Source organism: Arachis stenosperma, chromosome 3 (assembly GCF_014773155.1).
Source record: "Arachis stenosperma cultivar V10309 chromosome 3, arast.V10309.gnm1.PFL2, whole genome shotgun sequence".
In the NCBI taxonomy this organism is placed as follows: Eukaryota; Viridiplantae; Streptophyta; class Magnoliopsida; order Fabales; family Fabaceae; genus Arachis; species Arachis stenosperma.
In genome coordinates this window covers 88,349,334-88,421,422 of record NC_080379.1, presented here as the reverse complement: position 1 = coordinate 88,421,422, position 72,089 = coordinate 88,349,334, and the positions used below count along the sequence as shown (strand labels likewise).

At 39.7% G+C, this 72,089-nt stretch overlaps 1 protein-coding gene, 1 long non-coding RNA gene and 1 other non-coding gene across 3 annotated transcripts; all 3 read left to right on the top strand.

Annotated features, from left to right (window-relative positions):
- Positions 1-31,779: 31,779 nt before the first annotated feature.
- LOC130965267 (uncharacterized) lies at positions 31,780-34,208 on the top strand. The gene is made up of 3 exons (XR_009081200.1): positions 31,780-31,796; positions 31,943-31,998; positions 34,118-34,208. It is a non-coding gene; the product is annotated as an uncharacterized LOC130965267 (long non-coding RNA).
- Positions 34,209-34,782: 574 nt separating this feature from the next.
- Positions 34,783-36,537, top strand: LOC130966364 (zinc finger BED domain-containing protein RICESLEEPER 2-like). The gene is made up of 2 exons (XM_057891155.1): positions 34,783-36,079; positions 36,404-36,537. Exons 1-2 carry the CDS (start codon positions 34,783-34,785, stop codon positions 36,535-36,537), a joined length of 1,431 nt encoding a protein of 476 aa, XP_057747138.1.
- Positions 36,538-67,807: 31,270 nt separating this feature from the next.
- Positions 67,808-67,911, top strand: LOC130971709 (small nucleolar RNA R71). Its single transcript, XR_009082922.1, has one exon. It is a non-coding gene; the product is annotated as a small nucleolar RNA R71 (small nucleolar RNA).
- Positions 67,912-72,089: the final 4,178 nt, after the last annotated feature.

The following is a 72,089-nucleotide window of genomic DNA, read 5'->3' as shown; positions in this document are numbered from 1 at the left end:
AAGGCATGCAATAAGGCCTGAGAAGGATAACTCAAGCATCAACAATAACCAATAAGCAGGTCATGGGAAATGAGCATAAGATTGGTAAACAAAAAGCAAATTTGGTTCAACACTCTTAAAGGAAGACAAGTGCATGAAGAAGAGGCACCTAGTTGAGAGCACAAAGTCAAATTGAACTAAAATGGTATAGGTGCCTTTCAACAAACACTTGGTGTGCAACATTCAACATATATGAGCAAGTAAGAAGAGAAATGCAAATAAGAAGAGAAGAGAAGAGAAACTAAATGCAACTAGTAAAAGAAAAGAAAATTTAAAATAAGAGACAAGAGGAAGGAGTAGGAGTGAACCTTGACAAGAAGAAGAAATCAAGGTGCAGTGTAGGTGAGAAATATGAGATGATATAGAAGGGAAGGAGAGGAGAGAGGAAGAGGTAATGGAAGAAGGAAGTGGGAGAGAAAAATTTGAAAGAGATGGCAAAGTGGAACAGGGCGCGCGTTGTGTATTATCTGCGTTGGTGATGTGCCGCTATTTGATGGTACATTTTGTGCTCAAATTGGGTAGATTTTACCAACTTTTTCCACATTTATTCTATGAAATAGCATGGTTTCATGATTATCTCCTAAATTGTGCTTGAGTGTAAAAACATGCTTTTTAGGCCCTTAATTGGTTGATTTTAATTCACCTTTGATTCCACTAGATGCCTTGATGTGTGTGTTAGTGATCTAAGGTTGAAAAGGTTAGGAATGGATCAAAGGGATGAAGAGGAAAATCATGCAAGTGGATAAATCATGGAAAATCAAGGATTTGGGATGCTGGGATCGACGCACAAGCACAGAAGACGTGCACGCAAGGAAAAGTGAAGTCGCATGGCGACGCGTACGCGTACATGACGCGTACACGTGGATAGCAAATTGCCAAGCGACGCGTACACATGACCCACGCGTACGCGTCGATGCTCGCACGTGACACACTTAAAGTGAATCCGTTTGGGGCGATTTCTGGGCTTCCCAGGCCCAAATCCAACTCACTTCTGATGCTATTAAATCCAAGGATTAAAGAGGAAGTTACCAACTAGTGAGACACAAGTCATGATTAGGATTAGTTACAAATTAGTTTAGTTTTAGAGTTAGTTTCTAGAGAGAGAAGCTCTCTCTTCTCTCTAGAATTAGGATTTGGATTACGTTTAATCTCTTCTTGGATCTAGGTTTAATTCTTCTTCTCAAATACTTCTCTTTCTCAATTTCTATTTCTTACATCTTGTTCTTTCATTCGTTTATTGTAATTTCCCTTACTTTGTATACTTTGTTGTTGATACATTCTTGTTCCTTTTATTTTTTTTAATGCAATTTGAGGTAACTCTTGTTAATTGTGCTTTCTTTAATTGTTGTTGTTAAACTCTCTTACAATTAGTAGTTGTTAGATTTTACTCTTGTCATCAATCTACTATTATGAACTTTATGATTTTGAGACTTTGATGGCATGTTTGATTGATGACAGGTGAAAAGATGAAAAAAGAAAAACAAAGGAGTGCAAGGTGCAGATAAATGCTGTGTTCATTTGATGAACGCTACGTTCACAAGTGACGCGCACGCGTACAAGACGCTTATGCGTGAGGAAGCTTTTTTGGATATCCACGTGTATGCATGCATGGTGCGCACGCGTGGGTGAGGGATCAGCGTTCTGATAAGTAGATTTTTGCCGGTATAGAAATTATCAAGTAACCAATCGTAGTATAGTCTAAACCGACACAAAATCCATCATCAAACAATTCTACAATCTGTGATTGAGAGTATTAATCTCGAGTCGTTCTTCCCTAGGAATGCTACAAGGTTGCATGTTATTGGTTAAGTGGTCTTTTGTGGTTTAAAGAGTGTGGCTTAAAAATTCCTAATAAAGGAGAACAACAATCAATCAATATTAAAAGCCTTGGCCAAGGTTAAACATTGGAAGTTCCATCACTATAGCTCCCTTCAATTGTGATAACAATGGAGTGTTGCTTCACTTAGTTAACCCCTAATCATAGAGGAAAGTCAAGTAAAAGTAACTAACTTGAGTCACAAGTCCTAGTCTTACCCTAGGAAAGTCTAGCTTTAGTGCACTCCAAGTCAATTAGCAATCCTCAATCCTCAATCAACAATTGACATCCATTATTCAAGTATCTCCAATGACTCAACCACTAGGCCAAGTGAGGGAATGCTACTCCATATCTAAAGTTGGCATTTTCTCAAACACTTGGAGAGCAAGAATAAAAGACATAGTAGAATTGATAAGAAACTTAGAATCAAAGTAATTCAATACAAGAGATTAACAACAATTAACAATGAACAACAATGAAAATGAGATTTCCAATGCATTAATAGAATCCAAAACAACAAAGTTAAATCTAAGATCTATGAGAATCGAACAATTACAAGCACTAATTGAGATTAGAGAAGAAGATCTACAACATGAACAAAGTAAATTGAGAGTTGCAATGGATCTCACCAAGGAATGGTTGAGAGTTGAGAAAATGAAGATGAACTCTAGAGAGAGGTTGGAGTCTCTCTCCCTACAAATGTAACTAACTAAAAATATATAAGAAAACTTGTGGAATGAGTGTGTGGTTGTGAATGTGTGTCAATCCCCTTCAATCCTTGGTTCTTATATGCAGTTTGGCGCCAAAGTTTGTTGCTGAAACCCTCCAAAATCGCCAGGCACGTATTGCAATAACAGAATCACGTGCGGACTACAACGCGTGCACGCACGGTACGTGTGCGCGTCCCTGGCTGATTCCGCAATGTGCGCGCAAGCGCCTTGTGCGCGTGCGCGTGCTTGGCCGAGATCAATTCTTTGGCTTTTTATGCTTCTCTCCACTTGCATGCTTCCTTCCTTGCTCCTTTGATCCATGCCTAGCCTATTTCAACCTGAGATTACTAGGATGAATTAGAATTATCGAATTAAAGGTTTAAAAAGCATGTTTTTACACTTAAGCACAAATACCGGAGAGATAACAAAACCATGCTAATTCCTAGGCTAAGTGCGAGAAAAGGTCATCAAAATACTCTAAATTCAATACAAGATAAACCCTAAAAATGGGGTTTATCACGTTCACAAGCCAAGAACGCAACATTCACTCTGAATGAACGCCTACGATACTTTCAGAAATGGAATTTGAATTTGGTCACCGATGCACACGCGTGCAAGACACGCACGCGTCGATGTGACAAAAGTGGTGATTGGCGCAGACGGGTACATGATGCTGAAGCGTAGAAGTAGTGATTTCCCATCCACGTGCACGCGCAAGGGACGCATACGCGTAAGGAGCATTCATAGCACAAACATAGCGTTTAGTTAATGAACGCTGCCAAGGGACGCGCACGCATGCATGGTACGCGCATGCATGGTTGAGGCAGAAGACAGTATTTATGCGCACGCATGTGGTACGCGCACACGTCGATGGGGCAAAATGCAAGGGACGCGCACGCGCATAGGACGCGCACGCGTCGGTGAAAAAACGCTACGTTCACCTGATGCTGCATGGAAGTACCATTTCTGACCCACTTCATTAGAAAGCCAAAAAGCCCACTCCAAGCATTGAATGACTGAATTAGAAAGTGTATAAATAGAAGAGATTTTGATTTCATAAGGATTGCTTCTCTTTCCTTTGGATATTTTCTTTTAGTTCTTTCTTTTAGAGTTTTAGATCTGAGTTTATTTTTCCTTTATGTTCTTCATCTTCTTCTGCAATTTCATTTGTTTTGGTACTAGAGCAATGATGAACTAAACCCCAATTTCATTAGGGGGAGGAGCTCTATTGTAATTCCAATGAATTAATAAAATTCTTCTTCTTCTCAATTCAATTATATAGCTATTGGGTACCTTCCACTGTGATTGTGAATTATTCACTCCGAAAAGGGGTTTAATTCAATTGAATGTGGGTGTAAGCCTTAGAAGGAGAATCACCTTCATTAGAATTAAAACTCTATCCTTCACTACTCTCTTGATCAACACTATTCAGGAGGAATTGAGATCTTGAGAGTTAGTGTGGCTTATAGATAAGAGAAATATGCTCTAACTCTTCTCATGACAATTAGATCAAAGAATTGGCGAGATTGATTGTGATTAGAGAGATTAGATTGCCAAGGAATTGGGATCCAATCAATTTCAATCCGCTATAGATCTATACATATGTTTAAGAAAGGAGTTGAGACTCAATTGACTCATATTATGGTATCTCCAATCCCTGATGAATTACTTTCTTTGAATTTCTTTCACTGTGATTTTTTTACACTTGCAGCAATTTATATTGTTTAGTGTTGTTTTGATTCCCAACACCCAAATCCCTTTATTATTCATGCAATATAAGTTTTCTTGCTATTTAATATGTCTGCTCTTTTAATTCCTGCACTTTAAGATTCAGTTATTTACTTTTCTTACACTTAAGATTCAGTTCCTTTTAATTTCATGCACTTTAAGTTTCAGTAAATTTAGCTCTCTGCCATTTCCTTTCCTGTCAATTTACATTCTGCACTTTAGAATTATTGCAATTTACTTTCTGTCAATCACAAATCACTCAAATCATTACTTGTTAGCTTAACTAAATTCATCACCTAACTAAAGTTGCTCAATCCTTCAATCCCTGTGGGATTGACCTCACTCTTGTGAGTTATTATTACTTGATGCGACCCGGTACACTTGCCGATTAGTTTGTGTGGAATTGTTTTTTCCCCATCAAGTTTTTGTCGCCATTGCCAAGGATTGATTTAGATTAACAATGATTAAGTAAGGTGATAATTTAGATTAAGCATTTTTTTGTTTTTACTAAGCAAACTAACTGTTTGTGATTTTGTTTCTACTAACCATAACCTTACCCAAGCGACAGAGTTCCCTGCTTTTATGTTTTTGGTTTGTTTGTGTTGTATGCTAGGAGAGAGAAGATGTAAGTCCACCTCCTTTAATTATGAACTAGAGAGAACATTCTTGAGATTAAGAAGAGAAGCAAGAGGGAAGGGAGTAATTGGAGAAGAATCAGAAGAAGAAGATCACGAGATGGAGTGTAACCTTCCTAATCCACCTAAGGATATGGCTAACAACAATGGCCAACGTCAAAGAAGAGTTTTAGCCTCCTATACCATCCCCTACCCAAGGAATTGTGGGAGCAGTACCTTAACCCCCAATGTCCATGCTAATAACTTCGAACTCAAGCCTTAATTGATTACCCTAGTCCAGAATAATTGTCAGTATGGAGGAGGTGCTGCTGAAGATCCAAACCAACACCTCTTTGTGTTTTTGAGGATTTGTGACACTGTCAAAACCAATGGAGTCCACCTTGACATCTATAAGCTCTTATTATTCCCATTTTCACTAAGAGACAAAGCCACACATTGGTTAGAGACATTTCCAAAAGAAAGCATCACCAATTGGGATGATCTAGTCAGTAAATTCTTAGCCAAATTCTACCCCCTCAAAGAGTAATCAAATTGAATACTGATGTGCAAACCTTCAAGCAATTAGAAGGAGAATCATTGTATGAAGCCTGGAAAAGGTATAAAGCTTTTATCAGAAGGCGTCCAAAGGGAATGTTCAGTGAGTGGGTGGAGCTTCAAAATTTTTACGAAGGCTTGACCATTAGTTCAAGGAAAGCCTTGGACTATTGTTTAGGAGGACCTCTATAAATGATGAAGACCACTCAAGAGGCACATGATCTTATAGACATGGTGGCCAACAATGAGTATTTCTACTCCTCTGAGAGTGATGTGCGGAAAACGATCCAACACAAAACTCACTGGCAAGTGTACCAGGTCGCATCAAATAGTAATTACTCACATGAGTGAGGTCGATCCCACCGGCATTGAAGGATTGAGCAATTTTAGTTAGGTGGTTGATTTAGTCAAGCAAACAAGTGTTGATTTGTGTGAATTATGACCAGCAGAAGCTAAATTGCATGAAACTAAAAGGGAGAGGGAGAATTGACAGTAAACTACAGAGCAGAAGAAGTAAAATAGCTGAATCTTAAATTGTAAGTTATGTAAATGGCTGAAGCTTAGAGTGTAAGAAATGTAAATTTCTTGAATAATAAAGGGGTGTGGGATGCTGGGATTCAGAATTTAACAACAGAAAGTACAGAAGATGAATTAAGTGCAGTAGATCTAAACAGAATTGGAAAATTGTAGTGAAAAACAAAACAGAAAGTAAATTCAACTCAATTGCAAGAGCTAGGAAAGAAATTCAAGAGCTCAGAGGCTCAATGAGACTGAAAAAACAAGTCTATATCTCAATTCCTTCCTTGATCCAACAGAGAACAATTTGTAGAAGAAAAGAAAATAAAAATAGTAAAGGAAACTCAGATTCAATTCTTGGAACAATTGAGAAGAGAAGTAAAGATGATTCTCAAACTTTCAATCAATGAACCTCTTCAATCTCAATTCAAATTTCAAAATAGAAAGTAAAAGTAGTAGAAAAAATGAAAGTGAAAACAGAAAGCTAAATCCAATTCCCAGATCTTAGAATTAAGCAGAATAAATTATTCACAAGGTTGATTGATTATTCAAAAACCAACTAATTCTAGCTTAAACCTCATGATTTTGTGTCAAATAAAGGGTGGTTGATTAATTCAATATAACCATGCAAATCCACTCCAAATCACTTACGTACAATGCAAGAAAGTGCATAAAACCTAATGAAACAAGTGAAAATTGCTTGAAAAGCTAGCATGAGATGACTTGTCATCACAACACCAAACTTAAACCTTGCTTGTCCCTAAGCAAACACTAAACATATGAGAAAATGAAATGAAATAGAGAAGTATGCATGTCCTTATTTAGCAGATGATTGAACTTGGTTCATAGGGTTTTATGAAGACAATGGTAGCTCAGTTGTTACTTGCTGACAGATAAGAAATGTTTCCTTAAAGGTTCACTAGAGTTACTGCTACAATGCCTTGCTTTTTGCTTGATCCTTTGCTGGCTTTTCCTTTCTTATTTTTTTGCTTAGAGAGCTTATTTATTAATGAAGGCTTGGTGGCAAATGTTGCAGCAGCCTTTTGGCTCAATTTTGCTCAACATTTCTTCACCACAGACACATGGCTCACAATTTCTTCATAGGAACATTTATGCCCAGCATCTCTTTAGATCACTAAATGCTTTGTAACTAGGTTGCTCTTGATAGTGGACTTTTGGTTGGCAATCCCAGATCAGTTGATCCATGAGGCCAAGTTTTGAAATACTCCTCAGAACCTACTTGCCCAAGCATATCCTAGTACAAAAATACCACAGGCATATGTCCTAGGGTCCAAGCTATTGGTGCCTAGCCTTATAGTTTGTTTCTTTGCCCATTCTTGGCTTTTCTTTTTCTTTTTCTTTCTTATGTGGCTTCATTCTCAAGGGTCATTCATTAATAAAAGACTTTATAGCAACAAACTAATTAATACTTCAAAGAACATGTAATTATGGAGCTTTTGTTATTTGAGCTAATCATTAAATCAAACAAATACCACCACTGAATTTCATTCTATTTCAAACATTTTTCTTTTATTTATGCAGAAAGGAAATAAAAAAAAACTTCAAGCTAATGAGTTATGACAAGCATTATGCAGATCCTAGCATTCTTTGTAGATATCTACACTTACACCTAATTGAACACTTTAGCAAGACATATAGGAAATTCCAAGTTACAACACTTTAAAGCAACAAGGATTAAGTGTCAATACAACCTGTTGGGAATGTTTCTCACCTTTTCCTTCTATCATCATTATTTCTCTTTGTTGTTCCTCCTTAGATTAATGATGCAGAGTCCTTCCACCAGTTGAATATTTTCCTGCATAATCCTCAGAAGTTGCTTATTTCTCAAGCCCTTAAGCAAATGGTTAGCATGCATGAATTTATTGTGGCTTTTGAACTTACTTTGGTGTGTGGACACCAAACTTAGTCCCTTGCCAATGTTTCTTATGCATTAATTCAACCATATGTGAAACCTTTTGTCCTTGCTAAAGGTCATAAAGTTGAAACTAGAAAATAGATAATGGTTAAGTAGTTTCTCTGATTGCTTGGAGCTAGCAACTCTTTATACAGAAGGTGAAAATGTGCTTTTAAATGAGATTTTTGGTGGAACACCAAACTTAGCATCCTTCATTCCCCCATAATTAGTTTTGGTGTGCAACACCAAACTTAGCTCCTTATAATACAGATGAATTTACTTAACCTTTTTATTGAAATAGCTATGAAGAAAAACTACCTCAGGTTGGGTTGCCTTCCAACAAGCGCTTCTTTATTGTCACTAGCTTGACATCTTATCCTTTGATCATGGGGGCTGAAAATCATAATGCCTCAGATTTTCTCCTCTTACTGTGAACATCCTTCCGGTCTCCTCTTTGATGATCTCTAGGTGTTCAAGTGAAAGGACTCGGTTCACAGTATAGTATTCAGACAATTGTGGAGACACCTTCATTGGTTGGGTGTTTAACACCACTTTATCCCCTGGTGAAAAGCCTTCAGTAGGGATCTTCTTGTTTCTCCACCCTCTTGGCCTCTTCTTCTTTTCTTTCTCAGAAGATAATCCATGCCTTGGTGGTTCTTTATCTGGGGTGTTGAGTTTCTCATATAGGGGTTTTGGATCTAGTTCTTCCTTGATTTCTTTGGTCTGTTGCACCATCTCTACCTCTTTCAAGCATGGTTTTAGAAGTCTTAGAGTTAACTCATTGACTGCCTCCTTCAAGCTTTGATCTCTGGCCTTATCCTTCATACAATCTTCTTCTTGAGTGGGCTTCTGCAGGGTTTTAAAAACATGGAATGCTAGGTGCTCATCATGCACTCTCAGCAATAATTCCCCTTTTTCAACATCTATCAATGCTCTGCCCGTAGCCAGGAAAGGCCTCCCCAGGATGATGGGAGTGTTAGGGTCTTCCTTCATATCCAGGATGACAAAATCAGATGGGACAAGAATTTTTCCCACTTTTACAAGCACATTCTCTACAACTCCAAGTGCTTGCTGAATGGACTTGTCAGCCATTTGAAGAAGTATTCGTATGGATTTTAGCTCAAAAATTTGGAATTTCCTCATTAGAGACAAAGACATCAAGTTTATGCTTGCACCAAGGTCACAGATTGACTTCTCAGTTGTTATGTTTCCTATGGTGCAGGGTATATAAGAGCTCCCAGGATCATCTTTCTTCTCTGGCAACTCTCTTTGGAGAATAGCACTACATTCCATTATCATCTCAACAATTTGTCCTTCTTTTAAGGACTTTTTCTTTGTCAGCACTTCCTTCATAAATTTGGCATAAAATGGCATCTGTTCAAGTGCTTCCAAGAAAGGAATATTGATAATGAGTATCTTGAATATGTCAAGGAATTTCGAGAATTGCTTATCCTCGTTTTCTTTTTTGAACCTCCGAGGGTATGGAAGTTCAGGGACATATGGCTTCACCCCTTCCTTCTTCTCTTGTAGTTGTGGTTCAAGGATGTTCTTGTCTCCCTTTGAGATTTGTGCCTTCTTGGTTTTCTGATCCTCTTCACTTCTCCCCTCTATCTCTTCTTGTGGAACTTCTCTATTGTGTTTTTCCTGATTGATGGCTTTCTTCTTCATAATCCTATCACTTCCCACTATGATTGCCTTGCACTCCTCCCACTTTGTAGCCTTTCCTTTGTTCCTTGGGTGTTCTTCAGTGGCACTGGAGACGGTATTTTCTCTCTTCTTACCCATTTCAGCAATTTGCGTAGCCATTTACTCCATATGCCTCTCAAGATTTCTGATTGCAGCTTCATGGTTTTTGCTTGTTATGGCTTGATCTTTTCTTGCTGCTTCTTGATCTTGTCTGGACATCTCTTGAATTTTGATGACTTTCTCCACTAATATCTCTAGACTAGAGATTCTTTGAAAGTCTAGATTTGGTTGTGGTTGTGTGAGATGAGATGGTTGTTGCTGAAGGTTGTTTGAATTATCTACGGGGATATTTTGTGGGTAGAATGTGGATGTGGAAAAGTTATTCAGGTGATTCTGTGAGTTGTTATGAGGTTGGTGGTATGTGTTTTGTGGGTTTTTGAATTGGTTAGTATTATTGGATGAATGGCTTTGGTTGTTTGTGTTGCTGAGGCTGATATGGTTGAGATCCCTTTGTCATTGATCCTGGTGCTCACCCCTCCTCAAGTAAGAATGATTCCTCTAGGATGGGTTGTGTGTGCCAACATGGAAGTTATGTTGGAATGAACTTGAGGTGTTGTTCATATGTTGCACCTGCTCAGGGCCTTGTTGCTCATAATTGAATGTTCCAGTACCTTCTTCAGATTGATTTCATCCATGTGAGACTTGAGATGGGCTTTGTGTGTTCACTACAGCAAGTTGTAGTCCATCAATTCTCTTAGCCATCTGCTCAAATTGTTGCTAAATTTGCTAATGCATCACTTTGGTTTGAGCTAAGATGGTATCCACACCTTCCAGCTCCACTACACCATTCCTTTGAGCTGGTTGGCGTTGCCTTTGATGACCGTAGAAGTATTGGTTGTTTGTTACAATGTCAATGAGGTTCTGAGCCTCCTCAGCTATTTTCATGGGTTGTAATGAACCTCATGTTGAGTAGTCAAGTGCCTCTTGAGCTCTCAATGTTAGTCCTTCATAAAGGTTTTGAAGTTTATCCCATTTATTGAACATTTCTGGTGGACATTTCGTGAGTAAAGCCTTGTATCTTTCTCATGCTTCATACAATGACTCTCTATCCATCTGAGTGAATGTTTAGACCTCTGTTTTGAGTCTGATAATCCTTTGGGGAGGATAGAATTTGGCTACGAATTTGCTCACTAAGTCTTCCCAATTATTGATGCTTTCTTTGGGAAATGTCTCTAGCCATTGAGAGGCTTTATCCTTCAGAGAGAATGGAAACAGCAGCAGCTTTTATTTGTCTGGATGCACACCACTTGTTTTGACAATTTCACAAATCCTGAGGAAGATGGATAAGTGTTGGTTTGGATCTTCAAATGGACCTCCTCCATATGAGCAATTGTTCTGCACCAGAGTAATATGTTGAGGCTTCAACTCAAAGTTATTTGCATGAACGTTAGGAGTGAGTATGCTACTCCCGCAGTTTCTTACATTGGGGATAGTGTAAGAGGCCAACACCCTTCTTGCAGGTTGGGCATTGTTGATCACTCCCTCTTCACGCACATCAGCCTCCATGACTTGCAAAAATCACAAACAAACCAATCGAAACCTGGACATTCTAATGCTAGAATGTGGTTAGAGGGTTAGGTGACACAATGTGTCAAACAGTTAATGTGCTTAGTTAAAAATAAAAAAGAAAAAGTCCTTAATCTAGACCACCACCTTACTTAACCATTCTCAATCTATATCAATCCCTGGCAACGGCGCCGAAAACGTGATGTGTGGAAAACGATCCAACATAAAACTCACTGGCAAGTGTACCGGATCGCATCAAGTAGTAATTACTCACATGAGTGAGGTTGATCCCTCAAAGATTGAAGAATTGAGCAATTTTAGTTAGATGGTTGATTTAATCAAGCAAACAAGTGTTGATTTGTGTGAATTAGGACCAACAGAAGCTAAATTGCATGAAAACTAAAAGGGAGAGGGAGAATTGACAGTAAACTAAAGAGTAGAAGAAGTAAAATAGCTGAATCTTAAATTGTAAGTAATGTAAATGGCTGAATCTTAGAGTGCAAAAAATATAAATTGCTTGAATAATAAAGGGGTGTGGGTTGCCAGGACTCAGAATTTAACAACCAAAAGTAAAGAAGATGAATTAAGTGCAGTAGATCTAAACAGAATTGGAAAATTACAATGAAGAACAAAACAAAAAGTAAATTCAACTCAATTGCAAGACCTAGGAAAGAAATTCAACAGCTTAAAGGCTCAATGAGACTAAAAAAACAAGTATAGATCTCAATTCCTTCCTTGATCCAATAGAGAAAAATTTGTAGAAGAAAAGAAAACAAAAATAGTAAAGGAAACTCAGATTCAATTCTTGGAACAATTGAGAAGAGAGGTAAAGATGATTCTCAAACTTTGAATCAATGAAGCTCTTCAATCTCAATTCAAATTTCAAAACAGAAAGCAAAAGTAGCAGAAAAAATAAAAGTGAAAATAGAAAGCTAAATCCAATTCCCAAATCTTAGAATTAAGTAGAAGAAAACAAAGATGAATTATAGATCAATGATTGAAATAGAATTCCTTCAATCTCAATCCAAATTTCATAAATAGAAAGTAAGAAATGCAAAAGTAGGAATAAGGAGGAGAGAACTCAGCTCTCAATCCCAATTCAAAGCTAAAATGTAAAAGTGAGCTCAAAATAAAGCTATAAGAAGGTTCAAAAAGTTTAAGTAAAGTCCCCTCTAACTTAAACTAAGTCCTATTTATACACTTTCTATTTTTTTCTTCAGAATTTGGAGTGGGCTTCTCAATTTGGTGAAGAATTGGATCCAAAGTGGCAATTAAATTAAAATTGAACCCATGGTGCACCTCCAGGGAACCGCTCGGTTAATTGAACCAACTAAGCGCTCAATTTCTTCTTGTTTTGGGCTTATGTCAAGCTTCAGGGAAGCGTTCAGTTAATTAATCTAACTGAGCGCCCCCTTTGCTTTTGTCCTTCAATTTTGTTGTGTGCCAAAGCCCTCCTTGTGCCAAGCATCAGTGTAGCGCTCAGTGAATACACTTAACCGAGCGCTCCTTTGCTTGTAAATGGGGTTCCCAGCTTCGAGCCTTGGCCTTCCCATTTTATGCCCATTCCTTGAAGAGTGCAGCGTTTAGTTAACAAAGGAAACTGAGCACCCTTTGTGCCTTGAGAGGGACTCCACCTTCGAGCCTTGAGGGAAGCAATTCAGCGCCTAATTTGTTGCACAAGGTAGTAATGTATAGCGCTCAGTGAATGGAGTGAACTGAGCGCTCCTTTGTTGTGGAATGAGGCTCACCTTCGAGCCTTGGTGGAAGCATTTGGGTGCCTATTTTCCTTTGAATAGTGGCGCTCAGTGAAGTAACATAACTGAGCGCCCTTGCCTCCCTTCCTTGTAGCGCCTTTTCCTTGAGTGTGAGCTCCCTTGTTCGAATCCTTGCTGAGCTATACGAGCTTATTTTCCTTGCCCAAGCCTTGTAGTAGCGCTTCTCTTGTTCCTCAAGTGCAAGGTTCGAAAGTTGCTTGCCCCCCTTTCTTGTTATTGCGCCTTGCATTTCTTTGCTGAGCCCCAAGATAAAGTTAACTAAGTTAACTGAGCGCTATACTTTTGCCTTGCTTTCTTGGGCACTCAGTTAACTAAGTTCACTTAGCGCCTTGCCTCTTGCCTTCTTGGTTTTGGTCTTGCGCTCAATTGGAGAGCGTTATGCTCACTTATTAAGCGCCATACCTTGGGTGGTTGAGTGCCACGCTTTTTGTTTTCCTTAGGCCACGCTTTATAGGCACGCTTTTCTTGTTTTCTTTCTTTTCTTCGCCTACAACTAATCGAATCAACCAATCAAAGCACCACCAAATTCACAAGGTTTATAAATTGTTCATACCCTGACCGAGCTCTCCAAACTCGGTAAAGCTGATAGAAGGCCCGACCTCGACCCAAGGCCCACGTTCGAGGTCGGACCTCGGACAAACAGGCCAAAGAAAGGCCCATCAGAAGGAACTAAGCCCAAAACCTAAAGGCCGAAAGGGCCTGGGAAAGGCGGTTCCGCAAAGATAGAGATGAATCTCCCAAAAGATAAGATAAGATAAGAATATCTTATCCAGGGATGATCGCAGCCAACTACTATAAATACACTGGAGCACCCAGGTATAACTCATACTCTAATTCTACTTGATATCTGCTTGGACCCATGCTAACTTAAGCATCGGAGTGTCATTGCAGGTACAACCCCCCGCCGTTCAGCATAACCAGCTCGGGTCTCAGACCCACCACCTCGGGCCTTGCCGGAAGACCGAGCTGCACGTTTCAGGTAACCCTCGGAACATTGGCGCCGTTGCCGGGGAACCTGGAAGTCATCCCTTTACCATGGCGGACGACCCTCCCAACAATAACCACGCTACATCAGAACAAGAAGAGGAAGTTGACACCGGAGAACGGCCGGACAGCCCTCTATCACCACGCACTCCAGGAGGAAACAAACAGAATCGCCCAAAGACATCACCCCCAGACAAAGATCCACAAAATATCGAAAGAGAAAAAAGTTCGGAGATTCTGGAAACAGTTCGGGCACAACAAAGCCGGCTGAGACAACTCGAAGAGGACGTAAAGAAGCAGAAGGAAACTGAACAGGATCTGAGAAGGGAAGCTCGCAAACGCAGAGAATTGGAAGAAAAACTGCGGAAGATAGAGGTCAACCTAAAAGATCGGACGGAACACGGCACCACTCCCGAAAGCAACCATGATCCCTTCACACAAGAGATCATGAAAGAGAAGGTACCGCGAAACTTCAAACCACCAGATATGGACCTCTACGACGGCACCACCGATCCAAGTCATCACCTCAGCAATTTCAGAAGCAGAATGTACTTAGTCGACGCCTCCGACGCGATTCGATGCAAAGCCTTCCCCACCACTCTCACTAAGTCAGCCATGAAGTGGTTCGACAACCTGCCACCAGGATCAATCTCCAGCTTTGAAGACCTGACCAAAAAATTCTTAACAAGGTTCTCTATTCAAAAGGACAAGGCAAAACATGCCCCCAGCCTACTCGGGATCAAACAAGGCAACCAAGAAACTCTCAGAGAGTACATGGAGCGATTCAACAAGGCCTGCCTGGACATACAACACTTGCCCACGGAAGCAGCCATCATGGGACTAGCAAACGGCCTAAAAGAAGGACCGTTTAGCCAATCCCTATCCAAAAGATACCCGACCTCCTTATACGAAGTACAAGAACGGGCAGGAAAGTATATCAACATGGAAGAAACCTCCCAGCTGAGAGACTCTTCCAGGAAGGAGTCAACCTACCCGCCCCGAGATCGAGATCGGGAACAGAAAAAGAAAGAAGAATCCAACTCGGACAAGCCACGAAAATACCACAGCTACACTCCCCTCCGAGTCTCCCTGGTAGACGTCTACAGAGAAGTATGCCACACCGAGAAGATCCCACCACCCAAACCTCTGAAGCACAAGAGAGCAGGAAGAGATCGGTCCGAGTACTGCGAATATCACAGACTCTACGGCCACTCTACTAACGACTGCCACGACTTAAAGAATGTTATAGAAAAGCTAGCCAGAGAGGGAAAACTCGACAGATACATAGCTGAGAAAGGAGAAGAAACCAGAAAGAGAAGACGGGGAGATAACGAAGATCGGGCCGAGCAAACACGAACCCCGCGAACTCCTGAAAGGCACATACACATGATAAACGGAGGTTTCGCAGGGGGAGGGACATCCAAATCCTCACGGAAGAGACACCTCAAAGAAGTCTACCATGTCCGAGAAGACAGCCCCTTACCCGAGTTACCTACTATCTCATTTACCCGAGAAGATGCTCTTGGAATAATACCCGGACACGACGACCCTATGGTGATCACCATCATCCTAGCCAACGCCAACTTACATCGAACCCTGATCGACCAAGGAAGCTCAGCAGATATCCTGTTCAAAGCAGCCTTCGACAAGCTCGGACTCGAAGAAAAAGAGCTAAAAGCCTATCCCACCGACCTGTTTGGACTAGGAGATACCCCGATCCGCCCCTTGGGATACATCTCATTACACACTACCTTTGGAAAAGGCGAGCAAACTAACACACTAAGCATCGACTACATTGTAGTCGACGTCACTTCAGCATACAATGCCCTCATCGGACGACCAACCCTAAACAGACTAGCGGCTATAGTCTCGACCCCACACCTCTGTATGAAGTTCCCTACCGCAAAGGGAATCGCTACCCTAAAAGGCGACCAAAAACTAGCACGACGATGCTACAACGAAAGTCTGAGCCTAAAAGGGAAAGAGGTCAACACAATAGAACTCGGGCGAGTCCAAGCCCGAGAAGATCTTCGGCCACAACCAGAAGGAGAAACCGAAAAGATCCAGATCGGGAACACACCCGAGAAAGTAACAAACATAGGGGCAAACCTCGAGGCAGGCCTAAAGGAGGAACTCACAACCCTCTTAAGGGAGAATTCCGACCTCTTCGCCTGGAAAGCCTCCGATATACCAGGCATAAGCCCCGACCTGATGTGCCATAAGCTATCCGTATACCCGGGATCCCGACCTGTCCAACAAAGACGCAGGAAGCTCGGGCCCGAACGCATGCAAGCAATAGAAGAACAAGTGCAAGCACTACTAGATGCAGGGTTCATTAGGGAAGTAAAGTACCCCCTATGGCTCGCAAACGTGGTCCTAGTGAAGAAGCCCAATGGAAAATGGAGGATGTGCGTCGACTACACGGATCTCAACAAAGCCTGCCCCAAAGATCCATATCCACTACCGAACATCGACGCCTTAGTCGATGCCGCTTCGGGCTACAGATACCTCTCCTTCAGGGATGCATACTCGGGATACAATCAAATCCCGATGTATGGACCCGACCAAGAAAAGACCTCGTTCATAACCCCAAGGGCAAACTACTGCTACGTAGTAATGCCCTTCGGGCTGAAGAACGCAGGGGCAACCTACCAGAGGCTAATGAACAAAGTGTTCTCAGAACACATCGGGCTACAGCTAGAGGTGTACGTCGACGACATGCTAGTAAAGACACAAGAAGACAGAAACTTGGTCGCCGACCTCAGCAGTATCTTCGACACCCTCCGGAAACACAACATAAGACTTAACCCGACAAAGTGCACCTTCGCCGCAGAAGCCGGGAAGTTCTTAGGCTTCATGCTGACTCAGAGAGGCATCAAAGCAAACCCGGACAAATGCCAAGCAATACTCAATATGAAAAGCCCGACGTGTGTCAAAGAAGTACAACAACTAAATGGGAGACTAGCCGCCCTATCAAGATTCTTGGCAGGATCAGCGATAAGATCACTCCCTCTCTACTCACTCCTAAAGAAAGGGAAACCCTTCTCTTGGACCCCGGAATGCGAAAAGGCCTTCCAAGAATTCAAGGAATTCCTCGGGCGGCCACCAATCTTAACCCGACCTCTAAAAGGGGAAGAGCTCGTACTATACCTGTCGGTCGGACATCGGGCAGTCGCCTCGGCACTAATACGAGAAAATGAGGAGGGGCAACACCCCATATACTTCGTAAGCAAAGCACTACAAGGGGCCGAATTAAACTATCAGAAAATAGAGAAATTCGCCTATGCACTAGTGTTCACAGCTCGGAGACTCCGCCCCTACTTTCAAGCCCACACCATCAAAGTCCGGACAAACCAACCCATGAGACACATCCTACAAAAGACAGACATGGCAGGACGAATCCTACAATGGGCGGTGGAATTGTCCGAGTTCGACCTCCACTATGAAGCCCGGACTGCCATAAAATCTCAATACCTAGCCGACTTCGTCGCAGAACACACTGAGACCCCGGGAACCCCACTCTCATGGAATCTGTATGTCGACGGATCCTCAAACAAAACAGGAAGCGGGGCCGGTGTTATACTCGAAAGCGATCAAGGAACACGGATTGAGCTATCCCTAAAATTCGAGTTCCAGGCCTCAAATAACCAAGCCGAATACGAAGCCCTACTAGCGGGACTAAAACTAGCCGAAGAGGTCAGAGCAAGGAGGATCACGATCTTCAGCGACTCCCAGGTCGTCACATCACAAGTAAATGGAAGCTACCAGGCCAAAGACCCTACTATGAAAAAATACCTGGACCAAACACAGGCGCAATTACGACACTTCCCGGAAATACAAATCCAGCACATACCCCGGGAGCAAAATGCCCGGGCAGACGCCCTCTCAAAACTTGCTAGCACCAAGCCCGGAGGGAACAACAGAAGTCTCCTCCAAGAAACTCTACAATCCCCCTCCGTGTTAAGGGAGGAAGAAATACTAAATATATCCGGGCAACAACAAGGATGGATAACCCCCATACTCAACTATCTGAAATCGGGAACTCTCCCCGCCGAAAGAAAAGAAGCTAAAAGGCTTACAAAAGACGCCCAGAACTACACGTTAATCCACGACGTATTATACAGAAGAGGATTCTCAAACCCCCTCCTGAGGTGCGTCCCGACCACAGAAACAAAGAGCGTCCTCGAAGAAGTCCACAAAGGCATGTGTGGGAACCATCTCGGAGCCCGGGCCCTGTCCAAGAAAATAGTCAGAGCCGGGTTCTACTGGCCGACCTTGCAAAGAGACGCGGCAGAGTTTGTGAAAATATGCCCCCCCCTGCCAAAAACACGCCAATTTTCACAAAGCACCGCCCGAAGACCTCATAAGCATCACCGCACCATGGCCCTTCGCAAAGTGGGGACTCGACCTACTCGGCCCATTCCCACAAGGACCGGGGCAAGTCAAGTACCTCATAGTAGGGGTCGACTACTTCACAAAGTGGATCGAGGCTGAACCCTTAGCCACTATTACGGCTCAGAAAAGCCGTAAATTCCTATACAAAAACATTGTCACGAGGTTCGGAGTCCCCTACTCCATCACAACAGACAATGGAACACAGTTCACAGACACAAGTTTTCAGAACTTGGTGGCCGAGCTAAAAATCAAACAGCAGTTCACATCGGTCGAACACCCGCAAGCCAATGGACAAGCAGAGGCCGCAAATAAAGTCATCTTGGCCGGGTTAAAACGAAGACTCCAAGAGGCCAAAGGGGCATGGGCCGATGAACTCCCCCAGGTATTATGGGCATATCGGACAACCCCGCACTCTACAACAGGAGAATCCCCATTCCGACTAGCCTACGGAATGGAGGCAATGATTCCCGTCGAAATAGACGAAGGATCACCCAGAACCATCTTCTACAACGAAGGAGGCAACCCTCAGGCACAAAGGGAAGAACTCGACCTCCTACCCGAGGTCCGAGAAAGAGCCCGAATCAGAGAAGAAGTCTTAAAACGACGAACGGCCCTCAGATATAACCGAAAGGTGATAAAACGAAGCTTCTCCACTCACGACCTGATTTTAATCCGAAACGACATCGGAACACAAAAATCGGGAGAAGGAAAGCATTAGACTGGAAGCTTGAATGTCCTAAAAAAGAAGCTAAGCCAGCCAGTGATCCATAGGCCTTTGTTCGATCGCTTTCGTTCATCAGAAGTAGTGGACAAGGAGTCAGCATCGTGCATGCAATTCCATCGATCTGGTCAATTCATTTCCTAGCCGCAAATTGGAAGGGGCCCTACAAAGTAACAGAAGTCTTAGGGACAGGCTACTACAAGATATCCGACCTAGAAGGCAATGAGCTGCCCAGAACCTGGCACGCCTGTAACCTAAGACGATACTACAGCTAGAAAAACTTAACCCGAGGTGTACTCTTTTTCCCCACGAGGGTTTTTTAATGAGACACCCGGTTAAGTAGGACACCCGACCTAGTCAAAAGGGTAAACACTTTGTACATATTCTTCTTTTTAATACTAATCAAATTTCTTTATTTTCTCTTTCTCGTTATAAAGCATATCCTAAAAAGTACCCCACCAAGGCGCATTAATTTATGCTCGGCAAAACGCAAAAAATCATTTGCCAAAGGCCATACGAGGTCGGCAAAGATGAAGCGACGAGGTTCAAATTAATGTGAGAAGTTATAAAAGTAACTCTGAAATGGCTCAAAAAGCCAAATAGAAAAGAAGTTACAAAAATAACTTAAAAAAGGCCGACCAAACAACGAAGTCGGACCTGACCAAAGGGGTACTCAAGGATCCCGATGTCCGAGAATAAACTCGGACCCAAGAAAGAAGCTGGCAAAGAACCAGGACTACGAGAAAGTCAAGGCGCTAGCTAAAAAGTTGTTACCCAAAAACAACTAAAAAGCAAAAAGCGAGAAAGACAAGGCGCTAGCTAAAAAGTTGTTACCCAAAAACAACTAAAAAGCAAAAAGCGAGAAAGTCAAGGCGCTAGCTAAAAAGTTGTTACCCAAAAACAACTAAAAAGCAAAAAGCGAGAAAGTCAAGGCGCTAGCTAAAAAGTTGTTACCCAAAAACAACTAAAAAGCAAAAAGCGAGAAAGTCAAGGCGCTAGCTAAAAAGTTGTTACCCAAAAACAACTAAAAAGCAAAAAGCGAGAAAGTCAAGGCGCTAGCTAAAAGGTTGTTACCCAAAAACAACTAAAAAGCAAAAAGCGAGAAAGTCAAGGCGCTAGCTAAAAAGTTGTTACCCAAAAACAACTAAAAAGCAAAAAGCGAGAAGTCAAAGCGCTAGCTAAAAAGTTGTTACCCAAAAACAACTAAAAAAGCAAAAAGCGAGAAGTCAAAACGCTAGCTAAAAAGTTGTTACCCGAGAACAACTAAAAAGCATAAAAGCGGAACGAGACAATCGAAACACAAAGCATGGCATAATAAAGCTACAAGAGTAGCTAAAATAGCAGAACAGGTGTCCAAAATGTTTGCAGAAAACATCCAAAAAAAAAAAGCCCACAGGTCGGGCAAAGGCACAAAAAGTACAAAAAATTACAGAGGATCAAGGCCCTTTCCAGACTCCGCATCAACACCTGGCTGAAACATGGATATCGGGACTGCAGGAACAGCACCATCGCTTGGAACCTCCATACCAACTCTATCCTCGGCCAAAGGTGAAGTCGGGTTCACGACCGGAGCCTCGGGGTCGGACACCGGAGCCTTGGGGTCGGACATCGGAACCTCATCCTCAACAGGGGCAGGAACAATCTTCCCCTCCACAACCATGTTATCCGTACTGAACAAACTGAGATCCAATTCGGGAGCAAGAACCCGGACCTGATCCCTCAAATTCACAAACATAGCATCCATACCCTTGGCCACATTATCTTCCAGCTCATAAAAGTCATCCCGAGCAGATTGCAGCTTCTCCTTCGTCTCCACAAGCTCAGCATACAGCTTGGTATAGTTCTCCGTCGCCACCCTCGCCGTCTCCTCAGACGTCTTCGCCACCGCCACAGCCGCGGTAGCCCTAGTCTTCTCTTCCTCCAAAGACTCCTCCAGCTCGGCAATCCTAGCATCCTTCAGCTGACTAACCTTATCAAGCTCGGACCGGGCCTTCTCAAGTCGGGAGCTGGTCGCCCCAAGGGGAGCTTTCTTAAACTCCCGAGCAATGGCGGCATGAAGGCTAGCCATCCGAACACAACTCCGCGCCATATACTGAAAGTGATGCTCCATGAACGCATCATCAGTAGAAATAAAAGTCTGAGGAAGAATGTGCTGCTCAACCCAACCGAGAGCATCGAAATCCTTGTCATTGAAACCAGCAGGCTCTCGGGAAGTCTTCTGTTTCTTGGGGGGAGGACCCGAGGTCGAGGTCGGGGAAAGCTGACCGGGTCCGGAGGTCGGAGGATCCTGAGTTATAGCTCGGAACTGAGGGACCGGAATGGTCTTCGACCGAGTCTGAACACCAATTGTAGTCTTCTGCGGAGAAGGTCGGGGAGAAGCTTCAGCCTCGATATTCCGAGATGCCGCAGATTTCTTCGCTCGACGGAGAAACTTCATAGAATCAGCCTGAGAAGACATCTCTGCAGAAACGAAACAAAGAGGTTATCAAACAGAAAGATCAAAACAAAGTCAAAATATGAAAATGAAATCTCAAAAAGAGGTCGGGAACTACCTAACTCGGAACGGAGAAGGCTTGGATCTCCCAACATTTTCTTCGTATCCAAGTGAGGTGCCCGACCCCATAGACTGCTCAACACACCAACGAAAGCCTGTTCCACCTCATCTAGACTCTCGAAAATGTACTTAACCGACACCACACTCTCTTGCCAACAAAGAGGAAACGAAGGCTCCCCACTCTCATCTAAGAAAAAGGTCGGACATCTCCAACAGCCCGGACTTTGAAGTAATAGTTTTTGAAATCGTGAAACGACTCATCATACAAAGTGCAAAATTTCCTACCCTGGTTAGCCCTAAACGAAACCCAGGACACCTTCCCAGCACCCGACCCCGGCTTCGTCAGTACAAACAGATAAGAAAAAAGAGAAACAGAAGGGGAGACGCCTAAAATCTGACACAAAAGTTGGAAAAGCTTTAAAAACGCCCAAGAGTTCGGATGGAGTTGTGTAGGGGCAAGGTTACAAGACCAAAGGACCTCGGATTCCAGGTCGGTGAAAGGAAGACGGACACCTAGCTTGGAGAAGAAACAATCATAAGCATAGAAGAAAAGTTTCTCGGAACTCTCTAACGGCGGAAAACATACCCTCTCCTCGGACTCCGGGGCTGCTAACTCGTAATCCCGCTCAGACTCCCTGTTCTCACAAATACTACACTCCCTACGGAACCTAATCAGATACTCAGAATCTACAACAGACGGGACCCTTAAAGGAGCAGGATCTACCCAACCTAGACCACTCGGAATCTTGGTCGACATTGCTTGAAACACCTTTCGAGACATAAAAAAATCTTGCCTACAAAGAAAGAATACAACAGCAAGACAAAATCACACAAAGGCAGAAAAACCAAATTCAACAAAAACAAAAGAAAGCAAAGTTCTTTTACAAACAAGAAGGCAGCAACTCGAATAACAAAAATGGATCGGAGAAAAGAGTCCCCCCACACACACATACAAAGCAATAGCGGCGCCTCTTTTCGGGGCAACCCGGGCATAGAAGATATCAGAAAAAAGAAGCGTACGAAGAATAAAAGCGAAAAAAGCAAACCTGGAAAAGAAGAAAGCGACGAGCTCCGACGAAAGGAAAAACGGCGGCGCAGAAAAGAACTCTGAAAAAACGCACAAAAAATGGAAGACGAAGAACAGAGAGAAAGAAGAGAAGATGCTCGAAAAGAAGTGATGAATAAACAAAGAAAAATGAAGAAAGGGGCAAATAAATAAAGCCTCCACAGAGCGCCGCACGGAAATCGAGGAAGAAACGGTAACAAGCAATAAATGCTGAAACGACCGTTTTCAAATTTTGAAAAACTACTATGCCCGAGCTCGACCTTCCGAAAAAAGACGAACTCGGGCAGGGGCACTGTTCATACCCTGACCGAGCTCTCCAAACTCGGTAAAGCTGATAGAAGGCCCGACCTCGACCCAAGGCCCACGTTCGAGGTCGGACCTCGGACAAACAGGCCAAAGAAAGGCCCATCAGAAGGAACTAAGCCCAAAACCTAAAGGCCGAAAGGGCCTGGGAAAGGCGGTTCCGCAAAGATAGAGATGAATCTCCCAAAAGATAAGATAAGATAAGAATATCTTATCCAGGGATGATCGCAGCCAACTACTATAAATACACTGGAGCACCCAGGTATAACTCATACTCTAATTCTACTTGATATCTGCTTGGACCCATGCTAACTTAAGCATCGGAGTGTCATTGCAGGTACAACCCCCCGCCGTTCAGCACAACCAGCTCGGGTCTCAGACCCACCACCTCGGGCCTTGCCGGAAGACCGAGCTGCACGTTTCAGGTAACCCTCGGAACATAAATTATTCAAAAACCAACTAATTCTAGCTTAAACCTCATGATTTTGTGTCAAATAAAGGGTGGTTGATTGATTTAACCACCAGTGGTGTGGGGACAACAAGAAGAGAACTATGAGGAGCAACAGCCAGAACAAGTCCAATACATGCATAACCAAGGTGCTGGACAGAATGATTTCCATGGAGACACTTACAACTCATCATGGAGGAACCACCCCAATTTGAGGTGGGCAGTGAACCAAAACCAGCAACCTTGGCAGAGAAACTCAAACCATCAAAACCATCAAAACACTAACCAAAACCAATACAGAAAACCATAAAACAATTAACCACCGACCAATTACTACCCACCAAATAACCTCTCAGCTAACCAAAATAACTTTCATCCACCATCTACATTCCACAATCAACCACAACCACCCCAAGAATCTCAAAGAATCTCCAATTTGGAGATGATGATGGAGAAAATGATAAAGCACCAAGAATTGGCCAACAAGAACCATGAAGCTTCACTAAGGAATTTGGAAAGGAAAATTGGACAACTATCCAAAGAATCTGCGGAAAGACCAACCAATGCTCTACCGAGTGACACCATTCCCAACCCCAAGGAAGAATGCAAGGCAATTCAACTAAGGAGTGGGAAAACTTTGGAGAATGACAAAAGTATTGGCCAAAAGCAAGTAGAGGAGGACAAGCATGACAAGGAGAGTTCCAAGATGAAGGAGGAAAGACCATAAGCTTCAAAGAAAGGAAAGCAAGTCATGGAAGATCATCCACAAGAACAGAAGAAAGTGGTGAAAAACTTGGAAGGCATAAAAGAAAAAGCATAATAAGATTGAAATAAAAGTAAATCTACACTACTCAATTGCAAGGAATTAAATAACAACAAATCAAATGAACAATAAAGGAACATGAAAACATAAATTGCATTAAAGGAAAATGGAAGAACAAAAATGCATCAACATAAAAGTAGAGAATTACAAGAATTGAATGCTAAATGAGAGAGAGAGCTAAACTAAACTAAACTAACGGTAACTAAGTCCTCTATCCCTCTTAGAGAGAAGAGAGAGCTTGTCTCTTTAAAAACTAACTTTCCTTCCAAAACTAAACTAAACTAAACTAATGGTAACTAAGTCCTCTATCCCTCTTCAATACTTGGGTTAAATAGCATTAGAAATGAGTTGGATTGGGCCCAAAATACTCCAGAAATCGCTGGCCACGAGTTGCACTTTAGTGAGTCACGTGCAACATCAGCGCGTATGCGTGCAGTACGGATATGCATCCCTAGACGCATGGCAACTATGGCAAATCTTATAACATTTTAAAGCCCCGGATGTTAGCTTTCCAACGCAACTAGAACCACGTCATTTGGACTTCTGTAGCCCAAGTTATGATCGATTAAGTGCGAAGAGGTCGTGCTTGATAGCTTTGTGATTCCTTCATTTCTTCATGGGTTTTCCATTTCTACATGCTTTTTCTTCATTCCCTCAATCCCAATCTTTGCCTCCTAAACCTGAAATCACTTAATAAACATATCAAGGCATCTATTTTATGGTTTATCTTATGCTCAATTGAGTGGTTTTTATCAAGCCTTTGCACACTTTATTCATACTATTTGCATGGTTTTCCAATTCCTTCCCAGAATTTGTTCTATGATTGAAAAATTACTTCCTTGAGTCTTTAATTTGCGTATTTTAATCATCTCTTATTACCATTCAATTCCTTGATAGGTGTGTTAAGTGATTTCAGAGTTTATAGGGCAGGAATAAATTGCTAAGCTGTCCAGCCTGACCTCTTCGCATTCAAACGGTTATAACTTGAGCTACAGAGGTCTAAATGAGGCAGTTTCAGTTGAGTTGGAACGCTAACATCCGCGTCATTTGCGTCATCCACGCGCCTGCGTGACCCCGTAAAATTGACATAAATGGGTGTATGGCAGCAAGTTGTGATAGAGTGGGCTGGAACCATGCTAGAAGCACAAGCCTTACCATGCGAACGCGTGCCCCATGCGTCCACGTCATTTTAAAGAAAGGCCATTCATGCGATCGCATCACCCACGCGCACGCGTCACCCAAATTTGGGCAATGTGTGTTTAGAACAGAGAGTTGTGCATACGCGAGGCTGCACTTGCGCCAATAGCACAAATCAGGTCATGCGCACGTCCGCGACACCTGAACTTATGACCCACCACGCAATCGCGTGCTCCACGCGTCCGCGTCACCTGTGCCGGACAGCTTATCCAGGTCAGCGCCAAAAAAATCTTATCTTTTCTTCCCCAATCCTAATTTGTCCTTCCTCCTTTCTTACTTACTTCTTCTTCATTTCTTTCACTTCTCATTCTTCTTCACTTTTATTCTATTTTACTTAATTTATTTGCATACTTTCATTCAATATATTTTAATTTTGTGCATATTTTTATTTTTTTTCCTAAAGTTATTCTTTTTACATTGGTGTTACTTGATCAAATTCAGCTGTTATATCTTTTCTGGTATTATTTTGGTGCTTAGTGACTTGTTTTCCACTATTGGGTAATATTATTTAAGTCAATGCTCATCTTTTATGATACTTGTATTACTTTTGCATTGACATGAGCTTATACTATCTTGCATTACCCACACTCTTTGCCCTTTTGTTGCAATTCTTATGCCGTATGCTTCTACTGTTTTCTCACTGCATGTCGTATCTACAATGTAATTGAGACTCTTATTATTTGACATTACCCACTCATAATTTTATTTGGTTTTTATCATTATTTTTGGGTTCCTCTTCTTCATTTTATCTTCTTTCAGGCTAGCCACCAAAGAAGGAAAAAGAGATAAAACTTCTATATGGGGCAACAGACAAGTCCATCTGCACAATCTTTGGAGAAAAGCGCCAGTTGGAATCGCCCATCTACCTGCACATCTTAGCATGCATCGAGGACAGTGCAATCTTTAAGTGTGGTGAGGTCGATACCAATCTTCATGGGTTAGTTATTCTCTTCTCAACACCAATGTCTTATTTTCTTTATTAGTTCATTGTTGTATTACATAATAGATTGCATGTGTAGTTGATTGTTTGCATTTAAGTACTACTTGGTTGAAAAATAATAAGTTTCTTTCTAGGACCCTATTTTTGAAAAATTTCACTAATTTAAATTAAAAATTAAAATTATTTCACTAATTTAAATTAAAAATTAAAATTTTTTATGTGTTAAAATTGTTTGAAGATTGTAAATTGGAACATGAATTATAGCTAAGAACACACAACCTGTGAGATTTTGAGCTTATTTATATGGTTACATTATTTAACCATAAATTTTTATTCTTGTATGTTTTATTCTCTATGATTGCAATATTTACTTTGTTCCATTCTATATGTCCACTATTTAGCGTATTTACATGCTTGCATATGATTGAGGTCATTACTTATTTTAGCTCACTTCTCCCAAATAAGCCTACCTTTTTATGTCACCCTTGTTAGCCACTTTAAGCCTTTTAATCCCCTTCTGTTCTATAATTACATCACCAGCCTTAAGCAGAAAAACAAATTAAATGCCCCAAAATGAATTTTTGGTTAGCTTAAGTTGGAGATTGTGTATAAATTAAGTGTGGGGAACCGTGGGAACATGGGTTAATAAGGGAATGTGTTATGTTTTTACTTTGATAAAATATTGGAAATTTGGGTACCTACTCATGTGAGACTATAAAAAATTAAAAATCCATGTGCATTGATAAGTTATGTTTATTTTTCTATTTAAAAAGATAAAAAGAAATAAAAAAAGAAGAAAAAAATCCAAAAAAATCCAAAAAAATATTCAATAAATAAATAAATAAATAAGGGGATAAAATTACCCCAATGCTAAGTTAAGTTAAGAAAAAGATCAATGTATATGTGATAAAATTAGATGAAATATTTGGTACATGAGTATGTGATACAAAAATGGGAATTTTGGGTAGCTAGGCATAATTTTAAATTTTATAGAGTATGTATATGTTAGGTGAGATCTTAGACTAGTCAAAGATTCAATTCATAGCTCGCTCAGCCATATATATATCCTCACCTTTACCTTAGCCCCATTACAACCTTGAAAAGACCTCATGATGTTTGTATTGGTACATTAATTACTTGTTGATTGGTTAAACCTTGAAAGTATGACTAGAAAAGAGTAGAGCGATTAACCCTAAACACTTGAGAGAGTCAAAGTGATATACACTATCTTCTTACAAGTTTAATTGCTTCTTATTGTATGATTTGAATTAGTGGAATTTGATTTATGTTTGTCTTGAAGAACCTGTTTACTTTTAAACAAGTAGGTAGAATCATCATAGCATATAGTTGCATTCATAGGTTGCATCTCATGAGTCTTACTTTCCCCATTCATTCTTTATAGCTTCTCTTAAGCTTAGCATGAGGACATGCTAATGTTTAAGTGTGGAGAGTTTGATAAACCACTATTTTATGGTTTATCTTAGGCTCAATTGAGTGGTTTTTATCAAGTATTTGCACACTTATTCATACTATTTGCATGGTTTTACAATTCCTTCATAGAATTTGTTCTATGATTAAAAACTTGCTTCCTAGAGTCTTTAATTTGTGTATTTTAATCATCTCTTATTACCATTCAATGCCTTTATATGTGTGTTAAGTGATTTCAGAGTATATAGGGCAGGAATGGCTCAGAGGATGGAGAGGAAGCATGCAAAAGTGGAAGGAATACAAGAACTTGAAGAAATTGCTAAGCTGTCCAACCTGACCTCTTCGCATTCAAATAGTCATAACTTAAGCTACACAGGTTCAAATGAGGCGGTTTCAGTTGCGTTGGAAAGTTAACATCTGGGGCTTCAAAATGATATATAATTTGCCACAGTGACCATACAGCTAGGCGACATGAACGCGTGCTTCAGGTGGACGTGTCGTAGTGACGAAAAACCAACGTGGCAGATTTCGCAATCAGCAATTTCTGGGCTGTTTTTTGACTCAGAAAACACAGATTATAGACTATAAAGTGCGGGAATCCATCCATTCATTGAAACAGCATACACAACATTCATAATTCATAATTTTAGGTTTTAGATGTAGTTTTTAGAGAGAAAGGTTCTCTCCTATCTCTTAGGTTTTAGGATTTAGGATTTCTTTTTGGATTAGGATTTGAGATTTCTTCTTCTCAATTTCCAGGTTCAATGTTCCTTTTATTTATTTTCTCAATTTGGTTTATGAACTCTTTATGTTTAGATTGATTTTCTATTTAATACAATTTGAGGTATTTCAGATATATGATTTTTATTTAGCTTTCTATATTCTTGGCTTTGGTTGAGTAATTAGAGACTCTTGAGTTATCAAACTCTTTTGTTGATTGATAATTGGAAGTTGTTAATTGACTTGAATTCCACTAACACTAGTCTTCCTTTGGGAATTGACTAGGACTTGAAGATTCATATTGATTTATCCACCTGACTTACCTTCGTAGTTAGAGGTTGACTAAGTGGGAGCAACGAGCAATTCTCATCACAATTGATAAGGATAACTAGGATAGGACTTCTAATTTTCATACCTTGCCAAGAGTTTTCTTAGCTATTGATTTATTAATTCCTGCAATTTATTTCTCTTGTTCAAACCTTTCAAAAACCCAAAAATACTGTTTTCCATAACCAATAATAAAACACACCTCCCTGCAATTCCTTGAGAAGACGACCCGAGGTTTGAATACTTCGGTTTATAAATTTTACTGGGTTTGTTACTTGTGACAACCAAAACTTTGGCACGAAAGGATTCTCAATTGGTTTAGAAACTATACTTACAACGCGATTATATTTTTAAATTTCTTTACCAATAGAAATCCGATCATCATGACAATAAAAGAGCGCTCCATGGGAGGCAGCCCATGATTTAGTATTCTTGCTTTTATTTTAATACCAATAATTAATGATTTTTTCATAGCATGAATTCAAGCTTTCATAGTTAAATTTTATGATTGCATATAGCACTTCGTAGCATATGCCTGATTCCTAAGTTTGGTGTGCCTGAAGGCACCCCAAAATAGTTTTCCAAGCATGATTATCATATAACCATCTAGGATATATACTCATTTATTTTTTTGCAGTATATAGCCAAACATTAAGTTTGGTGTTCTACATATGCTATGAGTTTAAAGAAAGTCGAATTTGCTCTAGAGCTAAATTTCATGAAAAGATAAACCATGTTCTGCATCAGTTTTGAATTTATGCTAAAGTAGAAAATAAAATGTTCCTTATGATGAATAAACTAACATATGATGAATAAACTAACAGTGACAGAAATTAAATTGGAGTTCACATGAACTATTTGATATAAAACAAGTTTGGTGTCCACCAAAATTAGGTTTACTGACATGTGTCACGGTTAGTTTGTCATGTATAAGGAATACTTAGCCAAAGTTTTCAATTTTATTCATATATTTATTAATGTTGACTTGCTATCTGCCACCTCTTAGAACTTGAATTTTGTTGTTCTACTAGGGTGGATAAGTATGAAGAGGAGAAGATTGTGAGAAGTGACAAGGCCATGCTGTACGGTTAATCATAAAGGTGAATAGCATGTGACATGTGCTTGGAAATGAAATCTTGGGAAGCACACATCTGCACAATGGTGGGGAAGAGCTCATCACCTGGAAAACCGAACCCATGTGCTCAATGAAGAGGTGATCCTTGTCCTTACTCAACTCCACATGCATACCGTCCATTCCCTTGCTCTCAATAACATCTTCACCCTTCATTTCAATATGACTGAGCCATCAACTCCTTATTTTTTCTTAACAACTCATATCCTTGCTACAAATTGGCCAGTAACACTTCTGATGCTCACACACCTGTATCTTATTCACATACTCTTTCCATATAATCTACATCATTTTTCTTTCAACGAAGAACATCATACTGTGGTCATTCTCTCATTCTCACACCTTAAGCCGTGCTCTAATCAACATTTTCTTGTTACATCCCGTTCTCAATTCAAATGGCTTCGTCAAGTTCCAGAAGAAGAAAAGGAAAGCAACCAATTGAAGCCGAACCACCCACTTTTGATAATAGGAGATTTAAATCTCAGTTTCATGAGCGCTAATATCATGGTTGGATGGAGGAAAATAAAATAATCCTAGAGGTCAGATTTAGAATGAAGGATGGTTAGTATCCCATAATGAGGAAAATCATTTAAAGAAAAAGATGGGAACTCCTCTGTGAACCCCTCACAGACATAAGTGCAACTATAATAAGGGAGTTCTATGCAAATGTGGCGAGACAAAGCAAAACTGAACCCCCTACAAAAGTTATGTGAGGGGAGTGGAAGTGGACTTCAATCTAGTTATAATCATGCGGGTTCTGCAAATAAGAATAATACCCTTCAGAGCAATCGTAGTGAGAATGAACCTAATGAGCTCATAAATGATATATGTCTGGATGGAAAAGATTGGGAGAGGGATTTAAATGGGGATCCATGCCACCTAAAAAGGATGGATCTCTCACCTGAGGCCAAAGATTGGTACAAAATAGCGAGGAGATCAATCCTCCCCACTGGAATTTACCGTAAGAAGAGCAATCACAGTACACTGCATACTCAAAAGAGGAGAAATAAATGTCCCTCAACTAATTGCAGATAGCGTCCAAGAGATGGCTGAAAGCAATAGCAAGTCAGCCAAACTTGGCCACCCAAGTACCATATTGTGTTTGTGCAATAGAGCAGGGTGCTTTTTGAAGATTCAGACACAGATTGGGTACAGGATGGAAGGGCACTCACCAGGCAGAGAATAGAAGGTGCCACTAACGAGCAGAGTGAGAGAAGAAGGAGACCACAAATAGAAGAAGGGCGAGCCTCTGGGCCACAAATAGAAGAGGGATAAGCCCCTAGCACAATGGATTTAAGCCAAATTCATAGTGCAATTGAAGAAATGTCTCGGCAATATATGAGGGCACAGGAACAACAACAATAGGGGTGTGCAAAAAAAAACCAAAATGTGGTTAACCGGTTAAAAAACCATAACTACATTTTGGTTAACCAGTTTTATAAAACAATTTTAAAAACCATATCCATATTTTTCAAAATAGGTTAACCAAAACCAAATAAAAAAAACCGGTTTTTAACCGGTTAAAACCGGTTAACCAAATTAAAATAAAACCTAATTTCACTTCTTCTCCTCTTCGACAAATCCTCTTCAACAAAAACAAATCCACTCTTCGCCAATCGCGGAATCGCCACCGTCAACATTTCTTCTTCTCTGCCTCTCGTCGGAGCTCGCCGGTGGTTCGTCGGCCTCTACCTCTTCGAGTTCGAGTCTTCCGTCTTCACTTTGATTCGAGACTCTGTCTCTCTGCCTCGACCTCCATTCGCGACTTTGTCTTCTCTCTTTTCGGTTCTCTTCTTCTTTTGTTGGTGGCTCGTCGGAGCCCATGCTCATCAATTGAGGTAAGCCTCATCCTTGCCCTTGGTTCTGAATTCTGAGTTTTATCTGGGTTATTTGTTATCTGGGTATTTTCTTTTTTGTTGATTTGTTCTGTTTTGTTCCTTCATGAGTATACTGACTTCTTCACTTCAATGGATTGAATGTGCAGATTTTAAAATCTCTCAGTATTGAACATTTGAACTCTCCATTTCAATGGATCCTGCTGTAAGTTTCTTCTTCACTGTGGTTCACTTTTTGTTGAAAAATATCTAATTAAACTAAGTAGTAGTTGAATCCTTGATGAACTGATTGCCATGCTCATTTATTATTTTTTTTGGTTCATGCATGTACCATAATATATATAGTATATATGTAGCGCTAGTTGTGTTATATACAGTGTATGAATTTTCAAATTGAACCCCCCTAAAACTTGATTTCATAAAAAATCTACTTGCTGATTTAAGCCAATACGTAAGTGTTCTATATGTATTGTGCTACTTGGTTATATATATATATATATATATATATATATATATATATATATATATATATATATATATATATATATATATATATACAGAATATGGTTACTGAGGCTAACTATAATCACTAACTAACTAATCAATAAAACCAACAACCAATCTCCTAATCTTTTATCGGAATTAGAATTAGATAGACTAGTAGTTGAAGTTGCAGGGATGAATGATGAATTTGAACAATGCTGCATAAGAGGGATAATAAAAACACTTCAAATGGTGACATTGATTCAAGAACTTTAGTAAGAAGTGTATTAACTCTGGTTCAATTAGCAATCATATGAAAAATCATTATTTAGTTGAAGAAAACTAACTTATCTTATACATGTTTCTGGCTTTGTTGTTCTGATTTTTGTTGTAAATAGAACTTTGTTCTGAAAATCATTAACTGTGTTCTGCCTTGGCCTTCTTTTTCTTATCATTATTTACTACCTTGAATCTTTCGCTCTAGCAAGTAGCAACTATAGTATAGGCAATGGAAACAACTCAATTTAGGAGTATAGTATAGTATAGGACTTAGGAGTGCTTGCTTTCACTAGTCCCCACCTTAATTTATCCACAAAATCCTATTTCTGGATTAGAAGTAGCCATATGTTTTGTTCCTGAATTTCCAGAAAAGCTATACTTGGTTGCTTGAATGAAGAAAAAAAGAAAAGCTTTGCTTCTTGTGGTCTTATGAGGAAAATGAAGAGACAGATCAATGTAGTGATTAGCAAAAGAACACAATGACAATAGATGATTTCAACAGTATTTTAGAATGTGGGCCCTTGGTGCGATGTGATGTTTTTATTTCAGTGACAAAAGTGATATTTATCAGCAGTTTCTTGCAATGAGTAAGAAAGAAACTAAAGTGTAAGTGTCAAACTAGAAGAGAATATTTTCAAAGATTTAGTAGATGAAATAATCTTCACATGAAAAATTTTCAAGAGAAAGAGTGGATGCACTACTTATTTTAAAATGCTTGCTTGGTTCTTAATTTCTTGAAGTGTTATAGGATTCTGTGAGTTCATGTAAATAGTGTAGATGTTATGTAAGGGTTTGACAATGGAGTTTTATTTATTGTGGATTGATTTTCATGTAACTTACATGTGAGTGTATATTACTACCAGTGTACATGTTGTTTCTATCTTAATTTCTCCAACTTTAATTCACTATCTATGTTTCTACGTAGAAGATAGCAACAGGGAGAAGAATATATTGATGACATTCTTATTTGCTTTGTCTTTAAGGCTTATATATCTATGTATATATATTGATAGCTCTTTTTAAATCAAGTTCTGGACCAAGAAAAAGAAATGGAATGATAAGGTTGTACGACTCTGATGATAAACAAGAACAAAATGGATTGTTAGGGTTTAGGAAATCATGATGAATTCAAATGATTCATTACTATGTATATGTATGTGATCTAAGAATGCAAGTTGCATCGGTTGTTGCCCTTCTATTCATCAATGCAGCTCCTATGTTCCTTCAATTTTTCCCCTTTTATCCTATTCTTCATTTATGCAGTAGGTTTTTACCACACAAGAATCGAAACTTTGATCAAATCAGTAGATATCTGATGATGCATGACTGGCTGGTGTACCATATAACAAGTTGATTGTTAACTTCTATGTATTTACAGTTTTAGTTTCCTGACTTTTATATCCTATGTAATTTTTTTCTTCATGTGTATAAAGGATTCTTTACCATTATGCAGCAAAGTATTATTTTCTCCAACTTATCCTATGTCCTTTTAATTTGTATATATTTACAGATTTAATATTGTTAAAGTATTTAATAATTAGATTTTATGGCTTCTTTTTCAGAATGAGGTAGCCGATCGTGATGTTCCCATTTCAGAGTCTGCAGAGCATTCGACTTCTACATTACCTCCTCTCCCAACCACATCATCTGAGCGCAAAAATTGATCAATAGTTTGGGAGCACTTCAAGAGAACCCCTGATGATGAAAGTAAGGCTCAATATCAACACTGTTTAAAAGTGATCAAGTGCGGGAATGGAACAAGTGCAATGAGATCACATTTAAAGATTTGCATAAGCAATCCCGGTTCAGATAGAGGCAAACGACAGAAAACAGGCACATCGCCTAGCCCAGAAGCACAAGTGGGTAGGTTTGATGCAGAATATGCTCGAGAAAAATTGATATCAATGTTTGTTCGCGAGGAGCTTCCTTTTCGATTTGTAAAAAGTCAAGGTTTTAAAGAATATTCAGCGGCCTTGCAACCAGGATTCAATACTCTTTCACGTTTTACATTGGCACGTGACATCTTGGTGCTCCATGAAACAAAGAAGGTTCAACTTCAAAAATACTTTTCCAAATACGGAGGAAGAGTTTGTCTTACAACTGATAACTGGAGTTCGTGTCAGAATATGGCGTATATGTGTTTGACTGCTCATTTCATCGATGTGGACTGGAAGTTGCAAAAAAAATACTAAATTTTTGCCAAGTCACCGGCCACACGGGAGAGATTATGGCTCAAAATGTTGAAGCTTGCTTGAATAGCTGGAAGTTGAACAAGATTTTGAGTTTGACAGTTGATAATGCATCGTCTAACGATGTAGGAGTTATGTATTTACAAAGAAGACTAAATTCTTGGAAGAGTTCAGTTTTGAATGGAGAGTATCTCCATATGCGGTGTTGTGCGCATATTTTAAACCTGATTGTGAAGGATGGATTGAAGGAGATTGATGATTCAGTCGCCAAAATTCGAGATGCTGTGAAGTATGTCAGATCTTCAAATTCAAGATTAACTAGGTTTAAGGCATGTATTGCACAAGAGAATATTCCACATAAGACTCTTGTTTGCCTAGATGTTGAAACGCGATGGAACTCTACATACTTAATGTTAGTAGCAGCCTTAAAGCATCAGAAGGCATTTGAGCTATTAGAGATGCAAGACAAAAAATTTGTTGAAGAATTAAACAAGGGAAGAGGGGTACCTTCATTTCAAGATTGGGATTATGCTAAGTCCGTCTTACCATTTTTAGAGATGTTTTACGATGCTACACTTCGCATCTCTGGATCCTCTTATGTCACTAGTAACTTATACATGAAAGAAGTGTTTGCTCTTGGAAGGAGGATTCAACAATATCGTGATGATGATGATTTGAGCATAAGTCTTATGGCAAGTAAGATGAAAGCAAAATACAACAAGTATTGGGGAAATGCAAAAACTATTAACATGTTGTTGTTAATTGCCGTAGTTCTAGATCCCTGCCATAAGTTGGATTATGTTGAGTGGTGCCTAGTTAATTCTTTTGGTGTGGAAGTGGGCGGTGAATTGAAGACAAAGTTGTCTTCTTGTCTTTATTCACTTTATAATTTATATCAAGGTGCAGATGAAGGAAACCAAGATGATACCCTCTCCCAACCGAGTGCAAGTGATAAAGCCAAAGACATTTATGATATGGGGTTATATCGTCGATCAACCGGTCGCAAATCCAATCTTAAATCTGAGCTTGATCGTTATTTGAATGAAGACTGTGAGCCAGATGATAAGCCTTTGGATATTCTAGGATGGTGGAAGGCTAACTCGAATCGGTTTTCCATCCTAGCAAATATGGCACGGGACATATTGGCTATACCAGTTTCAACAGTAGCTTCCGAGTCTGCTTTTAGTATGGGGGGAAGAATCATCGATCAATATCGTAGCTCATTGACTCCTAAGATGATAGAAGCCCTTGTATGTACCGAAGATTGGCTTAAAGGAGATTTTTTCTCTTCTCTTGCACCTGAGAATTTCGAAGAGCTTGAAAAGGTCGAGCAAGGTAAATTGAATAAAATTAATTATGTAGATTCAAATGATGAATAAAATTAATTAAATTATTCCATTAGTCTTTATAAATTTTTTAAATTTATAATTATAGTTTTTTTTTTTACAGATTTGATTTTATCAGAGGACATTACTTGTTCAGTGGTCCAGGTTCAATTGCACTTGAAGATGACTAGAAAGTTTGGATTGTTTATGTTTTCTTTAGTTATGTTCTAAACACTTAGATGGTAAAGATATTAGACTTGCTTTTCCATATATGATTAGACTTGCTTATGTTTATGTTTATGTTTATGCTTATGTTTACGTTGGTTTGTTTGAGACTTTGAGGCACAACTTATAGCAGTTGCAATGTCAATTTTGGATGGGGACATTGGTATCAACAATTATAGCAGTTGGAATGTCATTTTTGTGAATAAGATGAAGGTCTTAGTTGCAGACTTGCAGTGGCTTTGAAATGTGTAGAGGAAGACAAAGATGCAAGACCAACTATGAGCCAAGTGGTTGAGATGCTTCAGAGCCATGACACAGATCCTTAGTGTTGAAGCTATACTCACCAAAACTTGCTAGTCTGGGTCTTTTGAGCTTGATTTTTCACTTTCTTTTTTGCATCAAGAGTATTGTACATAAACTATATCCAATTCTTGAGTTGCACTTGTTTCTTTCTTAGGCAGTTAGGCTACAGGGGAAGGGCGAAGGGAGTTGCATTTGAAAGAAAAAATTATTTAGAAAGAAAAAAAATTAATTTAGATTACAAAAATTAATTTTAAAAAAAAAAGTAAAAAAATTTGGGTTTTTGTATGTGAAAAAATTTTGTGTAAAAAATGGTTTTTAGGTGTAAAAATAACTTTTTTTTGTGTAAAAACCGGTTTTTTGATATAAAAATCGGTTTTTTAATGTAAAAACCGGTTTTTTGGTAAAAAAAAACCGGTTTTTTGGTGAAAACCGGTTTTTTTATGTAAAAACTGGTTATTTTTTGAAAACCGGTTTTTTTAAAAATAACCGGTTTTGAATTTTATTAACCGGTTAATAACCACTTTTTTAATGTAAAACCAATTTGGTTAATAACCAAGACTATATTTTTGGTTAACCAAAAAACTGGTTTGGTTTTTGGATTAACCAAACCATGAACACCCCTAAACAACAAGAACAATACTTGAGGGATCGAGAGCAACAAGAAAATTGGCAGCTAAAGATGATGGAGAAAAAAGAAAATTTCCAGCTCATGATGATGGATCAGAATAGAGAATTCCAAGCGAGAACTTTGGATCGGCAAAGGGAACAATCTGCCCACTTCCAAGAATTATTTGATAAATTGTTCTAACAACAAGCCAAGCAAGAAGAGTACATCCAAATTTCTATCAATGGAAGAAAATATTCCACACAACTAGAGAGCATAGGTATCTAGACCGAATAGAGTATTACATAGAGACTTAGGCAAAGCTAAACTACATGGTTTGTGGCATGCCAGTGATCAACCGAGAGATTAAACCATTTGTTGAGTGCCATGAATTAGTCAACCATCAAAATGAAATAGTTAAGAGAAATGTAGAAAGAATGGAGCAAAGGTTGAAGAAGGCTAGACTCTAGGATCAGATAGACCAATCTGGGGATCGGAGATGCCCTGATGAGGACCAACATGAAACAAGAAAGAAGAAGAAGCAAGAGCAAAAGAAGAAAGGGGAGTCCAGCAAAGGAAAAGAACACAAAAACTATAGGTGGTGGAGTTCCTTTCGTAACTGATGATCGGATAATTTATATGCTTTTTGGCATTATTTTTACATAGTTTTTAGTATGTTTTAGTTACTTTTTATTATATTTTTATTAGTTTTTATGCAAAAATCACATTTCTGGACTTTACTATGGGCTTGTGTATTTTTCTGTAATTTCAGGTATTTTCTGGCTAAAATTGATGGACCTGAGCAAAAGTCTGATTCAGAGGCTGAGAAAGGACTGTAGATGTTGTTGGATTCTGACCCTCCTGCACTCGAAGTGGATTTTCTGGAGCTATCGAAACCCAATTGGCATGCTCTAAATTATGTTGAAAGTAGACATCTTGGGCTTTCCAGCAACGTATAATAGTGCATATTTTGTTCGAGATTTGACGGCCCAAACTGGCGTAAAACGCCCACCAGGGACCCTTTTCTAGCGTAAAACGCCGGAACTGGCACCAGAACTGGAGTTAAACACCCAAACTAGCATCCAAGCTGGCGTTTAACTCTAAGAATGGCCTATGCACGTGAAAGCTTCAAAGCTCAGCCCAAACACACACCAAGTGGGCCCCGGAAGTGGATTTCTGCACTATCTGCACGTAGTTACTTATCTTCTGTAAACCCTAGCAACTAGTTTAGTATAAATAGCACTTTTTACTATTGTATCAAGGAGCTTATGCCATTTTTCACATTTGGGAGGCTGGCCATTCGGCCATGCCTAGACCTTTTTCTCTTATGTATTTTCCAACGGTGGAGTTTCTACACCTCATAGATTAAGGTGTGGAGCTCTGCTGTTTAAGGCTCAAGGATCTTCTTCTGTAAACATGGAGAAAAAGCATGAAAAGCTTCATCCAACTCTCTCCATACAGAGTCAAGTAGAGCCCCCACACTCTAAGTTTGGTGTTGGGAGGCCACAATCATGCTCTGAGCATATGTGAAGCTCTGTAAGAGCTTCCTGTCAAGCTATTGACATTAAAGAAGCACTTATTGAGAGGAAACCTAATCTTATTTATCTATGTTAATTACTTTTTTCATTTTATTTTCCAATGTTAGTCTATGTTTTCTTTAGGTTGATGATCATGTAGAGTCACAAAAATAGGTGCAGAATTAAAGCGAAATAAAAAACAGCATAAAAAATAGCACACCCTGGAGGACAGGCTTACTGGTGTTTAAGGATAGCAAAATGAGCATTTAACGCCCAGTCTGACAGAATTCTGGGCGTTAAACACCAGAAATGGCACACAGACTGGTGTTTAATGCCAGAAAAGGGTGTCTGGTGTCTAGCTGGCATTAAACGCCAGTAAGGGTAGCAGAATGGGCATTTAATGCCCAGTTTGGCAGCATTCTGGGTGTTAAGCGTCAGAATTTGCAGCCAGACTGGCGTTTAACGCCAGAAAAGGGTATCAGCATGGCGTTTAACATCAGAAATGGCACACAGAGGGCGTTTAAACGCCAAAAGGTGCAGGGATGAGAAATTCTTGACACCTCAGGATCTGTGGACCCCAGAGGATCCCCACCTACCCCAACTCACTCTCTCTCCTCTTTACACCTTTCCATAACACCCTTCCCCCAAACATTACTCCCTATCAAATCCTACCCTCTTCCCCATAATCTCTCCATCACTCACATCCATCCACTATTTCCCAAAAAACCATCATATAACCCCACCTACCTCACCATTCAAATTCAAAACACTTCCCTCCCAAACCCACCCATTCTCACACGGATCCCCTCTCTCTCTTACCCTATAAATATCCCTCCTCACTCTTTTATTTTCACATATCATAACCACCTAAAACCCCCTTGGCCAAACCATTCACCCCCTCTATCTCCTCTATTTCTTCTTGTTCTCCTCCTTTCTTTCTTCTTTTGCTCGAGGACGAGCAAACTTCTTAAGTTTGGTGTGGGAAAAAGCTTTGCTTTTTGTTTTTCCATAACCATTAATGGCACCTAAGGCCAGAGAAACCTCTAGAAAAAGGAAAGGAAAGGCAGTTGCTTCCACCACCTAGTCATGGGTGATGGAGATGTTCATCTCAAAGGTCCATCAAGACCACTTCTATGAAGTTCTGGCCAAGAAAAAGGTGATCCACGAGGTCCCCTTTATGCTCAAAAACAGTGAATATCTGGATATCCGATGTGAGGTTTGGAGAAGAGGTTGGAAAGTTCTCACCAACCCCATCCAACAAGTCAAAATCTTAATGGTTCAAGAGTTCTATGCTAATGCATGGATCACTACGAACCATGATCAAAGTATGAACCCGAACCCAAAGAATTGGCTCACAATGGTTCGGGGGAAATACTTGGATTTCAGTCCAAAAACCGTGAGGTTAGCATTCAACTTGCCATTGATGCAAGGAGATCCTCATCCTTTCACTAGAAGGGTCAAGTTTGATCAAAAGTTAGACCAAGTCCTCTTGGATATTTGTGTGGAAGGACCCCAATAGAAGATAGACTCCAAAGGCAAGCCGGTTCAACTGAGAAGGCATGACCTCAAACTCGTGGCTCGAGGATGGTTGGAGCTCATCCAATGCTCTATCGTTCCTACTAGCAACCGGTCCGAAGTAACTGTGGATTGGACTATCATGATCCATAGTATAATGATTGGAGAGGAAGTGGAAGTTCATGAGATCATACCTCTAGAACTATACAAGGTGGCTGATAAGCCTTCCACTTTGGCAAGGTTAGCCTTCCCTCATCTCATCTATCACATATACAATTCAGCTGGAATTGTCATAGCGGGAGACATTCTCATTGAAGCAGACAAGCCCATAACTAAAAAGAGGATGGAGCAAATCAGAGAGCCCACTCATGGACCTCAACAAGAGCATGAGGAAATCCCTCATCATGAAATTCCTGAGATGCGTCAAGGGATGCATTTCCCTCCACACAACTATTGGGAGCAACTCAACACCTCTTTAGGAGAATTGAGTTCCAACATAGAGCAACTAAGAGTGGAGCACCAAGAGTACTCCATCATCCTCCATGAAATCAGAGAGAACCAAAAGGCCATGAGAGAGGAGCAATAAAGGCAAGGAAGAGACATAGAGGAGCTCAAGAACTCCATTGGTTCTTCAAGAGGAAGAAGAAGCCACCATCACTAAGGTGGACCCATTCTTTAATCTTCTTGTTTATTTTGTTTTCTGTTTTTGGTTTTCATGGTTTATGTTTTGTCTATGTTTGTGTCTTTATTACATGATCATTAGTGTCTAGTGTCTATGTCTTAAAGCTATGAATGTTCCATGAATCTTTCACATTTCCTAAATGAAAAATGCTTTCTGAAAAAGAAAAGAAGTACATGAATTTCGAATTCTATCTTGAAAATAGTTTAATTATTTTGATGTGGTGGAAATACTTTTTGTTCTCTGAATGAATGCTTGAGCAGTGCATGTTTTTTATAGTGAAGTTTATGAATGTGAAAATTGTTGGCTCTTGAAAGAATAATGAAAAAAGAGAAACGCTATTGATAATCTGAAAAATCAAAAAAAATTTTGATTCTTGAAGCAAGTAAAAGCAGCGAAAAACACAAAGCTTGTGAAAAATAAAGAAAAAAAAAAGAGAGAAAGAAAAAGAAAAAGCAAGTAAAAAAAGTCAGTAACCCTTTAAACTAAAAGGCAAGGGGAAAAAAGGATCCAAGGCTTTGAGCATTAATGGATAGGAGGGCCCAAAGGAATAAAATCCTGGCCTAAGTGGCTAATTCAAGCTTTCCCTAACTATGTGATTGTGTCATGAAGGTCCAAGTGAAAAGCTTGGGACTGAGTGGTTAAAGTCGTGATCCAAAGAAAAAGAGTGTGCTTAAGAACTCTTGGCACCTCTAACTGGGGACTCTAGCAAAGCTGAGTCACAACCTGAAAAGGTTCACCCAGTTATGTGTTCGTGGCATTTATGTATCCGGTGGTAATACTGGAAAATAAAATTCTAAGGGTCATGGCCAAGACTCATAAAGTAGCTGTGTTCAAGAATCAACATGATAAACTAGGAGAATCAATAACACTATCTGAATTCGGAGTTCATATGGATGCCAATCATTCTGAACTTCAAAGGATAAAGTAAGATGCCAAAACTGTTCAAAAGCAAAAAGCTACTAGTCCCGCTCATCTAATTAGAACTAAGCTTCATTGATATTTTTAAATTTACAGTATTTTCTCTTCTTTTTATCCTATTTTGTTTTTGGTTGCTTGGGGACAAACAACAATTTAAGTTTGGTGTTGTGATGAGTGGATAATTTATACGCTTTTTGTCATTATTTTTACATAGTTTTTAGTATGTTTTAGTTACTTTTTATTATATTTTTATTAGTTTTTTTGCAAAACTCACATTTTCGGACTTTACTATGAGCTTGTGAGTTTTTCTATAATTTCAGGTATTTTCTGGCTGAAATTGAAGGACTTGAGCAAAAGTCTGATTCAGAGGCTGAGAAAGGAATACAGATGTTGTTGGATTCTAATGCTCCTGCACTAGAAGTAGATTTTCTGGAGCTACAGAAGCTCAATAGGCACGCTCTCAATTGCGTTGGAAAGTAGACATCTTGGGCTTTCCAGCAATTTATAATAGTTTATACTTTTCTTGAGATTTGATGGCCCAAACTAGCGTAAAACGCCTACTAGAGAACCTTTTCTGGCATAAAACGCCAGAACTGGCACCAGAACTGGAGTTAAACGCCCAAACTGGCATCCAAGCTGGTTTTTAACTCATAGAATGGCCTATGCACGTAAAAGCTTCAAAGCTCAGCCCAAACACAGACCAAGTGGGCCCTGAAAGTGGATTTCTGCACTATCTGCACGTAGTTACTTATTTTCTATAAACACTAGTAACTAGTTTAGTATAAATAGCACTTTTTACTATTGTATCAAGGAGCTTATGTCATTTTTCATGTTTGAGAGGCTGGCCATTCGGCCATGCCTAGACTTTTTCTCGTATGTATTTTCCAACGGTGGAGTTTCTACACCTCATAGATTAAGGTGCAGAGCTCTGTTGTTCTTCATGAATTAATGCAAGTACTATTATTTCTCTTTCAATTCATGCCTACTTCTTCTCCAAGATATACTCTCATTCTTAATTCAGTTAAGCCATGACAAAGGGGTGACCCGTGAAAATCACCCACTATCTTCGTTACCTGCTTAGCCAAGATCCGCGTTCTTGACAACCACAAACGATTTACATGATGTTCAACGTAGTCATTGGACGACAACCAGAGTATAATCCCTTGGGTCTCTGATCCACGGATTTGACTCGCCTCTCCTGACAACAGAGTATTCAAATCCGTGAGATTAGAACCTTCGTAGTATAGGCTAGAACCAATTGGCAACATTCCTGAGATCCGGAAAGTCTAAACCTTGTCTGTGATATTTCGATTAGGATCTGGGATGGGATGAATGTGACAAGCTTCAAACTCACGAATGTTGGGCGCAGTGATAGTGTACAAAAGGATAGTGAGATCCTATTCCGATACAAGTGAGAACCGACAGATGATTAACCGTGCAAAAACCGTACCTGGACCATTTTCACTGAGAGGACGTATGGTAGCCATTGACAACAGTGATCCACCAACATACAGCTTGCCATGGAAGGGAGCACACATGATTGGATGAAGACAATAGGAAATCAGATGTTCAGAAGCAACAAAGCATCTCCAAACGCTTATCCGAAATTCCCACCAATGAATTACATAAGTATCTTTATTTTATTTTATGTTTTATTTATCTTTGAATTATCAAAACCTCATAACCATTTGAATCCGCGTGACTAAGATTTACAGGATGACCATAGCTTGCTTCAAGCCGACAATCTCTGTGGGATCGACCCTTACTCGCGTAAGGTTTTATTACTTGGACGACCTAGTGCATTTACTGGTTACTTGTGCGGAGTTGCGAAATTGTGATTGCAATTTCGTGCACCAGTAACCTTAGTCAATAAGGAAGATGCATATCTGAAAAGTGATATGCCTTCCAAGTTTTCATGTGTTGCACATTTATGATTAAGTTTTTATGTTATGTACCTATATGTTTGGTTGTCTTCTGATTTTAAATTGTTTATTCAGCTTAGTTTTCTTATGGCTTAACTATAATAATTGCTTGATATTTCACAACACCATGTTCTTGGAAACTTGCTTGCACTCAATATATCAAAAAATGCATCAAAGGACAATTCTTTCAAAAGAAGGGTTAAGGAATCAAAAATTTATTTTGAGGCAAGAAAAAGATTAAGAGAAGTGGTGGTTCAAGTTGTATGATTGTGTATTGAGGTTGCATGTTTATGAAAACTTGCATCGGAGCTCATAGGCAGGAAATAGAATTCAAAGAAATGTTGTGGAGATTCTTAAACATTTATTGATCCAAGAAGCAGCAACAAAAGAAACTAAAAGAAATAGAAAAATAAAAGAACATGGCAAAAGGCTCTGAGCATCAATTACTAGGAGGAAAAAGAAAGAAATAAGAACTCAAAGAGTCACTATCCTAGTTAAATGCTTGTGGTAGAATTATGTCAAAGAGAGAGGCTTGGGCAAGTAAATCCTAAGGGGTGCTTCAACACCTAATACCCTAAAACCAACTGGTTTGGGAGTATTGATTGAAAGCTTATCTAAAAAGCCGCTTTGAGACATGACACTTACAGTCAAGGCCAAAGCATAGAAATCGTAAGTTGCTTCAAGGTGATTACCTATAGAGAGATCTCCATGATATCATTTGAATGAAAATCCTAAAATCTAAGACTTCCAAGATGTAAGGACTAGTAAGCACTGAAGCCTTTGCATGAGAATATAACTTAGAGCTCACCCCACTGTCACTTAATCACTTCACTCACAGGGCATTACAAGTTATTCTTCAATCCATTCCAATTAGAACCTTTGTGCATAATTCTTTTCTTATAAAATCAACTATGTTTGATTGAGTCAAGATACACATGAAATTCTACTCCAATCACTTACTTATTATGCAAGAAAGTACATAAGACCCAATAAAAGCAGGTAAAAATGCATATGATTGAGAAAGGAGTTGAGACTCAATTGATTCATGAAGGATTATAGTATCTCCAATCCCTGATGAATCACTTTCTTTGAATGTCTTTTACTATGATTTTTCTGCACTTGCAGCAATTTATATTGTTTAGTGCTATTTTGATTCCCGACACTTAAATCCCTTTATTATTCAAGCAATTTAAGTTTCCTTGCTATTTAATATGTCTGCACTTTTACTTTCCTTGCACTTAAGATTCAGTTCTTTTTAATTTCTTGCACTTTAAGTTTCAGTTAATTTAGCTCTTTGCCATTTACTTTCTTGTCAATTTACATTTTGCACTTTAGAATTATTGTAATTTACTTTCTGTCAATCACAAATCATTCAAAGCATTACTTGTTAGCTTAACTAAATTCATCACCTAACTAAAGTTGATCAATCCTTCAATCCCTATGGGATTGACCTCACTCTTGTGAGTTATTATTACTTGATGCGACCCGGTACACTTGCCGGTTAGTTTGTGCGGAATCTTTTTTCCCCCATCAACTATGCTTTCCTGTTATGCCTTCCATGTGTTTGATAAAATGCTTGGAAGGATGCTAGAGTAGAATTTTCTCCTCTTAGCTTAGGTTGAGTAATTAGTGACTCTTGAGTTGTCTAATGCTTTTGCTGATTGATAATTGGAAGTTGCGAATCGAATTGCATGTCACTAAAGCTAATCTTTCCTTAGGAGCTGACTAGGACTTGTGAATCTAATTTGATTATCTTCACTTGACTTTCCTTCATAGTTAGAGGGTTAACTAAGTGGAGTAATGAACAATTGTCATCACAATTGATGATGGTAATGAGGGTAGGACTTCTAGTTCTCATACTTTGCCAAGAGTTTTCTAGACATTAGTTTATTTCTTTTGCAATTTACATTTCTTGTTTCTTAATTCAAAACCCCAAAGATATACAACTCATAACTAATAGCAAGAACAGTATCCTGCAATTCCTTTGAGAGACGACCCGAGGTTTGAATACTTCGGTATGTTTTTATAGGGATTTGTTACTTGTGACAACCAAATATTTGTATGAAAGGATTCTATGTTGGTTTAGAAGCTACACTTTCAACGAGATTTCATTTGTGAAATTCTATGCAACACAAAAATCCGTTCATCAGTCGGGGGATCGACGAGTGTGCGCACTTCATGCGTACGCGTGGGTAGTAAAAAGGAAAGGGGACGCGTACGCGTCAAAGGACACGCGCGCTTGGGTAGGTTTGTGCCTTGGGCACAGAGTTGGCACAGAGTAGGCCTAACTCCCGGGTTGTTTGTACCAAGAATGGCTTGCAGCACCATCGACGCGTACGCGTACGCGTACGCGTATGCGTGGGTCTCCTGGCACAAAGTGGGCGTAAAGTGGGCATAACTCTCGGGTTTTGGTATCAGAGAGTTTGAAATTCGCAATCGATGTGTACGCGTCGCCTATGCTTGCGCGTGGCTGTGCGAAATGGCAAGGCAACACATAAGCATTAGCCACGCTTACGCGTGGGTTGCAATTGTACCTATGGCAAAAAAGAGACACAAAGTGGGCACAACTCTCGGGTTTTTGCACCGGAGAGTTGCGAAACCATGCCGACGCATACGCGCATAGCATGCTTGCGCGTGGATGCCCTTTTTTTCATACATATGAGGAGGGGCAATTATAACACAAATTGGTGGTAATGCATGCTAAAGGGGTCAAAAACATCAAAAATTCTCATGTAACATTCAACTTGGAGCAATTCTTTAACATCTCATTTCAAGCAAACCATTATCAATGAACTCTTCATGAGCAATATGACACCAAAATCAAGCAAAAACCAATTCTACTATGAACAAACTCACAAATCAAGCAAGCACAAAAGCCATAAAGAATCAAAAGAGCTATATGCAAAAAGGCTATGTACAAAGGGTAGATCATACCATGGTGGGGTGTCTCCCACCTAGCACTTTTGTTTAATGTTTTTAAGTTGGACGGTCATGATCTCAAAATTCTTTGCCTTGGAGTGCCTCCTCAAGAAGGAACACCCCAACCTCTTTGTTGCCTTTCATTTTCTCTCCATGGTATAGCTTTAGACGATGGCCAATTGATGACTCCATATTTGATGATATAATCTGACTCAATTTGGATGGATTCTAGCACATAAACTCACACTTAAGCACCAAAATAGCATACTTTTGTGTTTTGTCCCCAATTTGATCTTAAATGTGAAAACATGCAATTTTGTGCTTTAATAGAGTGAATTAATTCAACTTTAATTTCATTTGATGCCATGATATGGTTTATGAGTGATTTCAGGCCTTTGAAGGCAAGAATGGATGACCAAAACTGGAAGAAGGCATGTACAAGGAAGAAAACATGAAGAATAAAAGGGAAAGCACACACAGCAAAGCCTGCATGCGCACAAGCCAGCGTGCGTACGCACAAGAGGAAATTTCTATGCATGCGTGCGCACAAGTACCCGTGCGTATGCACAGGAGCCAACACGTGATTTCATTAATGAAACATGTGCAGCGCGTATTTTGGGGGCTTTTGGCCCATTTTGGAATGCTAAATTGCTGAATTGAAGTGCTATATAAGGGGAGATTCAACACTTAGCAAGGGGCTCACTTTTATTTAGGTTGTAGTAGGATAGGAAGTTGGTGTGGTATTTGTAACCCACTAACTTATCACCAAGTGCACCGGGTCGTACCAAGTAATACCTTACGTGAGTAAGGGTTGATTGATGCACGAAAAACTTGTCTCTCAACAAATCTCCCTTCGGCAAGTATATCAAATTGTCGTCAAGTAATAACTCACAAAAGAGTGAGGTCGAATCCCACAGAGATTAACGGATTAAGCAATCAATGGTTAATTGATTATCCTAGTTAGACGAATCATATTGGAGTGATAAACAACAAGGAAATGTAAATGGCATAAAAGTAAAGAAAGCAATAAAGTGCAGAGAAGTAAAATGGCAAGAAAACTAAATGTAAGAACTAAAAATAAAATGAACATTGGGATCAAGAGATATTGGAATCCTCCAGATCAAGTTCATTCTAATCTTCTTCTTCAATCAATGCATTCATTGATCTCCTTGGCAATCTTAAGTGATTGGATCCCAATTCCTTGGAATTCAATCTCTCAAATCTTGATCAATAGCCAATTCCTTGGTCAATTGCTCATGAGAAGAGATGAAGTATGGTCACTGATTATACAACATGCATTCCCAAATCAAGTGTTGGTAGGATTATAGTCACATATCCATCCAAACCCAATTTGGTCCAGCATGAGAAAGCATTTCTAGCATGATCTCTTCATTCCTCTTCCAAGGTTCAAAAGAGATCCAAGTATGAATAGCTTCTTTTCCAAGATAACTACCTGGTGCACGAAATTGTGATCATCAATGGCGCCATCAACATGGTATGCTCAATTGCAATCTCAACTCTTTATCACAACTTTGCACAACTAACCAGCAAGTGTACTGGGTCGTCCAAGTAATAAACCTTACGCGAGTAAGGGTCGATCCCATGGAAATTGTTGGTATGAGGCAAGCTATGGTCACCTTGTAAATCTCAGTCAGGCAGATTCAAATGGTCATGAATGATATATGAATAAAGCATAAAGATAGAGATACTTATGTAATTCATTGGTGAGAATTTCAGATAAGCGTATGGAGATGCTTTATCCCTTCTTTCTCTCTGCTTTCCTACTGTCTTCATCCAATCCTTCTTATTCCTTTCTATGGCAAGCTGTATGTTGGGCATCACCGTTGTCAGTGGCTACAGTCCCGTTCTCTCAGTGAAAATGTTCAACGCGCTCTGTCACAGCACGGTTAATCATCTGTCGGTTCTCAATCAGGTTGGAATAGAATCTAGTAATTCTTTTGCGTCTGTCACGAACGCCCAGCCTTCAGGAGTTTGAAGCTCGTCACAGTCATTCAATCATTGAATCCTACTCAGAATATCACAGACAAGGTTTAGACCTTCCGGATTCTCTTGAATGCCGCCATCAATTCTAGCTTATACCACAAAGATTCTGATTAAGGGATCCAAGAGATATCCACTCAATCTAAGGTAGAACGGAGGTGGTTGTCAGGCACACGTTCATCGGTGAGAATGATGATGAGTGTCACAGATCATCACATTCATCAAGTTGAAGAACAAGTGATATCTTAGAACAAGAATAAGCTGAATTGAATAGAAGAACAATAGTAATTGCATTAATACTCGAGGTACAGCAGAGCTCCACACCTTAATCCACACCTCAATAGTAATTGCAGAGCTCCCAGGATGTCTACCTTCCAACGCAGTTGAGAGCGTGCCAATTGGGCTTTTGTAGCTCCAGAAAATCCACTTCGAGTGCAGGGAGGTCAGAATCCAACAGCATCTGCAGTCCTTTTCAGCCTCTGAATCAGATTTTTGCTCAGGTCCCTCAATTTCAGCCAGAAAATACCTGAAATCACAGAAAAATACACAAACTCATAGTAAAGTCCAGAAAAGTGAATTTTAACTAAAAACTAATAAAAATATAATAAAAACTAACTAAAACATACTAAAAACACGCTAAAAACAATGCCAAAAAGCGTATAAATTATCCGCTCATCACAACACCAAACTTAAATTGTTGCTTGTCCTCAAGCAACTGAAAATCAAATAAGATAAAAAGAAGAGAATATGCAATGAATTCCAAAAACATCTATGAAGATCAATATTAATTAGATGAGCGGGGCTTTTAGGTTTTTGCCTCTGAACAGTTTTGGCATCTCACTCTATCTTTTGAAATTCAGAATGATTGGCTTCTATAGGAACTCAGAATTCAGATAGTGTTATTGATTCTCCTAGTTAAGTATGATGATTCTTGAACACAGCTACTTTATGAGTCTTGGCCGTGGCCCAAAGCACTCTGTCTTCCAGTATCACCACCGGATACATACATGCCACAGACACATAATTGGGTGAACCTTTTCAGATTGTGATTCAGCTTTGCTAGAGTCCCCAATTAGAGGTGTCCAGGGTTCTTAAGCACACTCTTTTTGCCTTGGATCACAACTTCATTAATTTTTTCTTTTTCTTTTTTTCCCTTTTTTTTGTTTTTTTTCGTTTTTCTCTATTTTTTTGTATTCACTGCTTTTTCTTGCTTCAAGAATCATTTTTATGATTTTTCAGATCCTCGGTAACATGTCTCCTTTTTCATCATTCTTTCAAGAGCCAACATTTATGAACAACAAATTCAAAAGACATATGCACTGTTCAAGCATACATTCAGAAACCAAAATATTGCCACCACATCAAAATAATTAATCTGTTATAAAATTTAAAATTCATGCAATTCTTCTCTTTTTCAATTAAGAACATTTTTCATTCAAGAAAGGTGATGGATTCATAGGACATTCATAACTTTAAGGCATAGACACTAAGACACTAATGATCATAGGACACAAATATAGATAAACATAAGCATGAAAATTCGAAAAACAGGAAAATAAAGAACAAGGAAATTAAAGAACGGGTCCACCTTAGTGATGGCGGCTTGTTATTCCTCTTGAAGATCTTATGGAGTGCTTGAGCTCCTCAATGTCTTTTCCTTGCCTTTGTTGCTCCTCTCTCATGATTCTTTGATCTTCTCTAATTTCATGGAGGAGGATGGAATGTTCTTGGTGCTCCGCCCTTAGTTGTCCCATGTTGGAACTCAATTCTCCTAGGGAGGTGTTGATTTGCTCCCAATAGTTTTGTGGAGGAAAGTGCATCCCTTGAGGTATCTCAGGGATTTCATGATGAGTGGGATCTCTTGTTTGCTCTATCCTTTTCTTATTGATGGGCTTGTCCTCAATAATGGGGATGTCTCCCTCTATGTCAATTCCAACTGAATAACAGAGGTGACAAATGAGATGAGGAAAGGCTAACCTTGCCAAGGTAAAGGACTTGTCCGCCACCTTATAAAGTTCTTGGGCTATAACCTCATGAACTTCTACTTCGTCTCCAATCATGATGCTATGAATCATGATGGCCCGGTCTATAGTAACTTCAGACCGGTTGCTGGTGGGAATGATTGAGCGTTGGATAAACTCCAACCATCCCCTAGCCACGGGCTTGAGGTCATGCCTTCTCAATTGAACCGGCTTCCTTCTTGAATCTCTCTTCCATTGAGCGCCCTCGTCACAAATGTCTCTGAGGACTTGGTCCAACCTTTGATCAAAGTTGACCCTTCTAGTGTAGGGGTATTCATCTCCTTGCATCATGGGCAAGTTGAATGCCGACCTTACATTTTCCGGACTAAAATCTAAGCATTTCCCCCGAACCATTGTAAGCCAATTCTTTGGGTTCGGGTTCACACTTTAATCATGGTTCTTGGTGATCCATGCATTGGCATAGAACTCTTGAACCATTAAGATTCCGACTTGTTGAATGGGGTTGGTAAGAACTTCCCAACCTCTTCTTCGGATCTCATGTCGGATCACTGGATATTCACTCTTTTTGAGTTTGAAAGGGACCTCGGGGATCACCTTCTTCATGGCCACAACTTCATAGAAGTGGTCTTGATGCACCCTTGAGATGAATCTCTCCATCTTCCATGACTCGGAGGTAGAAGCTTTTGCCTTTCCTTTCCTCTTTCTAGAGGTTTTTCCGGCCTTGGATGCCATAAATGGTTATGGAAAAACAAAAAGCAGTGCTTTTACCACACCAAACTTAAAAGTTTGCTCGTCCTCGAGCAAAAGAAGAAAGAAGAGAGTAGAAGAAGAAGAAATAGAGGAGATGGAGATGGCTTTGTGGTCGGCCAAAGGAGGAGAAGTAGTGTTTAGGTTGTGTAAAAATGAAGGAGTGAAGATGGGTTTATATAGGGGTGGAGAGAGGGGTAGGGTTCGGCCATTATGGGTGGGTTTGGGAGGGAAAGTGGTTTGAATTTGAATGGTGAGGTGGGTGGGGTTTTATGAAGGATGGATGTGAGTGGTGAAGAAAATAGTGGGATTTGATAGGTGAGGGGTTTTTGGGGAAGAGGTGTTGAGGTGATTGGTGAATGGGTGAAGAAGAGAGAGGGTGGTGGGGTAGGTGGGGATCCTGTGGGGTCCACAGATCTTGAGGTGTCAAGAAAAATTCATCCCTGCACCAAATGGTGAGCAAAAATGCTCTTCATGCCAATTCCGGCGTTAAACGCCGGGTTGGTGCCCATTTCTGGCGTTTAACGCCAACTTCTTGCCCTTTCCTGGCGTTTAACGCCAGTCTGGTGCCCCTTTCTGGCGTTAAACGCCCAGAATGGTGCCAGACTGGGCGTTAAACGCCCAATTGCTGCCCTTACTGGCCTTTAAACGCCAGCAAGATCTTCCTCCAGTGTGTGCTGCTTTTCTTTCTACTTTTCATTCTGTTTTTTGCTTTTTCAATTGATTTTGTGACTTCCCATGATCATCAACCTATAGAAAACATAAAATAACAAAGGAAAATAAATTAAATATAACATTGGGTTGCCTCCCAACAATCACTTCTTTAATGTCAGTAGCTTGACAGTGGGCTCTCACTGAGCCTCACAGATGCTCAGAGCAATGTTGGAACCTCCCAACACCAAACTTAGAGTTTGAATGTGGGGGTTCAACACCAAACTTAGAAGTTGGTTGTGGCCTCCCAACACCAAACTTAGAGTTTGACTGAGGGGGCTCTATTTGACTCTGTTTTGAGAGAAGCTCTTCATGCTTCGTCTCCATTGTTACAGAGGGATATCCTTGAGCCTTAAACACAAAAGATTCTTCATTCACTTGAATGATCAGTTCACCTCTGTCAACATCAATCACAACCTTTGCTGTGGCTAGGAAGGGTCTGCCAAGGATGATGGATTCATCTATGCACTTTCCAGTCTCTAGGACTATGAAATCAGTAGGGATGTAATGGTCTTTAATCTTTACCAGAACATCCTCTACAAGTCCATAAGCTTGTTTTCTTGAATTGTCTGCCATCTCTAGTGAGATTCTTGCAGCTTGTACTTCAAAGATCCCTAGCTTCTTCATTACAGAGAGAGGCATGAGGTTTATGCTTGACCCTAGGTCACACAGAGCCTTCTTAAAGGTCATGAAACCTATGGTACAAGGTATTGAGAACTTCCCAGGGTCCTGTCTCTTTTGAGGTAATCTCTGCCTAGTCAAGTCATCCAGTTCTTTGGTGAGGAAAGGAAGTTCGTTCTCCCAAGTCTCATTACCAAATAACTTGTCATTTAGCTTCATGATTGATCCAAGGCACTTAGCAACTTGCTCTTCAGTGACATCTTCATCCTCTTCAGAGGAAGAATACTCATCAGAGCTCATGAATGGCAGAAGTAAATCCAATGGAATCTCTATGGTCTCAGTGTGAGCCTCAGATTCCTAAGGTTTTTCATTAGGGAATTCATTGGAGGCCAGTGGACGTCCATTGAGGTCTTCCTCAGTGGCGCTCACTGCCTCTTCCTCCTCTTCAAATTCGGCCATGTTGATGGCCTTGCACTCTCGGTGCACAAAATTGCAATCACACTTTTTGCAATCCGCACAACTAATCAGCAAGTGCACTGGGTCGTCCAAGTAATACCTTACGTGAGTAAGGGTCGATCCCACGAAGATTATTGGTTTGAAGCAAGCTATGTTTATTTTATTATTCTTAGTCGGGATATCAATCAAAATTATCAGTTGGAATTATTAGATTGGAAAAATAAAAGAGAATAAAATCGTTACTTGTTGTGCAGTAATGGGAAATATGTTGGAGTTTTGGAGATGCTTTGTCCTCTGAATTTCTGCAATGTAATTTTCAACTCAATTGTTTGTAAAGCACGTCTACGGCAAGCTGTATGTAGGGTGTCACCATTGTCAGTGGCTACCTCCCATCCTCTCAGTGAAAACGGTCCAGATGCTCTGTCACAGCACGGCTAATCAGCTGTTGGTTCTCGATCATGTTGGAATAGGATCCATTGATCCTTTTGCGTTTGTCATCACGCCCAGCAATCGCGAGTTTGAAGCTTGTCACAGCCATTCAATCCTTGAATCCTACTCGGAATACCACGGACAAGGTTTAGACTTTCCGGATCCTCAAGAATGGCCGCCATCAATTCTAGTTTATACCACGAAGATTCTGATTAAAGAATCTAAGAGAAGCTCATTCAATCTGATGTAGAACGGAGGTGTTTGTCAGGCACGCGTTCATGGGTTGAGGAAGGTGATGAGTGTCACGGATTATCACCTTCTCTATAATTAAGCGCGAATGAACATCTTAGATAGGAGCATACAAACGTTTGAGTGGAGAAATAAAAACAATTGCATTAATTCATCGAGACGCTGCAGAGCTCCTCACCCCCAACAATGGAGTTTAGAGACTCATGCCATCAAAGTGTATAAAATTCAGATCTGAAAATGTCATGAGATACAAAATAAGTCTCTAAAAGTTGTTTAAATAGTAAACTAGTAACCTAGGTTTACAGAAAATGAGTAAACTATGATAGATGATGCAGAAATCCACTTCTGGGGCCCACTTGGTGTGTGCTGGGGCTGAGGCTTAAGCTTCTCACGTGCCTGGGGCTGTTTTGGGCGTTCAACGCCAGGTTGTAACCTGTTTCTGGCGTTGAACTCCAACTTGTAACCTGTTTCTGGCATTGAACGCCAGTTTACGTCGTCTATCTTCGCGCAAAGTATGAACTATTATATATTGCTGGAAAGCCCTGGATGTGTACTTTCTAACGCCGTTAAGAGCGCGCCAATTGGACTCCTGTAGCTCCAAAAAATCCATTTCAAGTTCAGGGAGGTCAGGATCCAACAGCATCAGCAGTCCTTTTTCAGCCTAACTCAGATTTTTGCTCAGCTCCCTCAATTTTTGCCAGAAAATATCTGAAATCACAGAAAAACACACAAATTCATAGTAAAGTCCAGAAATATGATTTTTGCCTAAAAACTAATAATATTCTACTAAAAACCAATTAAAACATACTAAAATCTACATGAAATTACCCCCAAAAAGCGTATAAAATATCCGCTCATCACAACACCAAACTTAAACTGTTGCTTGTCCTCAAGCAACTAGATAAATAAAATAGGATGAAAAGAAATTAAGAAGTAATAATATCTAAGAGTTTTAAATGGAGCTCAGATTCTTATTAGATGAGCAGGGCTTGTAGCTTTTTGTTTCTGAACAGTGTTGGCATCTCCCTTTATCTTTTGAAATTCAGAATGATTGGCATCCATATGAACTCAGAATTCAGATAGTATTATTGATTCTCCTAGTGTGGTATGTTGATTCTTGAACACAGTTACTTTATGAGTCTTGGCCGTGGCCCTAAGCACTTTGTTTTCCAGTATTACCACCGGATACATAAATGCCACAGACACATGACTGGGTGAACCTTTTCAGATTGTGACTCAGCTTTGCTAGAGTCCCCAGTCAGAGGTGTCCAGAGCTCTTAAGCACACTCTTTTGCTTTGGATCACGACTTTAACCATTCAGTCTCAAGCTTTTCACTTGAACCTGCATGCCACAAGCACATGGTTAGGGACAACTTGATTTAGCCGCTTAGGCCTGGAACTACTTCCTTGGGCCCTCCTATCCACTGATGCTCAAAGCCTTGGATCCTTTTCTTAATCCAATGATTTCTTGTAAAAAATTTTTTTTCTGCTTTTTCTTGCTTCAAGAATCAAATTCATGATTTTTCATATCATCAATAGTATTTTTCGTGTTCCTCATTCTTTCAGGAGCCAATATTCATAAAATTCAAGATAAAAATTATACACTGTTCAAGCATTCATTCAGAGAACAAAAAGTATTGCCACCACATATAGTTAATTATAATTTTTATTATTAAGAACTCGAAAAATAAATTACTTCTTTATTCTAATTATCTACTATTTTATTGATGTCTGATGATGATGAGAAAAATAAATTATAACTTAATTGGGAATAAAACCAGAATAGATATACTAATTACTACTACTACTATATATATCTCCTAAGGTAAATTTCTATAATAACATTATCACAGAGTTAAAGCTAAATTTAGAACTCAACAACCTGTGTTCTGAGAAGTAGATGTTCCTTTGATCTGTGGGGTACTTGGTCCTTCAAGGATTAATTTTTGGCGCTTCAGCTCCCTTAAATCACGCCCTTGCTCTTCTTGTTCCTTTAGCAGTTTGCAAAGCATGCTACTTTGATTGTTCTGTTCTTCCTTTATTTGGTCCATAGCTTCTTGCAATTTGGAAATAGATGCCTCAAGAAGTTCCCAATATTCGAATTGAGGGAGTTCTGGGAGGACTTCCTGTGCTCTCCTCTTGATTGGATCATCCTGCAGCTGTTGTCTATCCATTGATATTCTAGTGGTTGGCCTCTCAACTGAGATATACTCTGTTATTCCCATCTTCACTCCGGCATCTTTGCAGAGCATAGAAATTAAGCTTGGATAGGCCAATCTGGCGTCCTTGGAATTCCTGTTTGCTATTTTGTATAATTCACACAAGATCAGTTGATGGACTTCCACTTCTTTTCCCAACATGATGCAGTGAATCATCACTGCTCTTTTAATAGTAACTTCAGAACGGTTGCTGGTGGGCAATATAGAATGCCCAATGAAATCCAGCCAGCCTCTGGCTACTGGCTTGAGATCTCTCTTTTGAGTTGATTTGGGATGCCAGTCGTGCTGGTGGTCCACCTGGCTTCAGGGATGCATATATCTTCTAGAATCTTGTCCAAACCTTTATTTACCCTCATCATTCTCCTATTAAAGGAGTCTGGGTCATCAGCTGAGAAAGCTTAAAGATCTCCCTGATTTTGTCAGGATGGGTATGAACAATCTTTCTTCTGACTAAGATCCGATGGTCATAGAGGGCAGCTCCAATTATTCTTTGCCTGTCTGTCTGCCATAGATTAGCATAGAACTCCAGAATCATGTTCCTTCCCACTTTCGTTTCAGGATTAGCTAGGATTTGCTAGTTCCTGTTTCGAATTTGTTCTTGGATCTCCGGATATTAGACTCATTATTTTGTAGTAATGGTCTGAATGTTCTTTAGTTAAGAACTTCCCTTGATTCCAAAGTGGCTTTGGAGTATTCTCTTTCTTTCCTCTTGGGTTGGGTTGTTTTCCTTTAGGGGCCATGATCAAAGTGAGTATGTTTTTGTGATCACGGATAAGCACACCAAACTTAGAGGTTTGCTTGTCCTCAAGCAAAGAAGAGAGAGAAGAGGGATAGGAGGAGAGCAAGTGTGGAATGGTGGATGAGAAGAGGGGCGCCGAAAGTGAATATAAAGGGGGGTGGGTTTTCGAAAATAAGAAAGAGATATAAGATAAAAGATATGATTTATAAAAGATAAATATGACAAGGAAAGGATATAATTTAAAAAGATATGAATGATATTTAAAAATAAATTTGAATTTTATAATTTGAAAAAGATTTTAAAAGATAATTAAGTTTGAAAAGAAATTGGAAAAAGAGTTTGATTGGATTGAAAAAAAAATTTATGTTTATGTATGAAGCTACGTTTGATATTTTGAAAAGGGATTTTAGAAATTAGAGTTTTTAGAAACTAAGATTAAAAATTTTGGAATTGAAGGATGATATTTTGAAACATGTTTATGCAAGAAATCATGAATTGAAACATAAAAATTAGAAATTTTGTGAAGAAAAACGAATTTTACCTCCTCCCCACCATCCTGGCGTTAAACGCCCAACTGCTGCATGTTTTGGCCGTTTAACGCCCAATTGTTGCTTCTCCTGGGCGTTCAACGCCCAGCTGATGCTTCTTTCTGGCGTTGAACGCCAGGAAGTCCTTTGTCACTGGGCATTTTTCTGAACGCCCAGGACGCTGTCAATCTGGCGTTAAACGCCCAGAAGGTGCTTCTTTCTGGCGTTTAACGCCCAGAAGATGCTCCTTTCTGGCGTTGAACGCCCAGATGGCTACCCTTACTGGCGTTGAACGCCCAGTGGGTGCTTCTTTTGGGCGTTCAACGCCCAAAACGTTTCTTACTGGCTTTTTCATGCCAGTGAGCTTCCAAATTTCCTTGTAACTCTGCGAATTCAATCAATTGCTATTTTACCTTTTGAAGATACTCTGACATATATCTGTAAAAATCAATTAATTAGCAAAAACAAATAAAATTAAATTTTGTGAATGGCTGGGTTGCCTCCCAGAAAGAGCTTCTTTAATGTCATTAGCTGGACTATTACTGAACTTTTAATCAAGTCTCAGTTTTGAGCATTCTTGCTCAAAATTGCTTTCAAGATAATGTTTAATTCTCTGTCCATTAACAATGAACTTTTTGTTAGATTCATTATCCTGAAGCTCTACGTATCCATATGGTGATACACTTGTAATTACATATGGACCTCTCCACCGGGATTTTAATTTCCCGGGGAATAATTTGAGCCTAGAATTAAATAGCAGAACTTTCTACCCCGGCTCAAAGACTCTGGATGACAATTTCTTATCATGCCATCTTTTCGCTTTCTCTTTGTAAATTTTTGCATTCTCGAAAGCATTGAGTCTAAATTCCTCTAGCTCATTTAACTGGAGCAATCGTTTTTCTCCAGCTAACTTGGCATCAAGGTTTAGGAATCTGGTTGCCCAGTTGGCCTTGTGTTCCAGTTCCACTGGCAAGTGACATGCCTTTCCATACACAAGCTGGTATGGAAAGGTCCCTATAGGGGTCTTGAATGCTGTTCTGTATGCCCACAGAGCATCATCCAAGCTTCTTGCCCAATCCCTTCTACGGTTAATTACAGTCCGTTCCAGGATTCTTTTGAGTTCTCTATTTGAGACTTCAGCTTGCCCATTAGTTTATGGGTGATATGGAGTAGCTACCCTGTGGCTAACTCCATAACGAACCAAAGCAGAGTAAAGCTGTTTATTGCAGAAATGAGTCTCCCCATCACTGATTAATACTCTAGGGGTACCAAATCTGCTGAAGATGTGTTTCTGGAGGAATTTTAACACTGTTTTAGTGTCATTAGTGGGTGTTGCAATAGCCTCCACCCATTTGGATACATAATCCACTGCCACCAGAATATAAGTGTTTGAGTATGATGGTGGGAAAGGTCCCATGAAGACAATGCCCCATACATCAAACAACTCAATCTCCAAGATTCCTTGTTGAGGCATGGCATAACTGTGAGGTAGATTGCCAGATCTTTGGCAACTGTCACAATTAAGTACAAACACTCGGGAATCTTTATAGAGAGTAGGCCAGTAGAAGCCACATTGGAGGACTCTTGTGGCTGTTCGCTCACTTCCAAAATGTCCTTCATACTGTGATCCATGGCAGTGCCATAGGATCTTCTGTGCTTCTTCCTTAAGCACACATCTACGGATTACTCCGTCTGCACATCTCTTGAAGAGATATGGTTCATCCCAAAGATAGTATTTTGCATCTGTGATCAATTTCTTTGATTGATGCCTACTGTACTCTTTGAGTATGAACCTTACTGCCTTGTAGTTTGCAATGTCTGCAAACCATGGCACTTCCTGAATGGCAAATAGTTGCTCATGCGGAAAGTTTTCAGAGATCTCAGTAAGAGGGATGGACGCCCCTTCTACTGGTTCTATTCGAGACAAGTGATCTGCTACCTGATTTTCTGTCCCTTTTCTGTCTCTGATTTCTATATCAAACTCTTGCAGAAGCAACACCCATCTTATAAGTCTGGGTTTTGAATCCTGCTTTGTGAGTAGATATTTAAGAGCAGCATGATCAGTGTACACAATCACTTTTGATCCTACTAAATAGGATCTGAATTTGTCAATGGCGTAAACTACTACAGGTAGCTCTTTTTCTGTGGTTGTGTAATTCTTCTGTGCGTCATTTAGAACATGGCTGGCATAGTAAATGACATGCAGAAGCTTGTCATGCCTTTGTCCCAACACTGCGCCAATGGCATGGTCACTGGCATCACACATTAGTTCAAATGGCAACGTCCAGTTTGGTGCAGAGATGATTGGTGCTGTGACCAATTTAGCTTTCAGAGTCTCAAATGCCTGCAGACACTCCTTATCAAAGACAAATGGCGTGTCAGCAGATAGCAGGTTGCTCAGAGGTTTGGCGATTTTTGAAAAATCCTTTATAAACCTCCTATAGAATCATGCATGCCCCAGAAAGCTTCTGATTGCCTTAACATTGGCAGGTGGTGGTAATTTTTCAATTACCTCTACCTTAGCTTGATCCACCTCTATTCCCTTGTTTGAGATTTTGTGCCCAAGGACAATTCCTTCAGTCACCATAAAGTGGCATTTTTCCCAGTTTAAAACCAGGTTGGTCTCTTGGCATCTCTTTAGAACAAGTGCTAGATGGTCAAGACAGGAGCTGAATGAATCTCCAATTCCTGAAAAGTCATCCATGAAGACTTCCAGAAATTTTTCCACCATATCAAAGAAAATTGAGAGCATGCACCTCTGAAAGGTTGCAGGTGCATTGCACAAGCCAAATGGCATCCTTCTGTATGCAAATACTCCAGATGGGCATGTGAATGCCGTTTTCTCTTGATCCTGGGGATCTACTGCAATTTGATTATAACCTGAATATCCATCCAGCAAGCAATAGTATTCATGACCTGCTAGTCTTTCTAGCATCTGGTCTATGAATGGTAAAGGAAAATGATCCTTTCTGGTGGCTGTATTGAGCCTTCTATAATCAATACACATACGCCACCCTGTAACTGTTCTTGTAGGAACCAGTTCATTTTTTTAATTGTGAACCACTGTCATGCCACCTTTCTTAGGGATAACTTGGACAGGGCTTACCCAGGGGCTGTCAGAAATAGGATAAATAATCCCAGCCTCTAGTAATTTAGTGACCTCCTTCTGCACCACTTCCTTCATGGCTGGATTCAGCCGCCTTTGTGGTTGGACTACTGGCTTGGCGTCACCTTCCAATAGGATCTTGTGCATGCATCTAGCTGGGCTAATGCCCTTAAGATCACTGATGGACCACCCAAGAGCTGTCTTGTGTGTCCTTAGCACTTGAATTAGTGCTTCCTCTTCCTGTGGCTCTAAGGTAGAGCTTATGATTACAGGAAAGGTATCACCTTCTCCCAGAAATGCATATTTCAGGGATGGTGGTAATGGTTTGAGCTCGGGTTTAGGAGGTTTCTCCTCTTCCTGAGGGATTTTCAGAGGTTCTATTATTCTCTCTGATTCCTCCAGATCAGGCTGAATATCTTTAAAGATGTCCTCTAGCTCTGATTCGAGACTCTCAGCCATATTGACCTCTCTTACCAGAGAGTCAATAATATCAACTCTCATGCAGTCATTTGGGGTGTCTGGATGTTGCATGGCTTTGACAACATTCAACTTGAACTCCTCCTCATTGACTCTCAAGGTTACTTCCCCTTTTTGGACGTCAATGAGGGTTCGGCCAGTTGCTAGGAAAGGTCTTCCTAGAATGAGAGTTGCACTCTTGTGCTCCTCCATTTCCAGGACCACAAAGTCAGTAGGAAAGGCAAATGGCCCAACCTTGACGATCATATCTTCAATCACGCCTGATGGGTATTTAATGGAGCCATCAGCAAGTTGAAGACATATCCGGGTTGGTTTGACTTCTTCAGTCAAACCGAGCTTTGTGATAATAGATGCAGGTATTAGGTTGATACTTGTCCCAAGATCACATAGAGCTTGCTTGGTACAATTACCCTCTAATGTGCATGGTATCATAAAGCTCCCGGGGTCTTTAAGCTTCTCAGGTAAGCTTTTTAGAATGACTGCACTGCATTCTTCAGTGAGGTAAACTTTTTCAGTTTCTCTCCAATCCTTCTTATGACTTAAGATCTCTTTCATGAACTTAGCATAAGAGGGTATTTGCTCAAGTGCTTCTGCAAACGGAATCTTTATTTCAAGAGTCCTGAGATAGTCTGCAAAGCGGGCAAATTGCTCATCCTGTTCCGCTTGGCGGAGTTTTTGAGGATAAGGCATTTTGGCTTTATATTCCTCAACCTTAGTTGCTGCAGGTTTATTACCTGCAGAAGTGGGTTGGGAAGCCTTTTTAGAAGGGTTGTTATCAGCACTTGTATGTGACTGATCCCCTACTGGCATTTGAATGCCAGGGGTGGAAGCTGGAGTGGCGTTAGACGCCAGCTCCTTGCCTGTTTCTGGCGTCTGAACGCCAGAACTGTGCTCCCTTTGGGCGTTCAACGCCGGATTCATGCTTGTTTCTGGCGTTGAACGCCAGGAATGAGCATGGTCTGGGCGTTCAGCGCCAGCATTATTCCTCTCTGGGCTCTGATTGTCCTCAGAGAGATTTTGAGTAGCCATTTGTTCATTTCTTGGCTTCCTGCTTCTTTGAAGTGAGGTATTTAATGTTTTCCCACTTCTTAATTGAATTGCTTGGCATTCTTCTGCTATTTGTTTTGACAGTTGCTTTTCTGTTTGCTTTAACTGTACTTCCATATTCCTGATAGCCATTCCTGTTTCCTGTAGTATTTCCTTGAATTCGGCTAGCTGCTGAGTTAGAAAGTCTAATTGCTGATTAAATTCATTAGCCTGATCTACAGGACTGAGTTCAGCAGTTACTATTTTAGCTTCTTCTTTCATGGAAGAGTCACTGCTTAGGTACAGATGCTGATTTCTGGCAACTGTATCAATAAGCTCTTGAGCTTCTTCAATTGTTTTTCTCATATGTATAGATCCACCAGCTGAGTGGTCTAGAGAAATCTGAGCTTTTTCTGTAAGCCCATAGTAGAAGATGTCTAATTGTACTCACTCTGAAAACATTTCAGAGGGGCATTTTCTTAGCATCTCTCTGTATCTCTCCCAGGCATCATAAAGGGATTCATTATCTCCTTGTTTGAAGCCTTGGATGCTTAGCCTTAGCTGTGTCATCCGTTTTGGAGGGAAATAGTGATTCAGGAATTTTTCTGACAGCTGTTTCCATGTTTTTATGCTGTTCTTAGGCTGGTTAATTAACCATCTCTTAGCTTGATCTTTTACAGAAAATGGAAACAATAATAATTTGTAGACATCCTGATCTACTTCCTTATCATGTACTATGTCAGCAATTTGTAAAAATTGTGCCAGAAACTCTGTAGGTTCTTCGTGTGGAAGACCAGAATACTGGCAGCTTTGTTGCACCATGATAATGAGCTGAGGATTCAACTCAAAGCTACTAACTCCAATGGAGGGTATACAGATACTACTCCCATATGAAGCAGTAGTGGGGTTAGTATATGACCCCAGAGTCCTCCTGGACTGTTCATTTCCATTTAATTCCATGATGGAACAAGGGAGATGATATATATGTTGCTATTATTTATTTTATAGAAGTGGAATAAATAAAAACGGAATAAAAAAAAATTTGAAAATATTTTGTGAAGATTTTTCGAAAAAATTTTTTGGATTATTTGACAATTATATATCTTTTTTTTAAGGGTGCTTGCATGTTCAATTTAATACTTTTCATACCTTATTTAATATGCATGCTTTATGTTTGTGAAAAAGCCCGTATGGCATTGTGCATTATTTTAAATTATTCTCTTCTACTATTCAATGCTTGCTTTTCACAAATTTTCCTTACTATTTTATTAATTAAATATAATTGTCAATACAAACGTTATTGTTAGTTTCTTACGACTAACAATACATTAAAGCTTTTGATGCTTGATCTATGCTACTCATGCCCTTGCCGGCATGTTAATAAACATCTTGCATCCAATACTCCCCATGCCTTGCTATATTTCCATTGATGAACTGATCACATGGAATCACGACCATGTCTTTCATTCACTATTTTTTACTTGGCATGATTATCATTCGTATCGCCCTCCTCTTTGCTCCATCCCTTTGACTTCATGTCCCTTTCTCTTCTCCCTTTTTCAAGCTGGCCACCAGAACGGGTAAAGAGAAAGCTTCTACAACGAGCAACAGCTGAGGAACCACAACACCCACCCACCTGTACATCTCAGCATGCACCGAGGACGGTGCAATCTTTAAGTGTGGGGAGGTCGATACCGATCTCCATGGGTTAGTTAGTCCCTTTTCAACACCAATTTTTGTTTTTCATCGTTGCATTTGCATGTTTGATTGCATGTTTATTTTTTGTGCATATTTTACCACTTGGTTAAAGTAATATTTTCTTTTTCAAGAAATTCTTATAGTATTTCACTAATTTGAATAAAAATTTTTGAAAAACTTGTTTGAAGAAATATTATTTTGGAACATAGTTTAGAGCTCGAACACAAAAACAGTGAGATTTTGAGCCCATTTGATTGGTTGCATTTTATCAACCAATATTTTATTTTTGGTGTGTGTTTTTCTCTCTAAAATTGTGATCTTTGTCTTGGTTAATTCTATATTTCCATTGTTTGATGTATGCATGCACTGATATGATTGAGGCCTTTGTTTCACTAAGCTTACATACCCATATGGCCTTACCCTTTCATTATCCCTTGCAATCTAATTTGAGCCTATTTTACCCCTTTGTTCTTTACTTTAGCTCATCACTAACTCTAAGCAGAAAATAATAATGTCCCTAATTTGAATCCTTGATTAGCTTAGACTAGTGAGAATGCTCATGAATTAAGTGTGGGGAAAAGTGGGTTTAGAAACGTTTGGTTTGGGAATTGAGTATGTTAGACTTTGTGTGAAAATATGAAAAATGTTAATAACATGTTTATGCATTCAAAACCTTAATCATATGCATTGAGAATAAAAAAAAGCAAGTAATAAATGGGGACAAAATGCCCCAAAGTAAGTGTTGGTATCAATACATATGTACTAAACTCAATTTTAGGATGCATAAACATGTGGAAAGCACAGTTAATGGGAAGTTAGATTTTGTATTTTAATTAAATGAATTATCTTGTGTTAGGTGGAAAGTTTATATTAATTAAGGATTCAAATTTTAGTCCACTTTGCTAAATACAATCCTACCTTGACCCTAACCCCATTACAACCCTTAAAAGACCTCTTGATTTGTGTATTGGTGCATTAAATTTTTGTAGATTGTTAGATGAAGAGCAAGCTATAGAAAGCAAGATTAGTAGAGAATTGAGAGAATTGACCCTAGACACTTGAGAGTTAGAGTGATATACACTACCAAGTAAGGGTTCAGCGCTTAATTCTATGTTCCCCACTTTCATGAGCCATCTTCTTCTTGCAAGTTATTTATATTGTATTTTGTGATTTAAATTAGTGAAATCCAGTTCATATTTATTCTTGAAAGATTTATTTACCTTTTCACCAAGTAGGCAGAATCATTTTAGCATGTATTTACATTCACATTTATAGGTTGCATTGCATGAGTCTTGCCTTTCCCTACTCATTTATTTGGTCTCCTTGAGTTTAGCATGAGGACATGCTATTGTTTAAGTGTGGGGAGGTTGATAAACCACTATTTTATGGTTTATCTTATGCTCAATTGAGTGGTTTTTATCAACTCTTTACCCACTTATTCATACAATTTGCATGAGTTTACGTTTTCCTTCCGGATTTTGTGCTATGATTGAAAACATGTTTCTTTGGTCTTATATTTGTTAATATTAATCCTCTCTTATTACCATTCGATGCCTTGATCTGTGTGTTAAGTGTTTCAGGCTTTATAGGGCATGAATGAGTGAGAGATTGGGAAGGAAGCTTGCAAAAATGGAAGGAACACAAAAAATTGAGGAGATGACCAGCCGAAAGTGACGCGTACGTGTCAGCGACGCGACCGCGCAGAAGAAAGGAATCTGCAGTAACGCGGTCGCATGGCTTATGCGACTGCGCGGATTGGAAAAGCACAAGTGACGCGGAAGCGTGGATGACGCGAACGCGTGGCAGGGGAAAACGCGAATGACGCGTCGGCATGGATGACGCGATCGCGTGACGTGCGCGATCTGCAGAATTACAAAAGTCGCTGGCAGAGATTATGGGCCGCATTTCAACCCAGTTTTTGGCCCAGAAACACAGATTAAAGTCAGGGAACTTGCAGAGACTCATTATGCTCTCATAATTCACTTTTCACAATTTTAGATATAGTTTTTAGTGAGAGAGGTTCTCTCATCTCTCTGAGGATTAGGATTAGGATTTTTATTAGGATTAGGAATATTTCTTCTGCATCTCAGGTTCAATCATCTCTCTTAGATGTAGTTTCCCTTTTGGCTTTGGCTAAATAATTGGTGACTCTTGAGTTATCAAACTCATTGTTGATTGAAAATTGGAATTCTTCAAGAATTGATTCGAGATCCAATAAATCTAACTTTTCCTAAGGAAAGACTGGGACTTGAGGATTCGAATTAATTTATTTACTTAACTTACCTTTATAGTTAGAGGTTAACAAAGTGGGAGAAAAATCCAATTCTCATCACAATTGATTAGGATAAGACTTCCAGTTCTTGTACCTTGCCAAAGGTTTATTTTCCAATTATTATTATTTTATTTTACTTGTCATTCAACTAACCTTTTACCTTAATCCAAAACCCCAAAACACACTTTTTCATAACCAATAATAAGAACATACCTCCCTGCAATTTCTTGAGAAGATGACCCGAGTTTTAAATACTCGGTTATCAATTTTAAAGGGGTTTGTTACTTGTGACAACCAAAACGTTTGTATGAAAGGACTTTTGTTGGTTTAGAAGCTATACTTGCAACGGGAATTTATTCTGAATTCTAGACCACGCAAAAGTTCTCTCATCATAGTCCCTATTCAATTGAAGGACTAATTATCCTCTGTTAACATCTATCACAGCTCTTGCTGTGGCTAGAAAAGGTCTTCCAAGGATGATGCATTCATCCTCCTCCTTCCTAGTGTCTAAGATTATGAAATCAGCAGGGATGTAAAGGCCTTCAACCTTTACTAACACGTCCTCTACCAATCCATACGCCTGTCTTACTGACTTATCTGCCATTTGTAATGAAAATATGGCAGGCTGTACCTCAATGATCCCCAGCTTCTCCATTATAGAGAGTGGCATAAGATTTATGCTTGACCCTAGGTCACACAGAGCCTTTTCAAAGGTCATGGTGCCTATGGTACAGGGTATTAAGAATTTGCCAGGATCTTGTCTCTTTTGAGGTAAGGTTTGTTGAACCCATGTATCTAGTTCACTGATGAGCAAGGGAGGTTCACCTTCCCAAGTCTTATTACCAAATAATTTGGCATTCAGCTTCATGATGGCTCCTAGATATTGAGCAACTTGCTCTCCAGTTATATCTTCATCCTATTCAGAGGAAGAATATTTTTCAAAGCTCATGAATGGCCGAGGGAGGTTTAATGGGATCTCTATGGTCTCTATATGACCTTCAGATTCCTTTAAATCCTAAATAAAGAACTCCTTCTTGCTTGAGTGACATCCCCTGAGGTCTTCCTCATTGGGATTCATGTTCTCTCCTTCCTCCTTGCATTTGGCCATATTGACTATATCAATGGCCTTGCACTCTCTCTTTGGATTCTCTTCTATATTGCATGGGAGAGTACTAGGAGGAGTTTCAGTGACTTTTTTACTCAGCTGGCCCGCTTATGCCTCCAAATTTCTAATGGAGGACCTTGTTTCACTCATGAAGCTTAAAGTGGCCTTAGACAGATCAGAGACTATATTTGTTAAGTTAGAGGTGCTCTGCTCATAATTCTCTGTCTGTTGTTGAGAAGATGATGGAAAAGGCTTGCCATTGCTAAACATGTTTCTTCCACCATTATTAAAACCTTGTTGAGGTTTTTGTTGATCCTTCCATGAGAAATTTGGATGATTTCTCCATGAAGAATTATAGGTGTTTCCATAAGGTTCATCCATGTAATTTACCTCTGCCATTGCAGGATTTTCAGGATCATAAGCTTCTTCTTCAGAAGATGCCACTTTAGTACTGTTGGATGCATTTTGCCATCCATTCAGACTTTAAAAAATCTTGTTGACTTGCTGAGTCAACATTTTGTTCTGAGCCAATATGGCATTCAGAGCATTAATTTCAAGAACTCTCTTTCTCTGAGGCATCCCATTATTCACGGAATTCCTCTCAGAAGTGTACATGAATTGGTTATTTGCAACCATTTCAATAAGTTCCTGAGCTTTTGCAGGCATTTTCTTTAGGTGAATGGATCACCTACAGAGTGGTCCAGTGACATCTTAGAGAACTCAGACAGACCATAATAGAATATATTTATCATGGTCCATTCTGAAAACATGTCAGAAGGACACTTTTTGGTCATCTGCTTGTATCTTTCCCAAGCTTCATAGAGGGACTCACCATCTTTTTGTTTGAAGGTTTGAACATCCACTCTAAGCTTGCTCAGCTTTTGAGGAGGAAAGAATTTAACCAGGAAGGTTGTGACCAGCTTATCCCAAGAGTCCAGGCTATCCTTAGGTTGTGAGTCCAACCATGTTCTAGCTCTGTCTCTTATAGCAAAAGGGAAAAGCATGAGCCTGTAGACTTCAGGATCTACTCCATTAGTCTTAACAGTCTCACAGATCTACAAGAACTCAGTTAAAAACTGGTAGGGATCTTCTGATGGAAGTCCATGAAACTTGCAGTTTTGTTGCATTAGAGCAACTAATTGAGGTTTCAGCTCAAAATTGTTTGCTCCAATGGCAGGGATTGAGATGCTTCTTCCATCAAACATAGAAGTAGGTGTAGTGTAATCACCGAGCATCCTCCTTGCATTATTGTTGTTGGGTTCGGCTGCCATCTCCTTTTCTTGTTCGAAAAAATACAATCCAGGATTCCAGACGTCTAATACAATAACAAAATGTCCTATTTATACTAAACTAGCTACTAGGGTTTACAGAAGTAAGTAATTGATGCAGAAATCCACTTCCGGGGCCCACTTGGTGTGTGCTTGGGCTGAGCTTGAGCTTTACACGTGCAGAGGCTTCTTTTGGATTTGAACGCCAAGTTGTAACGTGTTTTTGGTGTTCAACTCTGGTTCGTGACGTGTTTCTGGCATTTGACTCTAGAATGCAGGATGGAACTGGCGTTGAGCGCCAGTTTACATTGTCTAATCTCGAATAAAGCATGGACTATTATATATTGCTGGAAAGCTCTGGATGTCTAGTTTCCAACGCCATTGAGAGCGCGCCATTTGAAGTTTCAGAGCTCTAGAAAATTCATTTTGAGTGCAGGGAGGTCAGAATCCAACAGCATCAGCAGTCCTTTGTCAGCCTTTTATCAGAATTTTGCTCAGGTCCCTCAATTTCAGCCAGAAAATACCTGAAATCATAGAAAAACACACAAACTCATAGTAAAGTCCAGAAATATGAATTTAGCATAAAAACTAATGAAAACATCCCTAAAAGTAACTAGATCCTCCTAAAAACTACCTAAAAACAATGCCAAAAAGCGTATAAATTATCCGCTCATCAATGCCCTGGCATCAGTCATGCGCACGCGTTGCCATGGATATCTCCAAATCACGCGCATGCGTCAGGCACGCGTACGTGTCGCTCCTCGCTGCCATCTCCTTTTTTTCTTGTGCTGCAAAAACTCCATCATATCCATCCGAATGCTACCTAAAATAAATAAAATTGCAAAAGACTCAAAGTAGCATCCATATTGGCTAAAAGATAATTAATTCTTTATTAAACTCAACAAATTAGATGCAAATTCACAAGGAAAAGATAGGAAAGATGCTCACGTATCAGAAGCTTCCATAGGGGTAGGAGTAGTGTAGCATTGCTCTCTTAGGGTTTAATTTTCATCTCCATTGTAGCATTTTATAGTAAGTTTTTCTTTTGGATTTTGCTTCTCTATTTGTAAGTACTCTCAATTTCCTCTTCAATTATAGCGCTTTTACCTTCATTTCCCTTTTGTTCAAGTTACTTTGTTCATATTGCAATTCTATGTTTCTTGAAGTTTTGATCAATGAATTTTATGTTTCATGCCTCTTTTATGTTTGATTGTTTGTTTATATTTGGCTTTGTTGATAGTTGGTTATAGTTCTTATCTTTCCTTGCAATTTTCCATACTTTATTTTTATGCACACAAGGTGTTTGTGAAAATGTCAACTTTAGATTTTGAGTAGATTTTCACACCTCGGCTTGTGGTTTGAGTTCCTAGGATACTAGAGTCATAATATCCGATATTTAGTGGTAATTCTTGGGTAGTTAGTTGACTCTTGTTTCCATTGATGCTAGCTTTTTATCAACTAGTTTGATAAGTTGGTTAGGACTTATGGATTAAGGTCAATTAAGCTTGCTTGACTTACTCCTCAATGGTTGGGGTTGACTAGGCGAGATTGACTCATGATAATTACCATAGTTGTGGTTATGGAAATGATATGACTCCTTGGATCTTCACTCCCAAGTTAAGGTCTCTTTTATGCATTAATTCATAATTCTGCTGATTCCTTAGTTCTTTGATTTCTTAGTTCTTTTAATCTCCAATTTCTTGCTTGAAAATCCCTTTTTTTGCCTTAACAACCAAGGAAGTGGAAGTAACACTTCAATTGCGTCCTACAGAGAATGACCCGAGGTTTAGCTACTCTCAGTTTATTTTGTATTGAATTTATTATTTGATTATGAGAGTTTGTGTTGGTTTGGAATTTGCTACTGACGAATTGATTCTTGTTTTGATTGATTCCACACCATACAACAATTCTCTCTTCGTCAAATTTGGCGCGGTTGCTGGGGAACACAATTGGTGATAAATCTTTAGGTTGTTGTGAATATGTTGATAGTGTAAATAGCACTTTTTGGTTGTTTGTTTGCTTTTGTTAGTAGGTTTTTGTTTATGTTTTCTTGATGATTTTTTCACACTATCACAATAATGCACCCCAAGGGAACCCAAACACTTACCTTTCTAGTCACCAATCTTACACACCATCACCCCACTACATACAAAACTAAAACCCTTACCCTCATGAGTTTGATTGTCAACCTTCATCACCTCAATCTTCATCTTCGTATACGGATCAAGCCACACAAGAAGTACTTTTCGTGCTCATCCAAGAACAACAAGAGTTCTGGAAGAGGTAAGAGCAAGTCATGTCTACCTTAGCAAAAGCTTTGGATCGTTTGGCTTCATTGCATTCAAGCCACAAGCAAGAAACCCTAGTGGATGAATGTGTGGAACCAAGTGAAAAGTGTGGAGTGCCGGAAGAATTGCTAAATCAAGGAGATGATGTCAAGACACGAGATGAATTGCAAAAGAAGACAAATGAACAGTTAGTAGGAATTGATCAAAAGGATTCCATCATTCAAGATTTTTTGTCCAACTTGGGTAATTCCTTCAATGACCTTTATGATCCTCCCTTGTTAGATTTGGAAGGAGGTGTTGATGTGGACTTCACACAACCTCCAATTTTTTACGCGAGTAATGATGAAGAAGATTTAGAAGAGGTTGAGAAAGATTTTAGTTGTCAAGAGGTGAAGGCGTTTATGCAAGGCGAGTGGGTGAAGAATTCTCCAACAAGCTTTCTAGGCCCATATCAATATGCCGTGCTAGAAACGGATGGTCAACTTCGACCTTTCTTGGAGTAGTGGATGCTGATGGGAAGAATGTTAATTGGCAATGGAATGGAAAGTTCATCACAAGGGCCAACTTAACATTTGGAGCTCAATTTTGGTGCAAGAGTCAAATTGGTGGATCCCAGGTAGTGCACAAGCATGTCAATGGTGATAGAGAAACTCAAGTAAGGGATCCGAGCATTGGTTTTATAGGCCAAAACTTATGGATCCTAGTTACTAGCTTGAAGTCTCTTGAGAGTTTGATGAATTTCATATGGGACCCCGGAGGTCAAGTCAATAGCAAACTTGGTTGGAGATTCAAGGAGGAGTGGAAGCATAAGCCGCCCTAACAAGGATCTCCTTACCAAGTCCAACTTAGGACTATAAACCAAAGTGCTAGGTGGGAGACATCCCACTATGGTAAAATCCTTCTAACTTTCTCTCTTTTACTTTTTGTCTCATGAATGATTTGGCTATGTTGCTTGAATCAATTAGGAGCCTTGATTAGGTTTACTTTGATGTTCGGTAGTTCTAGTGAAATAATATATTTTTGGAGTTTTGTGATATTTTGGGACTTGAAAACCTGTTTTGGATGTCAAGATTGATGCCTTGGAGGCATAATTTTTGTTGCAGGAACAGAGACCTATCCGTGCGCACATCCTTGTGCATCTGCATAGGTCCCCTGTTTTCCAGTTCCCGTGCGAACGCACAGCAACGTGCGCACGCACACCCCTAAACACACCCTCTTTTCCCAGCACATGCACAGGCTGTACATGGGAACACCACTCTTCTCATTCAATGCGTCCGTACACCATGCGTGTGGCCGTACACGTATCACCTTCAAAAAAAAAAAGAGAGCCATACGTGAGAATGCACACCTTTTGTGTGCCCGCACAGCCTGAACAAACCCCTCTAGTCGCAGCGACCGAACCTCTTGTGCGATCACACGCCACCCCATTTCTACTTTTGTGCGTATGCACACCCCTTGTGCGCCCGCACAGGTTGTGTTTCACATTCTGCTCGC

What these genes read in the sequence shown, in the direction of transcription:
- LOC130966364 (XM_057891155.1), top strand. Translation starts at nt 34,783, where the DNA reads ATGGCTCAAAATGTTGAAGCTTGCTTGAATAGCTGGAAGTTGAACAAG. An exon ending in GCTTGAAAAGGTCGAGCAAG is followed by an intron (nt 36,080 to 36,403) that starts GTAAATTGAATA and finishes GGTTTGTTTGAG; the next exon opens with ACTTTGAGGCACAACTTATA.